This window comes from Benincasa hispida, chromosome 9, assembly GCF_027475165.1.
Source record: "Benincasa hispida cultivar pf3 chromosome 9, pf3_genome.v1.1, whole genome shotgun sequence".
In the NCBI taxonomy this organism is placed as follows: Eukaryota; Viridiplantae; Streptophyta; class Magnoliopsida; order Cucurbitales; family Cucurbitaceae; genus Benincasa; species Benincasa hispida.
In genome coordinates this window covers 42,818,356-42,890,444 of record NC_143486.1, presented here as the reverse complement: position 1 = coordinate 42,890,444, position 72,089 = coordinate 42,818,356, and the positions used below count along the sequence as shown (strand labels likewise).

The 72,089-nt window shown below is 37.4% G+C and overlaps 1 protein-coding gene and 1 pseudogene across 13 annotated transcripts; one reads left to right on the top strand and one right to left on the bottom strand.

Moving 5' to 3' along the window:
- The first annotated feature begins 33,606 nt into the window (after positions 1-33,606).
- On the top strand, positions 33,607-65,044 carry LOC120085645 (exocyst complex component SEC5A-like). 13 transcript variants are annotated; one of them, XR_016532018.1, is made up of 22 exons: positions 33,607-34,242; positions 34,612-34,763; positions 40,721-40,815; positions 41,313-41,507; positions 41,833-41,960; positions 42,047-42,205; positions 42,751-42,855; positions 45,830-45,904; positions 54,169-54,306; positions 54,406-54,594; positions 54,774-54,917; positions 55,459-55,585; positions 55,671-55,881; positions 56,709-56,824; positions 56,919-57,153; positions 57,384-57,480; positions 62,268-62,345; positions 62,530-62,586; positions 62,804-62,953; positions 63,302-63,511; positions 64,045-64,324; positions 64,752-65,044. XR_016532018.1 is itself a non-coding variant. In XM_039041750.2 (21 exons), exons 1-21 carry the CDS (start codon positions 33,841-33,843, stop codon positions 64,252-64,254), a joined length of 3,273 nt encoding a protein of 1,090 aa, XP_038897678.2. In that variant the 5' UTR covers positions 33,607-33,840; the 3' UTR covers positions 64,255-64,469. The 13 variants fall into 13 exon arrangements, 5 of the variants coding, with proteins under 5 accessions (XP_038897678.2, XP_038897680.2, XP_038897676.2 ...); XR_016532017.1 differs by having other exon boundaries at positions 64,663-65,044; XR_016532019.1 differs by having other exon boundaries at positions 64,513-65,044.
- LOC150033826 (uncharacterized) lies at positions 52,613-54,069 on the bottom strand (annotated as a pseudogene).
- Positions 65,045-72,089: the final 7,045 nt, after the last annotated feature.

The following is a 72,089-nucleotide window of genomic DNA, read 5'->3' as shown; positions in this document are numbered from 1 at the left end:
CGGGCCAGGAGAGGTTGTGGCCACTATGTTCAAGACCTAGAATCAGCCCTTAAGGATCTCATGTTCGCTCTCACAGGAGGCTTGTCCTCATATTCCAGCTTCTAATGCAGCTCGAAATGTCGGAAGGCATACGAGCGATTGACAAGGGCGAATGAGAAGGCCCGAGCCTACATCTTGGCAAGCCTTTCTGAATTCTTGGCCAAGAAACATGAGCCTCTGGTCTCAACGCGTGAGATCATGGAGTCCCTACGGGGGATGTTTGGACAACCGTCTGAACAACTTATGCATGAGGCTTTTATATACATATTCAACTCCAAAATGGAAGAAGGCGCCTTTATTCGTGAACATGTGCTTAACATGATGGTCCAATTTAATGTGGCGAAGTTGAATGGGTCTACTATCAATGAGGGCAACCAGGTTAGCATAATACTGCATTAATTACCGGAGAGCTTCCTGCACTATGTTAGCAATGTGGTTCTTACAAAGTGAAATATAACCTTACAACTCTCCTCAATGAGTTTCAAACCTACCAATCTTTACTGAAAAGTAAGGAGAGGAAAAAGGGTGAGGCAAATATTGCTTCATCTTCAAGACGTTCCATAGAGGTTCGACCTTAGGAACGAAGTCTGCACTTTCTACTTCTAACTCTTAAAAGGGTTAGAAGAAGAAAGGTGGTAAAGGAATAGGGAAGGTGTCTGCTAACCCACCGCTTGTCGCCCCAAGGGGGCGTCCGGTTAAAAAGGGAAAGTGTTTCTACTGCAACCAGAATGGACACTAGAAGAGGAACTATCCTCAGTATCTAAAAGAGAAGAAAGCGGCCAAGGCCAATACAGGTAAATATGATTTACTCGTTCTTAAAACTTGTTTAGTGGATCATGATGATTTAGCCTGGATAATTGATTTGGGCGCCACTAACCATGTTTGTTCTTCTTTTCAGGGGATTAGATCTTGGCGATAGCTAGAGGCTGATGAGATGACGATGCGAGTAGGCACCAGGCACATCGTCTCAGCTGTGGCAGTGGGAGGACTCCAGTTAGCTTTACAGAATAGGTTTCTTATTTTAAATGATGTATATATTGTTCCTAAACTAAAAAGAAACCTCATTTCTGTAAAGTGTTTATTGCAATGTAAATACACTGTTTCTTTTAATTTGAATAAAGCGTTTATTCATAAAGATGGTGTTTTTATTTGCACAGCAAATCTGGAATCGAATTTATATGTGCTAAAGCCGTTAGCCATTAATTCCCTCTATAATACTGAATTGTTTAGAACTGTCGTAACTCAATCAAAACGTCGACATATTTCTCCAAAAAAAAAGGCCAAACTTTAGCATCTTCGTTTAGGGCACATCAATCTCAATAGAATTGAGAGATTAGTGAAAAATTGAATTCTAAGTGAGTTAGATGAAAATTCTTTACCAGTGTGCGAATTTTGCCTTGAGGGTAAGATGACTAAACGACCTTTTACTGGAAAAGGTTATAGAGCCAAAGAGCCACTTGAGTTAGTACATTCTGACCTTTGTGGTCCTACGAATGTTCGAGCTCGAGGTGGCTAGGAGTATTTTATCAGTTTTACAGATGATTACTCCAGGTACGGGTATGTTTATCTTATGCAACAGAAGTCTGAATCCTTTGAAAAGTTCAAAGAGTTCAAGACTGAAGTTGAAATCGCATTGAATAGACGGATTAAAACACTTCGATCGAATCGAGGTGGAGAGTTTTTGGACTCAGCATTCCAGGACTATTTGATAGAACATGGAATCGTTTCCCAACTCTCAGCGCCGAGTACACCTCAGAAAAATAGTGTAGCAGAGAGGAGAAATAGGACCTTGTTAGACATGGTTCGCTCGATGATGAGTTATGCTTCCTTACCGTACTCATTTTGGGGTTTCGCAGTAGAGACTGTGGTATATATACTCAATTGTGTTCCCTCCAAGAGTGTTGCAAGAACACCTCTGGAGTTGTAGAATAGGCATAAAGCTAGTTTACGTCACTTTCGTATTTGGGGTTGCCCTTCACATGTGCTTGAGGCTAATCCCAAGAAGTTGGAACCACGGTCGAGGTTATGCCTCATTGTAGGCTACCCCAAAGGTACATGAGAGGGTTATTTTTATGATCCGAAGGAAAATAGGGTGTTTGTTTCAAAAAACGCTACTTTCCTAAAGAATGACCATATAAGGGAGCACAGTTCATGAAGCAAAGTCGTGTTGCGTGAGCTTGCCAATGAAACTACTGAAACTTCAACAATAGTTGTTGAAGAGCCTACTACATCAGCAAGAGTTGTTGATGGGAGTTCATCTAGCAGGTTGGTTCCACCTCAAAAGTTGAGGGAACCTCGATGTAGTGGGAGGGTTGCGAACCCACCCGTTCGCTATCTGGGTTTCACGGAAATCCTTGTTATGGTAGCAGATGGCGACATTGAGGATATGTTGTCTTATAAGAAGATAATAGAGGATGTTGACCAGAATGAATGGGTCAAGGCCATTGATCTCGATATGGAGTCGATGTACTTCAACTCAGTATGGGATCTTGTAGATCAGCCTGATGAGGTTTCCTCTATAGGTTGTAAATGGATCTACAAGCACAAACAGGGTGCTGATGGGAAGGTACAGACCTTCAAGGCTCGACTTGTAGTAAAGAGTTATATCCAAGTAGAGGAAGTTGATTATGAGGAGACTTTCTCACCTGTTCCCATATTAAAGTCGATCTGCATCCTTCTGTTCATTGCAGCTTATTATAATTATGAGATCTGGCACATGGACGTCAAGACGACCTTTCTGAATGGCAGTCTTGAGGAGCCATTTACATGGTGTAACCCAAGGGATTCATGGCCAAGGTCAAGAGCAAAAGGTTTGCAAACTAAATCGGTTCATTTATGGACTGAAACAGGCGTCTCGATCTTGGAACATACGGTTTGATACTGCGATCAATTCGTATGGCTTTGACCAAAACATTGATGAACCTTATGTCTACAAGAAGATCATCAACACTTCAGTAGTCTTCTTAGTGTTGTACGTAGACGATATCCTACTTATTAGAAATGATGTAAGTCTACTGATTGCAGCTAAGAACTGGCTAGCAATCTAATTCCAAATGAAAGATTTAGGAGAGACTCAGTTTGTTTTAGGTATACAGATGTTTCGAGATCGTAAGAACAAAGTGCTAGCACTGTCTCAGACATCGTACATTAACAAGATGTTGCTCAAGTATTCGATGCAGGACTCCAAGAGAGGCCTACTGCCGTATAGGCATGGAGTCACTTTGTCTAAGAACATGTGTCCTAAGACGCCTCAAAAGGTTGAGGAGATGAGACGGATCCCATATGCGTCTGTCGTTGGCAGTTTGATGTATGTGATGCTCTGTACTCATCCAAACATCTACTACGTTGTGGGCATAGTCAGTAGGTATCAGTCTAACCCAGGCCATTTTATGTTGCTGATCATTTACGAAGGCTCTCACGGCTACAGTGTTTGAGGGTCACCTACAGAGCATGGGTCTACAAGATCACCCGCAGCTGGATTAGGGTAAGTGGGAGATTTTCTTGTACTGGGCTTTTATGCCCTAGTTTATTGTTTTGTACTAGTTTTTTTATTGTACGCCCCACTTCGCTTTAGCACAAGTGGGAGATTGTTGGGGTTGATGCCCTAAAGTCTCGTGCTCGGTAGTTTGTAAACAGTTTGTACGAACGCTTGTGTTGTATAATATATGATATTTTACTTTACATCTTGTTTTTTTACTCAGTTGCACTTTTTTATTTGCTTTACCACAAACCAATAAACTTAAAATCTCTGGTTATCTTTATGTAACTCAAGCATGTATATGGTGACATACAAATCGATCATGTCTTTAGTGATAACCAAAATGGTCTGTAGTATATGGATATAGAAGGGAAACCTTATACTGGTAACGCTACGGATGTGGCTTGCTTTGTGGAATGGTCACAAGAATACCTAAGGCTCCTTTCTGGTTGTGTCGTCCTCGCTACATTCGTGTGTTTACGGTTGTTTGTGCTTCTGTAGTCGACGCATCTGCTGAGTGTTGGTGGATTGGGTAGAGGTCTTCCGCTGCGTTGAGTTCCATAGTTTGAAGAGTGTCTTCAACTAATATGAGAACTCTCTCCCTTGTTATTTTTTTGTTCAATGCATGCCGTTAATTACTGTTTGTTTGCATAACTGTGCGTTTGAATGTATATAGTGTATTTTGGTCACGGTGAAATTGGAGCTATCTGAATGCGCTCATGGAACTCTTTGATAAGAGATCCTTCACTTGTATGTCTCCACATACATGCTTAAGTTGCATGAAATAACCACAGATCTTAGTTTATTAGATTTGAGTAAATGCTTATAAAATAACATTTATTTTATTAATAACAATATTTTACCACGAAGTGTAAATGTAACTTAAGTATGTATGTGGAGACCTGACCATGAAGTGTTAATGTCTCATTATATAGCACCGTTCATGACAGAGACTTCACTTCACTAAGATGACCATAGGTAACATGACCTCAATCCTGAGTGAGTTGGGAACTCCTATCATTGAGGGCGGTCCTTTGATTTGTATAGGTGCGAGTGGCCAAGTCACCGATTCAAACCTACCATTTTGGGGATTCGTCTGATTTGGGAGCTGAGATCTCAGCTACACAAGATGGAATTCACTCCTTCCCTGAGGCAGGGGTAAGTAGATAGATGGCTCTTTTAAGGGCTGATTCCAAGGCTTGAACGATGTGGCACCACACACCTTCTCTTAGCTCGAGAAGTGTTCCCACATAGTTGTACTATGTTGTATTGTTCATTAGAGGAATTAGTGGTACTTAAGGAGTGGGATGTAAGTACAGGGGCAAAACGGTAAATTAGCTTAGTTGTACTTACGAGCATCTATGAAGGGTCATCGTACTCATGATTGGTTATATCCGATGGACACAGAAATGTATCTGTGATAAGAAGAGTTCAGTTGTTGGTCTTTAGTGGAATCACTGACAGTTAACGAATGGTAGATCTCGTGGCTAAAGAGTTTAGTCAGCTATTCATGCACCGTTGGAGCTTCGAGCCACAGGTCTATTAGGTCACCTGGGTAGCATGGATGAGGTCGAGAACCAGTGTTTGGGTTAATTTGAAATGTTCAAATTGATAAGAGGAAGTTCAATTATATATGATATAATTGGACTGGTTAATTATATATGATATGATTGGTTAAATGTATGAGATACTTTATTTTGGAGGAAATTAGAAATAAATATGATTTATATCAAGTATAGAAGAAAATACTATAGTAGATATGTGATATCAAACTATAGGATATAAATATAATATGATTATATTTATTGATTAAATTAATTGATTAATTATTTGATAATTAACTAATTTGTCCACGTTTGGATGTGGGAAGTGGGCTGTGTTGGTTATGGTGACTGTTTGTTGATTTCGTGATTTGAGCTTAGGAGTGTATTGTATAAAATAATTTGAAAAATATGTATAAATATGAATGATGCGTTGATGCGTTGATGCGTTGATAATTCGTTGATGCGTTAGTGATGTGCAACAGGACTCATGACACTCCTCTATTGACGTTTAAGTTTTCCTAAACCAGATCCAAGTATAAATCCAACTTAGTTTCCTGGTAAGTCCAGGGTCGAACTTGGGGATTCAGATTAAAGCTAACGCAGACCTTGCATTGTAATTATTGTAGGGATATCCTAAGTGTATGGAGAAATGAGTTATTTACACTAAGGTATTTGTGTGTGTGCAAGAAGATACAAAAGGGTAGAGTAGAGAATGATGTGTCGTGTGAAAATGGAGTTTGATGCAAGTGATATGCGTCGATCTAAGTTGGATGTACACGAACAAGAATATGATGCGAATGAAATGACTTGTTTATCTCTATTTATGCGTTAGACTCTATTCGACACTTTTCAATGCAAATATCATACAATACCTATCTCTAGGATGTATGCGTCAAACACAGGATGCAATAAAACACCAATGTGTCCATCTCTAGATGTACTAGGCATTCTAACTTGATGTTGGCTTACTTATTCTCTCGAATAGTTTAAGCTAAAGATGCTTTTACCAATTGATTTAGTTGGCTTAAGCATTCAAAATGAAATTTTGCATGAAGTATAGATGCATCCAACATAAACAAGAAAAAAACAATGGAAAAGTATGATAAATCAAATATGTGAATTTATAAAGAAACTGATTGTCTTTACAAAACCAATACTTAATCAGATGAAAAGATGAAAGCGATAAGTAAGATGAAATGAAATGAGTCAAGCCGCAAAGTACAATCTCTTGTCCTCTTTGGCTCAATTCTAATTGTGTACAACCACTTATGGAAGAATTGGAAGAAGTGTCTCTCTCGAGCTCGGCTTCCTCCGCTTTTTGATCAGCAATGATGGTGGTTCTCTTCCCTCTTGTTCTTCTCGACACCATAACATAGCTCTAAAGATCTAAAACTAAGACTAAGCTAAAACTGAGACTAAAAACTGAGAGTTGAGAACTTGGAACTTCTAACTCGGTGGGATTTCTTCTATTTATAGGCGTCGGTCTTCTCCAACTTGATGATGGGCAGCATTAAATTCCATACCTTGGTCAGTCGCCTGACACTCAGATGCTTTTCAGACGCCACCCGCTGCAGGTGTCCATGCTTGCAAGTGGTGATTTGATACAAACAGCCTGAATCAATGAATCTTCCTTGCATTGAATCCCTCCGACGCATACCCCATGCGTTAGACTTTGCCTGCGACACTTTTCTTAATCATGCGTTAGCCTCTTGTTCAGATCCTGCAATATCATGCGTTAGTGTCGTAGTACTTTAGAAATAAACATTCTTTTGCATGAGTTGGATAATGTTCGAGTAATCCCATGCGTTTCTTCTAAAAATGATGAGATTTTATCATTAAAGACCCTAATTGTTCCAACTTATGAGCCACAATAACTTGTATTTCTACAAGTTATCAATAACCGGCGGGTTAAAAATGAAAATCGTTTTCATTTTTCAAAATCGTGCATTCATTTTTTCGTCCGCGCCCAAAAGAATTCGTGAAAGCGATCGCGAGAGCCTATACGATCGAAGCTCGTCCGTCTAAATGATCGTCTCCCTCATGTTTTTCTCAAAACGATCGTATACGTTTTTCCTAAACGATCGTTCAGCATTTTATACACGATCGTGTAGCTCTTCTATACGATAAACATTTCCACTATACGATAGCACAGTTTCATCTCCAACTTGCTTATTGTCTACATGATGCGTTGTCTCCGTCCTCTACCGAACTTACCAAAGCCCACTCTTTGAGTTTTCACGCCGAGGATACTCATGTTTCGCTTGTGGTGGTGTCATCCCCGCTGTAGTGTTCGTGTTCGTACTAATCGTGCTGTTGCAGTCGACATACTAACAGAGTGTTGTAGATCCGTTGGAGGGTTTCCGCTGCTTAGGGTTCAGACATGCGAAGAGAGTCTTCAAATGGTATGAACCCTTTTCCTGTTATTTATTGTGTTCTAAGCATGCCGATAATTAGGTTTATATGCATAACTGTTAGTGTTAAATGTATATCTTATGTGTTTCGGTCACTGTGAAATCAGAGCGATCTGAACCCGCTCATGGAACTCTCGGTTTGAGTTTCTTTAATTGGTATCAGAGCCAGGTTTCTGACACTCCGATTTCATCTATTGCAACAAAATAACATATACATTCATGGTGGGTGCATTTCTACGCTGTTTTAAATGTTAAATCTGCTGTGGATGTGCTGGATTAATGGATGTTTTTCAGGATAATTTACCTTGGTTTGTTTAATTCCTTTTACATTTGTGGTTGTTTGTAAAGGCCCCAATGTTTTTGGGCATAAATAATTGTAATCAAGTCTGTATTCATAGTTTTTGAAGTCTTGAGTCGTTCATTGAAGTTCTGGGCAAAGGTTGCAGCTCTTCGAGGAAGGAAGCAATCTAAGGTTGATCGTATCGTGCAGAAGAAGTTTTACGCGATCGTTGTCCATCGCATCCTAAAGATGAAGGAGTATGCGATCGCGGTTGAACGCATCGGTTAAACGACGGGGTATGTGATCAAGAGTTGGTCGTATCAGGTTGATGATCGGGCACGCGATCACTGAGTTTCGTTTAATGCACGCGCGCTAGACAATCGTTTAGGTCAGCAAGCTTCATCGCTTAGTAACTGACTAAACGATCACTTAGAAATCGTTTACTAAGTTGCATGCATCGGTTAGACAATGAGACGCTCGTGTATCGTTTAAAGCGCGCTAGACAATCGTTTAGTTCAGCAAGCTTCATCGCTTAATAACTGACTAAAGAATCGCTTAGTAACTGACTAAACGATCGCTTAGTAACTCAAGGTAAATCATTTGCTTGTCATCACGCTACACGATCGAATGGACGATCAGGCTTCACAGCCTCCTCATCGTCTACTCGATCGTTTGCTAATGCTTCTATCGTCTAGTGTGTGCTGACCGATCGTCTACTTGCTGGAGTTTGCTACACGATGAAGACCTCCTGGCGGTTCAAGACTCGGTTCGCCTATGAACCGGTTTGCTCGATGAAAAATGTAATAGATAGGATTTTTCATTTTGGTTTTTTGGTTAAAAGGCTCATCCTGGTCCATTAATCCTTTGTTTATTACATGCGATGTATGTTTTATATGTCATATGGTATACACATATAGTAAATCCCACCTTAGGTTATGCAATGATCATGCATCATCTCTTTATTGTATTTATTATAATTTAGAGAAGCATGATTTAATTATGTAAGAGCATGTTCATGCATCATATAATATAAGAGTTATATTTATGCATGCATAAAAAACATTGACATGCATCATCTTTATATTATAATTGTTATAGTATAAGGGTGAATGATAGCATGTTTGATTGGTTATTACGCATAATATAAAATTTATATAGTAATGATCGGACATTACATGAAGCATGACACATAGGTTACTTTATAAATGTTATAAATGCATCGTTATGCACAATGTTTTTTAGTTGTTTCTTTTTAAAAGTTAAAAAGAAATAAGAAAGACATGCATGCTTACTTAGGTTTAATTCATGGTTTTAAAATGTTTAAAACTTGTATCACATAGACCTAAGATCACGACTCTAATATGATTAGCAACCCTAAGGCTTTAATCTTTTAATCAGTTTAATAGGATTAAATTGGCTAATAAAAGGTTAAAGTGTTGCAAATCTATCTATAAGGGACCTTTTGTCTAAGGAGGGTTCTGTCTAGGCTGGGGTATTTAAGTTGACAGAAACGTAACACCCCTACCTGGAAACTTACCTGGAAAGGTGAATTAGATAGATTTGATGCATGCATGCAAGTTAAGGACAGTCCATTAACGTGTTTAAATGTGACTACTTGAACTTGTTTATATTTCATAGACAAACGTTGTTTATGAGTAAAGTTTAAAAAGATGGCTTAGACTAAAATCAGTAGCCAGATTATCTAGGTTAATGAATTTCTAGGTAGAACATTCAGTGGGAGGTACTTGGGGCATAAGATGCTTCACTTAAACCTTTCACTTTTCTCCTAAAGTTCATATCGTGAGATCTATCCCTAGCCTCGCAGCACCTTTGGCGTGTCCCCCCTAACGGATGGTGTTTGGATAGGTCAATATCAAGGCGTATGGAGAGAATGTCCATAGTAAGTGGGAGCGAGAAGTGCGACAGCATATCCCTCGGTCTCCCTCGTTAGGTTGACTAAAGTTACTGCGCATCGCCTCGAGGCACCGTGGGAGTGTCCCCCTAAAGGATGGCAGTTTTGCGCATTTCTTTATTTGATCTCCTGTAAGAGGATAAGGTAACTTAGTCTCTTATCCTAATCTGTCTTTTCCCTACGGTAAGCACATTAGGGCGAGACTCTGGCACCGAAAACGAGGGGTTACACTTACACAGAATAGTTAAAGGTTAACGATTCTGGACCGAAAAATGGTGGTTGTTAGGTTCAGTTCCAAGAGTTGGTTCTGCCTAATGGTTGAGAATGTCTCATCCCAGTGAAGGGGAAACTGATCACCCCACCGATGGCATTTGTCCTGACTCACTGGGCATCATTGCAAAATAGAAGTCTATAACTTAGGGTACTTGAAACTGTTTTGCAAAACTAATTGGTTTAACAGTAGTTTAGCAAAATCTAATAAAATTTTGTTCGTATTTTCAACAACTTTTTCAAATGGCTATAGCCACCTTATTGTTGTTAAGCGTCGAAAAACTAACTGGCGATAATTTTTCAACATGGAAACACATGATCACGACGATCCTAATCATCGAGGATCTCATGTTTGCTCTCACGGAAGCTTGTTCTCCTATTCCAGCTACAACTGTCGCTCGAAATGTTCGGGAGGCATACGAGTGATGGACAAGGGCAAATGAGAAGGCCCGAGCCTATATCTTGGGAAGTCTTTCTGACGTCTTGGCCAAGAAGCATGAGCCTATGGTCTCAACCCGTGAGAACATGGAGTCCCTGCGGGGGATGTTTGGACAACCGTCTAAATAGCTTATGCACGAGACTCTTAAATACATATTCAACTCCAAAATGCAAGAAGGCACCTCTGTTCGTGAACATGTGCTAAATATGATGGTCCACTTTAATGTAGCAGAATTGAATGGGTCTACCATCGATGAGGGCAGCTAGGTTAGCATAATCCTGCATTCTTTGTCGGAGAGCTTCCTGCACTCTGTTAACAATGTGATTCTTAACAAAGTGAAGTATAACCTTACAACTCTTCTCAACGAGTTGCAGACATATCAATCTTTACTGAAAAGTAAAGAGAGGCAGAAGGGTGAGGCAAATATTGCTTCATCCTCCAGGACGTTCCATAGAGGTTCGACCTCAGGAACGAAGTCTGCGCCTTCCTCTTTTAACTCTGGAAAGGGGAAGAAGAAGAAGGGTGGTAAGGGAAAAGAGAAGGCACCTACTAACCCATCGTCTGTCACCCCGAGGAGGCGTTCACCAGTTGCTAAGGGAAAATGTTTCCATTGCAATCAAGATGGACATTGGAAGAGGAACTGTCATCAGTATCCGATGGAGAAGAAAACAGCCAAGCTAAGGCTAAGGTGGATAAAGGTAAATATGATTTACTTGTGCTTGAAACTTGTTTAGTGGAGAATGATGATTCTGCCTGGATAATTGATTCAGGTGCCACTAACCATGTTTGTTCATCTTTTTAGGGGATTAGATCTTGGCAACAGCTGGAGGTTAGTGAGATGACGATGCGAGTAGGCACCGGGCACATCGTCTCAGCTGTGGCAGTGGGAGGACTCCAGTTAGCTTTACAGAATAGGTTTCTTATTTTAAATGATGTATATATTGTTCCTGAACTAAAAAGGAACCTCATTTCTGTAAAGTGTTTATTGCAATGTAAATACACTGTTTCTTTTAATTTGAATAAAGCATTTATTCATAAAGATGGTGTTTTTATTTGCACAGCAAATCTGGAATCGATTTTATATGTGCTAAGGTCGTTAGCTATTAATTCCCTCCATAATACTGAAATGTTCAGAATTGTTGTAACTCAATCAAAATTTCAACGAATTTCTCTAAAAGAAAATGCCCAACTTTGGCATATCTGTTTAGGGCACATTAATCTCAATAGAATTGAGAGATTGGTGAAAAATGGACTTCTAAGTGAGTTAGAAGAAAATTCTTTGCCAATGTGTGAATCTTGCCTTGAGGGTAAGATGACTAAATGATCTTTTACTGGAAAAGGTTCTAGAGCCAATGAACCTCTTGAGCTAGTACATTCTGACCTTTGTGGTCCTATGAATGTGCGAACCCAAGGTGGCTATGAGTATTTTATCAGTTTTACTGATGATTACTCCAAGTACGGGTATATTTATCTTATGCAACAGAATCTGAATCCTTTGAAAAGTTCAAAGAGTTCAAGGCTAAAGTTGAAAACACATTGGATAGACGGATTAAAACACTTCGATCAGCTCAAGGTGGAGAGTTTTTGGACTCCGCATTCCAGGACTATTTGATTAAACATAAAATCGTTTCCCAACTCTCAGCGTCGGGTACACCTCAGCAGAATGGTGTAGCGTAGAGGAGAAATAGGACATTGTTAGACATTGTTGCTCGATGATAAGTTACGCTTCCTTACCAGACTCGTTTTGGGGTTTCACAGTGGAAACTACGATGTACATACTCAACTGTGTTCCCTCCAAGAGTGTTGCAAGAACACCTCTGAAGTTATGGAATGGGCGTAAAGCTAGTTTACGCCATTTTCGCATTTGGGGTTGCCCTGCACATATGTTTGAGGCTAACCCCAAGAAGTTGGAACCACGGTCGAGGTTGTGCCTCTTTGTAGGCTACCCCAAAGGTACACGAGGGGGTTATTTTTATGATCCAACAGAAAATAGAGTGTTTGTTTCAACAAACGCTACTTTTCAAGAGGAGGATCATATAAGGGAGCACAGTCCATGAAACAAAGTCGTGTTGCGTGAGATTTCCAATGAAACTACTGAAACTTCAACAAGAGTTGTTGAAGAGCCTGCTACATCAACAAGAGTTGTTGATGGGAGTTCATCTAGTAGGTCGGTTCCACCTCAAGAGTTGAGGGGACCTTGACGTAGTGGGAGGGTTGCAAACCCATCCATTCGCTATCTGGGTTTCACGAAAATTCTTGCTATGGTAGCAGATGGCGACGTTGAGGATCCATTGTCTTATAAGAAGGTAATGGAGGATGTTGACCGGGATGAATGGGTCAAGGTCATTGATCTCGAGATGGAGTCGATGTACTTCAACTCAGTATGGGATTTTGTAGATCAGCCTGATGAGGTTCGCCCTATATGTTGTAAATGGATCTACAAGCACAAACGGGGTGCTGATAGGAAGGTACAAACCTTAAAGGCTCGACTTGTGGCAAAGGGTTATACTCAAGTAGAGGGAGTCGACTATGAGGAGACTTTCTCATCTGTTGCCATGTTAAAGTCGATCTGCATCCTCCTGTCCATTACAGCTTATTATAATTATGAGATCTGACAAATGGACATCAAGACGGCCTTTCTGAATGGTAATCTTGAGGAGACCATTTATATGGTACAACCCGAGGGATCCATAGCCCAAGGTCAAGAGCAAAAGGTTTGCAAACTGAATCAGTCCATTTATGGACAAAAACAGGCATCTCGATCTTGGAACATATGGTTTGATACTGCGATCAAGTCGTATGGCTTTGACCAAAATGTTGATGAACCTTGTGTCTACAAGAAGATCATCAACACTTCAGTAGTCTTCTTAGTGTTATATATAGATGATATCCTAATCATTGGGAATGATGTAGGTCTACTGTCCGTAGTTAAGAACTGGCTATCGACCTAATTCCAAATGAAAGATTTGGGAGAGGCTCAATTTGTTCTAGGTATCTAGATCTTTTGAGATCGAAAGAACAAAGTGCTAGCACTGTCTCAGGCATCGTACATTGACAAGATGTTGATCAAGTACTCGATGCAAGAGTCTAAGATGGGCCTACTGCCATTCGGGCATGGAGTCACTTTGTCTAAGGAAATGTGTCATAAGACGCCTCAAGAAGTTGAGGAGATGAGACAGGTCCCATATGCGTCTACCGTTGGCAGTTTGATGTATGTGATGCTCTGTACTCTTCCAAACATCTGCTACGCTGTGGGCATAGTCAGTAGGTATCAGTTTAACCCAGGCCAGGGTCACTGGACCGCAGTGAAGAACATCCTCAAGTATCTTCGGAGAACGAGGGACTACATGTTCGTGTATGGTTCGAGGGATTTAATCCTTACAGGATACACAGATTCTGACTTTCAGAATGATAAGAACTCTCGCAAGTCCACATCAGGGTCAGTATTTACTCTTACCGGAGGTGCTGTAGTGTGGCGCCAACACTAAGCAGGAGTGCATCGCCGACTTTACTATGGAGGCGGATTACGTAGCGGCTTACGAAGCTGCTAAGAAGGCCGTCTGGCTCAGGAATTTATTGACAGACCTGGAAGTTGTTCCAGATATGTCGAGGCCCATTACCCTCTATTGTGATAATAGTAGGGCAGTGGCGAACTCCAAGGAACCAATGATTCACCGACGCGGTAAACCCATAGAGCGGAAGTATCATCTAATCCGCGATATAGTGCATCGAGGGGATGTGATCGTCACGCAGATTGCTTCGAAGCACAATGTTGCTGACCCGTTTACGAAGACTCTCATGGCTATAGTGTTTGAAGGTCACCTACAGAGCATGGGTCTACAGGATCACCCGCTACTGGACTAGGGCAAGTAGGAGATTTTATTGTATTGGGCTTTTATGCCCTAATTTATTGATTTGTACTAAGTTTTTGTACACTCCACTTCGCTTTAGGACAAGTGGGAGATTGTTGGGGTTGATGCCTTAAAGTCTCGTGTCCTTTAATTTGTAAACAGTATATACGAACACTTGTGTTGTTAATATATGATATTTACTTCACATCTTGTTTTTTGCTCATAAAATCCCTGGTTATCTGTATGTGACTCAAGCATGTATGTGGTGACATACAAGTAGATCAAGTCTTGAGTGATAAACAAAATGGTCTGTAGTAATTTGATAAAGGAGGGAAACCTTATCCTGGTAATGCTACGGACGCGACCCGCTTTGTGGAATGGTCACAAGTCTTGTGACTTGTCACAAATGGTCTGATCCTGATCATTCGTATTGAAGACATGCGAGCGGGGGCGTCCTATACAAAGAGTTTGTATAAGACCTGACCATGAAGTGTTAATGTTTCATTATATAACACCGTTCATGATAGAGACTTCACTTCACTAGGATGACCATAGGTAACATGACCTCAATCGTGAGTGAGTTGGGAACTCCTGTCATTGAGGGCGGTTCTTTGATTTGTATGGGTACGAGTGGCCAGGTCGCCAATTCAAACCTACCATTTTGGGGATTCGTCTGATTTGGGAGCTGGGAACTCAGCTACACAAGATGGAATTCACTTTTTCCCCGAGGCAGGGGTAAGTAGATAGATGGCTCCCTTAAGGGCTGATTCCAGGGCTTGAATGATGTGGTGCCACACACCTTTTCTTGGCCCGAGAGGTGTTCAAACATAGTTGGACTATATTGTATTGTTCATTAGAGGAATCAGTGTTACTTAAGGAGTGGGATGTAACTATAAGGGCAAAACGGTAAAGTGGCCTAGCTGTACTTACGAGCATCTGTGAAGGATCATCGTACTCATGATTGGTTATATCCGATGGACACCGAAATATATCTGTGATAAAAAGAGTTCAGCTGTTGGTCTTTAGTGGAATCACTGACAGTTAACGGATGGTGGATCTCGTGGCTAAAGAGTTTAGTCAGCTATTCACGTACTGTTGGAGCTTCGAGCCACAGGTCCATTAGGTCACCTGGGTAGCTTGGATGAAGTCGAGAACCAGTGTTTGGGTTAATTTGAAATGTTCAAATTGATAAAAGGAAGTTCAATTATATATGATATAATTGGACTAGTTAATTATATATGATATAATTGGCTAAATGTATGAGATACATTATTTTGGAGGAAATTAGATATAAATATGATTTATATCAAGTAGAGGAGAAAATACTATAGTAGATATGTGATATCAAACTATAGGATATAAATATAATATGATTAAAATTATTGATTAATTATTTGATAATTAACTAATTTGTCCACGTTCGAACATGGGAAGTGGGCTGCGTTGGTTATGGTAACCAACAGGTTAAAAATGAAAATCATTTTCAATTTTCAAAATCGTGCATTCATTTTTGTGTCCGCGCCCCAAAGAATTCGTGAAAGCAATCACGATAGCCTATACGATAGAAGCTCGTCCGTCTAAACGATCGTATACGTTTTTCCTTAATGATCGTTCAACCTTTTATACACGATCATGTAGCTCTTCTATACGATAAACATTTCTACTATACAATAGCACAGTTTCATCTTCCACTTGGTTATTATCTACACGACGCGTTTTCCTCCATCCTCTACCAAACTTACCAAAGCCCACTCTTTGGGTTTTCACGCTGAGGATACCCAGGTTTCACTTATGGTGGTGTCGTCCCCGTTGCAGTGTTCGTGTTCGTACTGATCGTGCTGTTGCAGTCGACATACTAGCCGGGTGTTGGTAGATCCGTTGGAGGGTTTCCACTGCTTAGGGTTCAGACATGCGAAGAGAGTCTTCAACTGGTATGAACCCTTTCCTTATTATTTATTGTGTTCTGAGCATGCTGATAATTAGGTTTATATGCATAACTGTTAGTGTTGAATGTATATCTTTTGTGTTTCGGTCACTGTGAAATCAAAACGATCTGAACCTGCTCATGGAACTCTCGATATGAGATCCTACACTTGTATGATTTCTCTGCAGGAATCATGCGACCAGCCTTGGATGGAACAATTTGAAATGAAACCTGTAATGCTTCAAATGATTCAAATGGCCGAGCAATTTGGGGTAAGATGCGGTGAAGATCCCCACGCTCACCTGAGGAGTTTTTGTCGAAATATGCAACACCTTTGTATTCCCAAACATCACACCAAAGGAAGTACAACTTACACTATTTCCATTTTCACTATGCGACGAAGCTAGAAAATGGGCGTACTCACTTGAACTAGGGGAGATAACTTCATGGGAACAAGTGGTAGAAAAGTTTATGAAAAAGTATTTCCCACCAATGAAAAATGCAAGGAGGAGAAGGTTAATCACGAACTTCCAGTAGAGAGAATCAAAAATGCTCAGTGATGCGTGGACAAGATTCAAAAAGCTAGTTAGGGACTGTCCGCATAATGGACTTCCTGATTGTCTCCAAATGGAAATCTTTTACTATGGCTTGAACTCAAGATCGTAGATTGTTGTGAATGCTGCAGTGGTAGGTGGACTTCTAGACAAAACTTACATTGAGGCCAAGAATATATTAGACTGGAACTCAAAGAATCACAAAGACTGGCAGGAAAATGAATATGGGTCCAGAACTAACAGTACCCAGAACAACGATTCTATCGCATCTCTGCAAACATAAGTTAATACGATGACAAATTTTTTGCAGGCGATGAGCATGACAAAGACGGGTGCAAAAGACGGGCAAGTGAATGCGATTGCCCAAATGAACAATGAAAATTGTGTCCTCTGAGGAATGCCTACGCAATCCTCAATCTATCTACATTAAAAACAATCATTTCTCTAACACATACAATCCTGGCTGGAGAAACCATCCGAATTTCTCTTGGGGTGGTAATCAACAACAAGCACAAGTCAATACTTACAACACCCATAGAGATGGACCATCAGGATTTCAACAAAGACCAAACGGATTTCAGCAGACAACCAATACATTTCATTCATCCTAATCCTCTTCCATGGAAAATTTATTGAAGGAATACATTCAAAAGAATGAATCAGTTCTTCAAAATCAAGCAACATCCATTCATAATCTTGAAGTATGAATAGGCCAGATTGTAGGCAAGTTGAAGAACAGACAACAAGGAGTACTTCCCAACACCACTAAAATTCCTCACCATATGAGAGATAAAGGCAAGGAATAATTTCAGGTGGTGACACTAAAAAGTGGACACTTGATAGCAGAGGTTGTAAAAGGAAAATCGCATGAAGAATCTAAAATCCAACAAGGCGAAGATCATGCATCTGAGGAAAGTGTTCAAAAAGAAGAACAAGAACTAGAAGAAATGACCATAACAACTCCATCAACAACACAAGAAGTGCAACAACCTCCATTTCCACAAAGGCTAAAAAAGAGGAAAAACGATGAAAATCAATACCAACGCTTCTTGAAAATATTGAAACAATTGCATATCAACATCCCTTTCGTTGAAGCGATAGAGCAAATGCCCACATATGCTAAGTTCTTGAAAAATATTGTAACCAAGAAAAGAAGCATAAGGAAGTACGAGATGGTGGCTTTAACGCAGGTCAGCAATGCGATCATTCCTCCAAAATAAGAGATCCTGGACGTTTTACAATACCTTGTTCAATCGGAGGAATTTATATTGGGCATGCATTATGCGATCTAGATATGTCCAATTTCCCCACGGGGACGAGATCTCGTGGGGCCCCGCCCCGAACCGAGTAGGAATTCCCCGATTAAGCAGTGAATGGGGGAAAAATCCCCGTGAGCTAAACGGGGACGAGGAATCCCGTTCCCTCCCCCGGCCTCGGCCCCGCCCCGATTAGATTTTACATGTTTATTTAGTATAGTTATCTAATGTTATGTTATTATTATTATTATATAAATATTACATTTAAATTTCAAATTTGATTATTTATTGGGAAAGATAATGAATATGTTTAACTTGAATATTTAAATTTGGATTATATATGTGAATAATTTGATTTATATTTATTTCTTTCTACAAAAAAAAATTAATTAGTTTTTTTAGGCCAAAATTAGAGTAATTTATCTTTAAATTCAAATTTTCATATAAAACTAATCATAATAAACAATTTAGTGATAAAGTTAATTATTTAATTAAAATTTGCTCACATTAGTGATTTAAATTAATTGGTTTTTTACAAAAAAAAAAAAAAAAGGTAATGGGAAAAAATTTCCCGTTGGGAATCTCCGCCTCGATCCCCGTGGGGAATTTCACGGGGATAGGGAATGAATGGGGAACAGGGATGGGGATGGGGAATGGCATCCCCGGCCCTGCCTCCCCCGCCCCGTGGACATCTCTAATGCGATCTAGGGGCAAGCATAAACCTAATGCCTCTGTCAATTTTTAAACAATTGGAAATCGGAGAACCTATGCCCACATTACTGACCCTCCAATTAGCAGACCGATCGCTTGTTCATCCAGAAGGAAAGTTGGAAGATGTGTTGGTCAAGGTTGATAAATTTATTCTTCCTGTAGACTTCATCATACTCGATTATGAAGCTGATAAAGATGTCCTTATTATCTTGGGATGACCATTCCTCTCCACTGGGAAAGCTCAGATCGATGTGCACAAGGGATAGATTGCAATGAATGTCAACGATCAAAACCTGAAGTTCGACATCATTAAGGCAATGAACTACCCAGATGAAGCACGCTCAAGCGATGAGGATGAAGAGTGACCTTGCAGCTGGGATTGGGAAACAAATGAAGAACCAGAGGAGGAGGCCCACATCACAGTCGAATCATGCAATGCGATGATCGTGATACAGAAAAATTGTGAACCGCTAAATATAGAGGAAGAAAAGGGATTGGATAAAACTTCTCGAGAACAACCTCTAGCCCTAAAACTGAAGGTGTTACCAGCTCATCTGAAGTATGCCTTTTTGGGACAAAATGAAACTTTGGCAGTCATCATATCATCCACGCTTACCAAAGAAAGAGAAACAGCCCTTCTTGAGGTGTTGAAAAAGTACAGAAAAGCAATAGGGTGGACCCTCGCTGATATTAAGGGAATAAGTTCATCCTATTGTATGCACAAAATTAGATTAGAAGAGGGACAAAAGGGCTCTGTTGAAGCTCAACGCAGGTTGGATACTGAAATTGTCTTCCTCATCTCAGATAGCACATGGGTTAGCCCAATGCAGTATGTGCCAAAGAAAGGGGGAATGACAATCGTTCCCAATGAAAACAATGAACTATAACCAACGCGTACAGTTACTGGTTGGAGAATCTATATGGATTACCGGAAACTCAACGTCGCGACAAAAAAAAAATCACTTCCCCTTACCTTTCATTGATCAAATGTTGGATAGACTGGCGGAATGACTATTTTTGCTTTCTGGACGGCTATGCGGGGTACAACCAAATTATGATCGCACCAGAAGATCAGGAAAATACAACGTTTACATGCCCATATGGGACGTTCTCTTTTCGTCGCATGCCATTTGGATTATGCAATGCACCTTGCACATTTCAAAGGTACATGATGGCCATCTTCTCAGATTATCTCGAAGATTCTATTGAGATATTTATGGACGATTTTTCAGTCTACGGGAAGACGTATGAAGTATGCTTGGAAAATTTAAAGAAAATCTTGAAAAGGTGTGAAGACACAAATTTGGTTTTGAATTGGAGAAAATGTCATTTCATGGTAACCGAAGGAATTATTCTTTGCCATAAGGTTTCTAAGACTGACCTAGAAGTTGATCGAGCTAAGATTGAGGCCATGGAGAAGCTGCCGCCTCCAACGAATGTGAAGACTTTGAGAATATTTTTGGGACATGCCGGTTTTTATTGCAGATTTGTCAAAGATTTCTCAAAAATTGCCAAGCCACTAAATATGCTATTAGAAGTGGATCAACCTTTTGATTTTGACAACGATTGTTTGAATGCATTTGAAAATTTGAATAAAGCATTAATCTCATCTTCTATACCAATTTCTCAAGATTGGGCAAAATCATTTGAACTTATGTGTGACGGGAGCAGATATGCGATGGGAGCAGTGTTAGCTCAACAAGTAGAAAAGATTCTTTATCCTATCGCATATGCAAGTAAAACCCTTAACAGCGCCCAAGAAAACTATACGACCACTGAGAAGGAGTTGCTGGCGGTGGTTTTTGCCGTGGAGAAATTTCGACCATATTTGTTAGGATCAAAGGTCATCATTCACACTGATCACTCTGCTATAAAATATTTGATGACCAAGAAGGATGCAAAACCAAGGTTGATTAGGTGGGTTCTATTACTACAGGAGTTTGACACAGAGATTGTGGATAGAAAAGGGACAGAGAAAAAGGTCACTGATCATTTATCAAGGCTTGAACATCATGAAAATGATCGTGTACAACCTTTTGTGAACGCTTCTTTTCCTGACAAACTGTTGTTGAAAATTGATGAATAATTGCCTTGGTATGCAGACATTGTCAACTTTCTTGTTTGTAAGACAATCCCAGACGATTATACCTTTCAACAAAATAAAAGACTCATGCATGATTGTAAATTCTATTATTGGGACGAGCTCAACCTGTATAAAAGGGGATCTGACCATATTCTAAGACAATGTGTTCCTGAGATGGCATTTCATCGCATCCTATATCAATGCCATGAATTGCCTTACGGTGGACACTTTGGAAGTCAGTGTACTGTTGTGGAGGTCTTACAAAGTGGATACTATTGGCCTACCTTATTCAAGGATGTGCGCGACTATGTCATGAAGTGCGACAGGTGCCAACGTATTGGAAACATTTCTGAAAGAAACGAAATGTCAATAAATGTCATCTTAAAAGTGGAATTATTTGACATATGAGGAATCGATTTCATGGGGCCATTTCCACCTTCTAATGGCCACAACTATACCCTACTAGCTATTGACTACGTATCAAAATGGGTGGAGGCGATTTCCTGTGCCTTGAACGATGCGATCACAATATCCAAATTCTTGTAGAAAAATATCTTCACTCGCTTTGGCACCCCACGTGCTATTATAAGTGATGAAGGTACACATTTTGTTAATCACATCATTAGCAAGATTCTGGTCAAATATAATGTGCACCATAAAATAGCAACCACATACCACCCCCAGACTAATGGTCAGGCAGAGGTATCAAATAGGGAAATCAAGAATGTATTGGAGAAAGTGGTTAATCTGACAAGAAAATATTGGGCTCAACGACTTGATGATGCGTTATGGGCATATCGCACCACATATAAAACTCCCATAGGGATGTCCCCATACATACTCGTTTTTGGCAAGGCATGTCACTTACCATTGAAGCTTGAACACAGGGAATTTTGGGCTACAAAAAAACTCAATTTTGACTTGAAAGCTGCAAAAGAAGTAAAGAAGCTGCAATTACTGGAATTAGATGAATAAAGACTTCAAGCTTATGAGAACGCCAAAATATAGAAAGAACAGATGAAACATTGGCATGATCAACGCATTCGTAAGAAAAATTTTGAAATTGGCCATAAAGTTCTTATATTTAATTCTAGACTACGTCTTTTTCCAAGAAAGCTAAAATCCCGTTGGTCATACCGTTCATTATCAAAGAAGTCTATCCGTATGGAGCGGTGGAACTGGTCAGTGAAGATGAGGCCAACGCTTTCAAAGTCAATGGGCAACGCATCAAACTGTACTATGGAGGGGATCTCGATCGTGAGAAGACCTCCATAGATCTTGGAACGCCCGAATGATGTGATGGAAGGAAGTCCCTACGCAATAAAGAAATATCCTTCAAGGGACACATCGTATCCTTTTTGGCATCCTTTACTTTTATTTACTTTCATTTATTGTTATCCTTTATTATTGATGTTTTTATCTGATTTTGGTTATTTTTGGCTTATAAAAAAAATGCTTCCTTAGAAAAATGAGGGAATTAGGGTTTCTTAATGTGACGAGTGATGCGATGAATCTTGGAGAGGTAGGAGAATTATGTCTCAAAGCATCTCTAGAACTCATCTTAGGAGAGGGAACGATACGTCATCCCACCATAAGGCGGTGAAAAGACATGTTGTCAGTCCAGGTGCTATCATTGCCCCGAATCATGAGGCAGTCGCTCGTCTCCTCTTCACCCCTCGCCTATTTAAACCATTCTCCCTCTTCGAACACTTTTTCTTCAAGAAAACCCAAAACCTTAAGCTCTCTATATTCTGAAGCTTCTTCATGAACTCAAAAATCCCTTTGACCCTCTCTCCAATCATTCTCCTTACCCTTCATCGATTAAATGGCAGGCCAAAATACTCATTCTTTAGCTCGTTCAACCATACCCACTGTCTCCTATGAAATGGTGTCTCCATCAGTTTCCTTCAACCCAGTCTCGTTCTCGGTCGCTACCGCACCGACTTACATGCCACCACCTACAATGGCATCACTTTCACCATTCAACCTCATACTCATCCAATCTGCCACGACAGTGTCCTAGTCCTCGTCACCTCATTATCATCGTCAATCATCTGCCTCCATTTCAAGCGAGGCTAGGCAAAAGGATGAACGGGAGGTTTATGGAGAAATCCTAAAAAACCTAAACCCTTTCGAGTCTTTGGACTAAGGCGTGGTCAGTCAACCAAGGGGACAACAAGTTGAGGTCGAGTTATCGCCAATCGAATCAATTAGTACGATGTCTAAGAAGGTACAAAGTGGCATCGAGGTGATTGAAAGGGAAGAGCCCTTGGAGAGAAGTGGAAAAGAAAAAAAGAGAATAAGCAATGGAGTAGGTGCTTCTATTGCAGAGGTGTTGGCGAAGGAATTCCAAAGAAAGGTAAAAAAAGTAAGGGAAGGCCTTAGGGAAATAAGGAAGGAAGTTAAAGGTCTCATCGCAGCGACAGAACTCCATCGCGAGATTCGCGATGAAGAAATTGAATGCATGAACATTCCATCACAGTCTGAAGGACAGTGCAGAACGTGCTACGATGGAATTTGAAAAGGAACTTCGGGAAGAAAGCAAAGAATAAAAGAGAAAGTTCAATGCGCTAAGCGCAAAGTCAAATAAAGCGAATGGAGGGAAATTGGATGTGGAAAAGAAGGATACGAAAAAACAAAAGAAGGAAGAAAATAAGAAAGGGCAGTAGGTGGGACACCAAGTAAAGAAAAAGCACAAAAGCAAGCGGTGGCAAGAAGGGAGGAAAAGGGCAAAGCACCCATGGTAGGGGAGGAAAGAACCCCAAAGAAGCGGCCATCGATTTTGATCAAGATGAGGTTCTTTCTAGAAAGTTCGCCTTTACCATTCTTCATCACGAAAACAATTAACGTGTTGGGGTGGAAATATTTTTGCATTGGGGCCAAAACGGTTAAGCCATTGGTAGTGACTGCTTTCTACAACGAGAGACCGTATTCTGAATGATACAAAGCTAACATCGGGGAAGAAACAATTGGATTTTGCGTCAGGAAAATTAATCACCTGTACAACTTGGAAGACATTGCTAATGCGGAGGGAAACAGAATAATTGACAACCTAACATTCGAAGAGCATAAAGAAGCACTGAGGGTAGTAGGTCTACCTGGGACGAAGTGGATCATCTCTTCAAAAGGGGTAAAGATGTTGTCGCCACACAGGTTAACACCACTAATGTGTGGTTGTACTTCATTAAGAGGAAGCTGCTCCCCACAACGCATGATCACTCAGTCTCCAGAGAGTGGGTCATGACATTCTTTGCATCATGCGACTAATCCCCATCAACGTTGGTCGCCTGATTGCAGATCAAATTTGGGCCTCATTCTCTAGACCAAGGGGGCAGCTCTTCTTCCCTTCACTCATTACTGAGCTATGCATGGCTCAGGGGTGGTTTGAAGAAGAAGAAGATTTGACGGTGAAAAGCATATTGATGAACAACTCTCTTCGCCGCCTAATGAGGTTACATGCACAAGAAATTCAACCTAAGCAACAAGCAAAATGGCAGCCTTAAACTCAGTCTACCCTAGAGGCATCCTAGCGCAAGAAGCAGAAAGTGTCTATCGCCCAAGAAATTGAAGAGCAAATAATCCCGTCTCCCTAATTAAGAAATTCTCCACCGCATCAAAACCCTAAATCTTTCAAGGTTAGTGTTGACCTCAACCTTTGTCCACCAACGCTTGAAAAGCCAGCACCACCAGCTCCAGAAAATGAACCACTTCCTATCCTTCCTTTTGCATCTAGACCACCAAGCCCACCATTGCCCACCAAAAGCCCTCCACGCTTCACTTCTAATGACCCAAGCCTTCTAGTGCCTAGGATTGAAACAAGCGTTGGATCTGGCATTGGCGAGGAAAGTGAACGCCAACACGAAGACGTGCAATAAGAGCAAACAAATGACTCCGAAAGGATTTACTCTAAGGCAGAATGGTTCAAATTCCTCCATGACAGCCTCCATGAGACTATATTAAAAGGTCTCAATGAATTAACATGGTGCCAACAATCGCTCCAAACACAGATGAATGAGTTGATGCGTCAGCAAAGTAAATTGAGAGAATTTGTCTAGACCTAGTAGAACACAATGTGTGACTTCATAAGGAGGATGATGCAAAGGCAGTATGATCAATTCCACTATATGGTTGATTTATTTTAAAATTCCATTGCTCACCTAGTGGTGGTGCCACTGATTCCTCTACATCTTCAAGATCCACTACATTTTCCCGAACCACTGCGGGATCACAATAGTGATGCAGGCGAAACATAAATTTAGGGCGGTGCTCTTCTCTCCTTGATTTTGATGATGTTTCTTTATTTTCTTTTATATCTCTTCGCTGCAATATATAAATTTATTGAAAATTTTGTCTATCTTTTCCTTTCTGTTTATATCTTGTGCATACTTTTGATCGCTTACTTTTTTTCTGTTGCGTCGTTTTGCCATTGATGACCCCAAGGATGAAATTATGCCTTAACACTAATGCCTAGACTAGATTAGTATTAAGTCTTAAGATTACTTTTCCTTTAATGTTACGTCTAAAATTCAGCAAGCATGCAAGCTTTTCAACAAATGTCTTTTGCAATAACTTTCTAATACTATCACTTATTTCTTTCTAAGAATCTTAATACCTTCTAAATTTGGGGTTGGAAACAGTTCGAAACTTGAACGCTTCTAAAAAATGTTTAATCTCCTTGAGTACTTTATTATATTAATATAAAAAAGAAAAACAAGAGAGACATTGAGATCGAAACTTGTTCGTAGTTGGATGTTCGCATGATACCTGTGGTAGCAAGCCAAAATGAAGGCAAGAATCGTGATTAACGTAAAAGGATAAGTGATCGCAATCCCACTGCCTCAAAAAGAAGACATGAGTTTAGTCTGAAAAAAGTGATTAGCTTATAGTTGGATGCCCACATGACACCCGTGGAGGTAAGCCAAAACGAAGGTTAGACTTTTGGATCAGTGCAAAATCACAATAAGAAGTAGCAAGAAGAAATCTTTTTTTTTTTATCTCGTTCCAAATCTTCATTTTCAGAAATATGAGATCGTCTTAGAAATGAGTAAAGGATTTTTCTTAGAATAAGCTTGCAACTTCTCAAGGCTAAAAGTAAATTTATAGGAAGAAGAAATAAAACTAAAAAAAAAATCTTGTCTAGCAAACTGAGTGAGGCACTCTGAAAGGTCTAGGAAATTCTTGAAGACAATCGAATTCATGAGAAGTCTTGAGTATATGCTTGAGGACAAGCATTATTTTAAATTTGGGGGTGTGATAACTTGTAAAAATACAAGTTATTATATTTTTTCATTTAAAATAATAAGGCAAAGACAAGCAATTTAGATAACTTTTACCAATAAATCTATACAAAAAGCAAAACATGGGATCACATACTTCTAACGCATAACATATTTAAATTCCAGACTAATTTCGCTACTTATGTGCAGTATATCCTTCAACAGTCTGATGATTGCATGCCCATTAATGCATTCAAAGCAAAAAGTTTCCTGAGAAGAAAAGAAAAGGCGATCGTATAAGCTGCAAGCGATGAGGCATGACATGACATGGGCGGTGGGTGTCACATCACAAGTTGCGTTGGTGGCCGACAAGAAAGTTATGTTAATGAACCACTGACATGTTGCAGTCGACACGACAGGATATATAATTTAATGCGCCCCATCAACGCAATCATGACCTTAAGAAAAGCATTGCTTGCGAATGCCTATAAATACCCATGCAAATGCCATGCAAAAGTTCTAAGTTTTTCAATAGACATCGTGACTTATATCAGAGGATACATTGTGGGAGACGAGGAGAATACCTTGAGAAGGGATTTTGCTTGAAACTCCTGTCAATCTTCCATAGAAACTTCTTGGTGAAAGCTTAGGATTCTAGGGAAAGAAGAAGATAATACTGTTCGAATATCTAAGGAAGCAGCTGTAAAACAAGTCGGAGGGAGCAATACATTCCGAACCACAACTTGACTCTCTGACCCTTTCTCTTTGTTTGTGTATTTGTATTGTATTTCTTGTATTGACAAATTTAGAACTGCAGTATGAATACATGCTTATTATGCATCTTGTCTATCTTTTTTACCAATATCATGCTTAGCTAAATCGCTTCATGGATTGAGAAGATTGTAGCTAACATGACTAAATAACTGGAAGAATCATGCGATCAACTTGTTTTATGCATGCTTATATTTGTTGCTTGAATCAATTGAGAAATTGTTCTAAGTAAAGCTAATATAAGTTTGAAAAAACTTAGATTAAGACCTCATAAAATGAGAGAAAATGTTCCTTATAAATAATTACATTCTTTGCATATTACACCTATCGCATGCATCTTAGAGATAAGACAATGTGGCAGAAGAACACTGAGAAGTGTTGGCCATAATATTGAGTGTATAGCTTGATCACATATTTCATCTAGTCGTTAGAAAATGTTAGTAAAAATTCTTCTCAACTCTCCTATTGCATAACTGTTATCCAACTCACTACTTCATTTTAAACACAATTCCCATCGCCATTAGAAGTAATGGAGAGGGAGAGGGAAATTTTTAGAGATATGGGAAAGTTTAGAGATAAACGAGAGGGAATGAATTTAGAATTGGAAAGTATGAGACGAGAGAAAACAAGGATGTCCGAAAGAAGAAAAAAGATGGGTAGTTGATGGTGGAGATAGGGAGAGAGGTGAGTGTCATTATTAATATTAATATGAAGGGTTTCAATAATAGTGGCCAATCCATCCCCATTCAAACCTTTCCCTTTTCTCTTTAATAACAATAATTATGCCCCCTAGATTTCTCTCTCAAATCAAAGTCACCATCCAATTTTTCCATTAATTTTTTCATCTTTGCTATAACATTTCAATATATTTAGTACCACTTTTATTTCTTAAAAATGTGCATGAAGGCTTGTTAGAAATGAACTATAGTATTAGTGTAAAAGATAAGTCAATTAGGTCATTTTTTAAGATAATAGAAAGTTCATTTTTTTTTATGGAAATTCAGGCTTGTTATCAAGATCTTATACGTAGAAAATGGAAAATTGTTAGAATTAGCCTCTTAAAGTTTTTATCTTTTCGAAATAGCAACATTTTTATAAACTCGTTAAGCTATTTTTTCTCGACCCATCTCGATTGAGACCGACAACCGAGATTTAGATTAAAAATATTTACTTTTTCATCGTATCGATTATTTTAAGCTTTCTCGATGAAATCTTGCACAATATTAATGATAACACCTAAATTATGTTATCTCGCTCAACTTAATTCAAAATCGTTCCTTGGTTTTATATATTTATTTCGTGATTTTATAGGTTTTGAACGCAAAGAAGGTAGAATGGACCCTTAGGGCAAAAATCGGGTTAATACGAACCAATATGAAGCTTTAAAGCATCAAATGGGGCATGAGGAGTCAAAGGAACCCTAGAGGTTGGTGCTTCAAGGCGCTTGTCGCAACGCCATTGGTAGAATGATGGTAGGGCAAGAATGCCATAACGCTGCCCACAGAAGTGAAAAATTAAAGACAACACCACGATGTTGTCCTGTAGCATCACAACACCATCGCAAGAGAATGCCTAATCGTGTTGCATCGCTATGTGCAACACTACGATTCGAGGGCTATAGCACTGCAGCGGTATGACGATTTTTATAAATAGAAACCTTAGCCACTAGGGTCATTGATGTTTGGATTTCTATGATTCAACAACAGTTTCTCTCATTCTCTCTCAGTTTTTACTCAATTTGGCATTGTACTTATGTTCTTTGATCATTATTTATTGATTATGAAGATGATCGTTAACTAAACATGTAAGTTCTAGCTTGGGTTTAGGAGTTTTTCTCTTTTTAGTTGAGCTTGTGAGACTTTTGTTCTTAATCAAAACTAATTTATGCTCTTGTCTTTGGATTTTCTTCTTAATTGAATTGATTATTGATAATTTTATTTTTGGATTGTCTGAAAAACTCTTCGAGATTGAATGATTAATCGCTATAGATTTATTCTTCGTCAAGTCACTAAATCGCTAAGTAGCAAAAGGTTATATTAACTTGTAAATTGTGAATTGACCACTAATGAGCAATGTTTAATTAACCTAGAGGAAATCACATTGAATTTCTAGTTACGAATTGCCAGTTAGAAGTTCATCCTAGCGTAATCTTAAAAACACTTGAAAGAAGCTAGTTTTATGCCCTAATCTCGCTCAGCTTTTATGGTTAATGTGTTTAATTATCTATCTTTGTAGGATCTCAAACAGTTCATACATTCTAGAGTGTTACGTGTCGTTTGGGGTAAATTTGGAGAAATTAGGAGTGATACTGGGCACTAAGACTTCAAGGAGCGAAAAAAGACCAAAATGCCCTAAGCAACTTAGGCGTTACGGCACTGGGTGTCTTGGGCATGCTTGTTTAAGGTATGTTTGTCCATGACCGCATGTCCAAACCATCCTTAATTACCTTATATTTATGTCTTGTAATTAGCTTAGCAAGTTTTTTTTTTTTTTATGTTGTTTTCCTTAAAGTGAGCGCTCGCCATTTTTAATATGCAAGCATGTAATAATAGAAATTACTTAGAATGTACTATAGAAGAAACCCACTAGTCAAACTTCCAACTAAGTATTGTTGTACTCTTTGCAATCAAAACTTTCTTGCAATTGTTAGTCTTCAAGTATTTCTTTAATGATGTTTGCAATGCTTTTTCTCTCTCACATTGTTATAAAACCATTTTCTCTCGAAACGTGAGTAGAGATTACATCATACACGATGTTGTCCATGACTTTCGACTTTTTTACACGGCTGACTTGCTCATTGAATTAGAGTAAGTGCTGCGCAATCACCCGTTTCGTATTCGAAAGTTTTTTATTGTGACAATGGGTAGCGCCCTAGGACAAAAGTGCAAGGGCATGCTAGTAGTAACATGGCGCTGCCCTGTGACATTGTAATGCTCGTAGACTAGCAGATGTGCGTGCATGGCATGTGACATTGCACGATGGGCGACATCAGACACGCACAACATGCACACATCATTAGGAAACGCGCTCATACACGAGAAGCAGATGACACCTGGCGTTACGACAATTCACCCTCGAAGGTAAGAGCGCTGCAACACTACCCTGATTTCTTTCGATACCCTTTTCTGATTTTTAGGGTTTTATGAAGGGTTTTTTTATGGAGGCTAACGAAAATCCTTTCTCTTCTTCCATCATTCTTCCTTCCTCTTAGTTTGGGTTATAATCAAGGATTGGAACTTTCTAATCTCTTCTTCTTTATGGATTGCTGAGGTTAGTGGGTTTTCTAGTTTTTGGGAGGAAGGAATCCAATGTAATTTTTTAGATTTCCCTTAATGAATTTAATGCATTTGATTTACTTTCTTTGAATCTTGTTTTATTTAGATGTATGTTTGTGTATGGATTAACTCCTCTCCCATGAATGTATGTCTTAGTTATAGATTGGGCTTACACGTTTCTCTTTTGTTCGTCTAACTTAAATCACTAGTAGCAAGGGTTGAATCATATATGCTAGGTAATCTAGACTTCCCATAGACCTTAGAATGCATACCATAAGCATGCCGCTAGCGTTCATCCTGAGCCAGGATCGAACTCTTCATGAGATTAAAAAACATATGTTTAAAGGTAAATTGGTTAGTTAATTGGGTTACCTAATTGGTTAACCCTATTTCATAATGCAAAATGTTTTAATTCTATATGGATGCTTCTAACCCAATAGGATTAAAGTATTTAGTTTAATAAGGGCTTTAGCTTAATTGATAATTAGAGTGCTTGCTTGATTTACCCAATGAGTTGGTAGCTATCGTGCTAACGAGTTTGGTTGAGCCGAATAAGTCGTTGTGACTACGTAAATTGAATTTATGTTTGTTTAAGAGAAGTTCCATGATCGAAAATTGCATTGAAATTTTGCTTGCTCCTAGAACTAGATTTTCCAACTTGAGATTGCATTTACTCACTTTCTTTTATTCTCATGCACTTTTTATTTATTCCATACCCAAACTCCTCATTTACCTCTATAATTAGAATAATTGGCTCTACGAAACATGTCTTGTGCTTCCTTGCGAATCGATTCAGTCTTGCCACTAATGTTGCTTTAGTAGTAGAAGTTATAAAGATTGGAAGTTATAAATGTATTTAATCGGTCGAATGTTAGCGACGACATTCATCTCTTTCAAATTCCTTGAACTTAATACAATTGTTCACGTGTATAGTGTGTGTTCATCTAAAGACATTGGTTAGTTAGTTAATGAGGAGGATTTGTTAGCATTGATAATCAATTTAGATAGGCTTAGATAAGAAGCAAGAATTTAATCTCATGAGTTTGATGATCAAGTAAACTAACTAGGGGAAACTCCGATAAACCTGAGTTAGGCCTTTTCATCATAATGTTTCTCTTTTATCATTTACTCTCAATTGCTTTAATTTACTTTTCAAGAATTTTAATTACTAAGCAAATATCATACCAAACCCCCCTTTCGGTTACCTTTGTAGGTATTCTAACTAAGAAATACAACGGTTCTTTGTGGTTCGACCTATACTATCATTACTACAAATTAAAGGTAGCAATGAATAATTTATTTGATCAAGAGTACTCGACAAACTCTTGTGATCAATTAACACCGAGCTACTAATTTTTCCAAATCTTATATCAAATCTTTTTTTTTTCAAATTTTCTAATATGTTTATCAAATCTTACCTATTTTTTCAAATCTTTCACCCAATTTTTGTTATATTTGAATTTCCAAATTTATAAAATGGATTCACCAATTATCAAAATGGACTTTAGATGATTGCATTCTTTTTTATATCTTAGAAAATTTATGTAAGATTTGGAAAATATATAGAATGTTGGTGTTAATCATACATGATATTTCATAAAAAAAACCCAAATATGAATCCTAGTACACCGTGAATACCAAGATTCACATAGTTTTTTTTTTCAAATATTATGCAATGTTTCCAAAATTCATACCAACTCTTACCTCTTTTCAATGTGCCTCTTGTAATCTTTCCCAAATCTTATATCAAATCCTAAGTAATTTTGCAAATCTTAAGCCCTATGTTTATTTACCAATTACCAAAATGGATCTGTCAATTATCTTTCAGATTTCTTCAAATTCCATAGTGTTTGGCAGTGTAATTTTTAAAATTTGGAAAGATAAAAAAAAATTAGATAAGATTTCATAAAATTATGTGGATCTCAGTCTTCATCCCAGCCGTGATTCCAGTAAGAAAGTCCAAAAGAATCGATAGTTTTGATATTAATAATTCCCCAAATAAGTTATCTTAGTGCCTCTAATCTCACTTTTAAGGATGTTTAATGTGTTTATATGTTTATATTTGTAGGATCTCGAGCAAATCATGCGTTCGGGAATATTATAGGTCAGTCAGGGTAAATTTAGAACAATTAAAAGCTTAATAGAGCAATTTGGCTTCAAAGAGTAAGAAATGATGAAAATGCCCTAAGGAAGACGCACCGCCGCACTAGTGTTGTAGCGCAATTCACAGAAGTGCACAACAGTAATAGGCAAGCGCGCGTGGTAGAAGCATAGGCACATCAGGCGTGCATGTGCATATTAGCAGGCAAAGAACGTAGTAGCGCTCGGACGCCGCACAAAGGGTTTGAAGCGATATATATATATATATATATCTTTATTTATTTATATTTATTTATGTGGTTTTGGGGAAGAGCGATTTGTAGGAGATTTTTAGAGCTTTTAGCTAAAAAACCCATGAGGTTTTTTGTACTTACTTTGTAATGAAGATTATGACATCAAGATTCAAGTTTTGATGACGGGTTAAAGGCCCAAACGTTGATTTTGAGGTTTGATAGACACTTTTCTATGGTTTAATGGAATTTTGATGAATGTTATTGGGTTTTCTGATTCTTCTTGTTTTCCTCTCCTTACTATAATCCATGCTCAATACATGTTTGATTAGTGTGACAAATTAGTCGTTTCCAAGTATAGATTGTATATGTATGCTATGTATGTTGGAGTTCGTAAAGAAAACATGCTCAGTTTGGGTAGCAAATAGATAAAGTTATAGTTATGGTTTGACTTCTAGCATCGTAGAATCACCAATAATGAAAGATAATAAAACATAACAAATAGAAAAACATTAGATTAGATTAGTGCAATTAATTAAATATATAGGCTTGCGTGGCAATTATTTAGTTAATTTAAGAATCGATATCTACATTGATTTTTCATTAAAGGGAGACTATCTAGTATTACTAGACAGTTATGAATTGATCTATAGATAACTCAACAGTCTCTTAATCAGTGAATGTAGTATTGTGTATCATTTTTTTCTCTCTCGATCTATTTTACTTTCCGCACTTTAAATTACTGCATTTAATTTTCATGTCAAACCAATCCCCCCTCCCCTCTCGGTTTTACTACTTTCTCAAGGTATATTTAGCTTAGAGAAATTCTTAGGCTTGTTTTGGTTCAACCTGTTCTTGTTATTGAGACTACTAGTTAGTTGAAGTTCTTGGAAATTATAAACGTTATTTGACCGATTGAAGGTCTTGAAAACCTTCCGTCCATTAGATAAAAAATGAAAAAGTTAACATTTTATATAAATCTCGGTGGTTGATCTCTATCGAGAAGGATCGAAAAAATAATTTTGATAAATTTCTAAAAAATGTGCTAGTTGTAAAGAGTAAAACTTAAAAAGAGTTACTCGTGATAACTTTGGGTAGAAAATTCTTTGATGAAAGCTGAGGTCCAAAACTGTTATTTTTAACTAAAATAAGTTGGGTAAAAAGGAAATTATTTATTATTATTTTGTTTGAGGCAAGGTTTAGGAAGTTGTTAGTTTGTACTGATTAAGGGTATCTGTGGGTATATACGTGTAGAGCCACGTGTGCCTCCGGTGAAAAGAAAGACGGCTTCTTCTTCTTCATTTGGGTGCTTCGATTGGATAATCTCCTCTTGATCTTCTCTTCCATTTTTCTTCACTTTCTCAGGCGCTGTTCACATTCTATTTCCCATTTCCCAATTCCCAAATTCCAATTGATTTGAGGCTTTTTACCCCTGATTCTCAGATCTACTTTGAATTCCCAATCTTCCATCTACACAGGATCAGAATCAGGCAAAAATGTCCAGCGACAGCGACGACCTGGACGAGGACGAGCTGCTGCAGATGGCTCTCAAGGAGCAACAACAGCGCGATGTCAATTATCTCACTAATTCTCGCAAGCCCGTTGCTAATTACGTCCAACCCCCGTCTCAGTCCCGGAAATCGGCTTCCGTAGCTGCCGTTTCTAAAGCCAGTGGCAGTAATGCGCAGCCTAAGGGTGGTCGGAGGGTTGTCGACGACGACGACGATTCCGAGGTCGAGATGCTGAGCATTTCCAGTGGCGATGAGGATTCCACCAAAGATCATCGAACGTCCGCTGCAACCCGCGGCGGTAGGGCGTCTAGGTCCTCTGGCAAGGACGATGATCCGGGCTGGGATGGCGAGGAGCCTCATTGCTGGAAGCACGTTGATGAAGACGAGGTTCTTCTGAATAAACGTTACTTTAATTTCGCTTCTATGTTTTTTACTTTTCCAGCCTTCACTTCAAGTTTTAGCTGTTTTAGGGGAGTGGTTAAAGTTCATCTTCCCTCTTGTTGTCGAAATATTCCGAGAAGTTTAATTAGATGGCTTATGTTTTTTGATTTGTCAACTTTTTTGGAAATGGTGACCCAATAACCATGTAGTTTTATCCATTTGGATGTCTGTAATCAAGTTATGTCTGTAATCAAGTTTTATCTATCACATTTTTGGGTTAAATTTCTTCCGTCCTGTGGAACCTACCCTCCCCAACTTAGGCGGGGAAAATCTAATGAATCATCAGTTGACGATAAATACTATTTTCTTTCGCAGCTAGCTAGAAGAGTACGTGAAATGCGGGAGACAAGAACAGCACCCGCTCCTCAGAAGTTTGACCGAAAGGTATCTGCAATCGGTAGACCGGGACTCAGCCATTTGCAGTCCTTCCCTCGTGGCATGGAATGTATAGATCCTCTTGGGTTGGGGTAAGTTTATTTCTGGCTTGCATTTTGTAATTGCTTCACGATCTTATGACTATTTCTGTCATAAACTTTATTTTAGGAATAACGTTTAGAACAACATGACTTTTGATGTTTTGTTGGTGACGTTAGTAATTATTCTACTTCTAGGAGGCTTAAATAACTGCATCATTGCAATTTATGCCTTGCACCATATTATAAGTGCCCACCTTTTAATTTATAATTTCCTAGAGTATTTTTGCAATCTGTGGATACCTCACTTCAAGTACAATTTTTATTCAATCACCACAAGATCAATCATTCCATGAGCTTGGGCTTTTGTTACTAACATAAAAACATCCCTTTCCATGCCCCTTTGACCTCTAATAATCCCCAATCGGCCTTACCTATTTGGAAAGGTTGGTACCCCAAGAAGATAAAATTCCTATTGTGGGAAATCTCTCCGATGTAAGAAGAATGTGGTTAATTGGGTAATATTCTAGGTTAATTCCCTTTTTATCCCCACTTGTAATAGAATTCTATAAATAGGAGTCTTCCCCTTCATGCATGTACAATGAATAATACTTTTTTCCTTCAAGAATTCTCAAAGATTTGTAGTCTACGTCACTCTCATTATGCTATATATAGAAAGGACCTTAAGACTCTTCTTCATTATTTTTTTGGGGAGGGGTCTTCTCAACCCATTGCCCTCGGGCTGTTGGTTTCAATAGCATATACACGGTTGTTTCCTTTTTTTCTTTTTTTTTTTGAAAAAAAAAAAATAGAAAGGACCTCTTACAAAAGTGTATGCCCCTTCACGACCATCTCCCCCGACTGGTGCTCGTTGGGTAAGGTTGAAAATAAATCTCAGAGCCTCATCTTCCTTCTTTGTTATTACCTTGACTTGTTTGGGACAAGATATAGATGTCTTTTGGATGGTCTATTGTGCTCCCTTTTGATGTTAAGGACCACTCACCATATATTTTTGTGTGACGACCTTTTAAGAAAGAGAAAGCTATGATTTGGACGAACATCACTAGAGCTTCTTTTTGGGTGCTTTGAATGGAAAAATTTGGATTTTTTTTGACAAAGAGCAATCTTTCGTTAAGTTCTTTGATTTTTTTATTTACTATGCTTTATCACGGTGTAAATTAATCTTTTATCTTCTTATAGCTATGCTTTCCCTATTAAAAAAATGGGTAGTCGTTAACCATCATGGATTTTTCACCCCTTTTGTAAAATTTATATAACAATAAAATTGTTGCTTTACCAAGAAAAAGGGTTTTCATCATAGTTTGGGATAAAAAATCATACTTCCCTTTTTTGAAATGGAAACAAAACTTTTCAATGATAAAATGAAAAGGGATTGTTGCTCAAATTATAATGAGACAAAATAAACTCAAATGTGAAGGATCAAAAGGTGCTTCTAGATATCTCAATTGCGTTGACACACCTATAGCACCCTCATCATGTCTCAATGCTTCGGCTTTCATTGAGAAAAATGAAAGAATACACGGGCATACAAAAAATCCAGCCCACAAAAACACCTCCCCTAGAGACTCCAACTATACAAAATAACACCTATAGAATAGTTACAAAAGGTCTTCGAAAGCGAAGCCCACAAAAAAACATGAAAGCGAACAAGGAACCAAACTTCACTAGGATCCTTGTCCACCCTTTTAAAAATCCTACTATTCCGCTCACCCTACAAAACCCACAAAATCGCACACACCCCAACAAGCCACAAAATTTTCCCTTCTCCCTATAAGGCGGATTGAGGAGGAACTCCTCGATCATAGCACTAACAACTCTTTGACGTGCAAACGAAAAGCCAAACATTTGGAACAAACACTCCCAAACAGAACAAGTAAACTCGCAGTGCCAAAGAATATGATACACATCTTTTTCCGCCTTCTGACAAAGGATACAATAGAATGGCCCAACGAGTGAGGGAAGCTTCTTGGTGAGGTGATCCATTGTATTCACAGTTCACACGACCATTTAAACCTTGCAAGGTGAAGAATCTCATTTTCCAAGGAACCTTAAACCTCCAAAGGATCGAAAATACCATTTAAACCTTGCGAGGCGAAGAATCTCATTTTCCAAGGAACCTTAAACCTCCAAAGGATCGAAAATACCAAATCACCTAAGGGAAAATGGTCCACGAGACGATGCAGAAAGGACTTAATGAGAACCCCTCAAAAGGATTGGGTCTCCAAACCTTCACATCCCTCTCCCACACCTAAAAGAGCGATTCTCAAGCAAAGAAAGGATAGAAGCCACAACTGTTGCCTCCCTAATTGAAAGGGGGCGACGAAACCCAAATGAGAAGGAACAAGAACTCCTTGAATTTGGTAAGTGGCTTTAGTCCCTTTAGACAACCACTCAAAAGGATGGAGGCCGTATTTGCTAACAATAAGCTTACCCCAAAGGGAGCTGGGCTTGGAAGAGAAGCGCCACAACCACTTAGCTAGTAAGGCCTTGTTGTGCAACCTAAGATTCCCGATCTCAAGACCCCCCTTATCAATAGGCTTCTCAATGTTCTCCCACCTAACTGAATGTGAATCCTTGCCTTTCCCTTCGTCAACCCCTTCCCAAAGAAAAAATGTTCTCCCACCTAACTGAATGTGAATCCTTGCCTTTCCCTTCGTCAACCCCTTCCCAAAGAAAATCATGTATGAATCTCTTCGGGCTCTTACAAACCTTGCATGGGGCTAAAGGGAGAAGAAATAAATAGGGATGCCAGACAAAACGGATCTTATCAAAGTAAGTCTTCCCTCCTTAGAGAAGAACCATTTTTTCCAAGAAGCTAACCTCATTCTTACTTTATCCACCACCGGGTTCCAAAGAGCAACCGCTTTGGGATTGATCCCAAGAGGAAGACCAAGATAGGAAGAAGGGAGCACCCCAACCTCAAAACCCACCATCTTCGACCACCTTTTAAGCTTCTCCTCATCACGGTTAATCCCTAACACTACACTTCCCCCTATTAATCCTCAAACTCGAAACTTCTTAAAAAACAACAAGAATATGATTCAAAGTTAAAGATGAGTCCTCATTACCAGAATAAAAGAACAACGTGTCGTCCGCAAATGGTAGATGAGAAAGAGCCACTTTGTCCTCCCCCACCTTATAGGGAATAGAGATTACCTTCAATGCACATATTAACAATGCTACTTATAACATCCACCACAAGAAGGAATAAGAAGGGAGATAAGGGGTCTCCTTGCCTAAGTCCTCTCGTAGCCACCCCTTTTCCCCTCGGGCTACCATTAATGAGGAAAGAGAAACTCACATTCCTTAAACAACTCCACATCTAGATTCTCCATTTATAATCAAAGGCCTTTTCCATCACCTTATCTAGAAAGTCCTAGACCACATGATCATAGGCTTTCTCAAAGTTGATCTTGAATAACATTCCTTCTTTCTTCCTTGATTTGTACTCCTCAATAGCTTCGTTAGCCACAAGAGCTTGATCCAAGATCTGTCTCCCAACTAGATAAGCACCTTGCGTATTAGAATTAGAGTACTATATGTCATAATGACATAATTACATTGAAGAAATCTCATTTGAGCTCCCTTTTTTCTTCCATCTTGTTTGTGTGTTTTTTTTGGGATAAAAACACAAGTTTCATTGAGAAAAGAATGATAGAATACAAAGGCATACAACAAATCAAACCCAGAATAAAAACCCCTCTTAAAGAAACGGGATCCAACTAACTAAAATCTTACCTAAAGAACAGTTACAAACGGTCTTCGAAGGACCCAACAACATCAGGGTCCATCTCCAATCCTCTAAACACTCTGTTATAATATCTCTTTTCCTATAAAACCTACAAAATAGTGCACACCCCCGCCTCCCAAAGAAAGCAACCTTCTTCCTAAGAGGTGGATGGAGGAGGAAGGTAAGGAAACATATTTTTGGGAAGATCAATGGGTGGGGGATAGATCCCTCTCATATGCGTTTCCTCAGTTATATCATTCGTCTTCCTTTAAAAAACATCAAATCTTTGATTTCTTGGTCTAGTCGGGGAGCTTTGTGTTCGTTTTCTGGTTTCCATCGTCCGTTGTCCAATAGGGAAATAACAGAAGTTGCCTCTCTTCTTCCTCTGCTTGAAGAGTTTAACATTAGGCTTGGACTTTAGTTTCGAAGCCTTGTAATTATTCCCTAGGCAATATCTTACCTAGTTGGATGCCCTTTAGTGGGGTTTTTTCTATCGGCGTGGTTTTTGTTGGCCTTGTATTCTTTTATTTTTTTCAATAAAAGCAGTTGTTTCCATAAAAAAAAACTTTAGGTGCCGATCCGATTACCGATTCATAGGATTAACCAGAAGAGAAGGAAGGCCATCTGTAGTTCAAGGGCACTCTTCCTAATCCGAGTTTGAGATGGAATAAGCTTGGGAGACATGATGTTCGTGTATGGAATCCTAATCCTTTAGAGTGCTTTTCTTGCAAGTCCTTTAGGTTATTATTGGTTCCCTCTCTTGCTAATGAGTCGGCCATTGATGTGTTATGGGGGTTTAAGATTCTAACTAAAGTTAAGTTCTTTACTTGACAAATTTTCTCAGATTTGTGAACATGATGGATAAGCTTTTTAGAAAGATGCCTACATTAAGGGGTCCTTTTGTTGTATTCTGTTAGAAGGTAGTGGAAAATCTGGATCATCTTCTCTAGGACTGTCACTATCAGTTTGCGAGATTTTGTGGAACTCCTTTTAGGAGTTTGATTTTGAGTTAGCTCGCCGGAGGAATGTTTGGGCGTTGATGGGGGAGCTCCTCTTCCATCTGCCTTTATAACACTTTTGCTGCAAACCTTCAACAAACTTTGTTCCAAGCTCAAGAATCACCACAACCGCCATGGATGTAAAGCATTCATTCTCTGTTTCTCATCTTCAAGCCTCTGAGAACGAGGTCTTCATCTTGCTTGAATCAACTCTTATTGTTGACTTCTAATTCGAAATTGTTGTAATTTTGTTGTCTTCTTCAGGCTCTTCTATTGGTCTTCCAATTTGCAAAATTGGTTTTTAATTTGGGGTACACAACTGTTGGAAACTGGGGAGCTGATTTGGTTTATGGGTATTTGAATTACAGTTTCAATTTACTTGATCTTCTCAATTCCGTTAGTTTTTCTAGAAATGGGGTGACGGGGAAGAATGGTGGAGGGAGGGGAGGAGAGAGGATTCAAAGTGAGAGAGAGCAAAATGTTTATTTTAAAATTTTTTAAATTTAAATATGTATTTAAAATAATTAAAAACATACTCAATTAATGTAGAAAATAGGAAGAGAGACCTTTTAAACCTATTTTTTAAAATTAACGGACTTAGATTGTACAAGATCTCGTTCATGTAAGGTTGTAAAATCGAGGGATTAAAATGGCCAAATTGAAACCTTATGGACCAAATGCAACTATTCCTAAAAATTTAGGGACTAAAAAGGTAGCCTTTTCTAAATGAAGCAAGCTGGCCGAATGGTTAATAAACATCAACAGACTATACTTACCATCTCAGAACATTAATCAGCCTTCTTTTTGGTAGGTATTTCTTAGAGTCCTCTCTTTTCACACGTGAAACTATTGATGAGTGGAAAGGGAAAAAAAAGAAAAGAAAAGAAGTGTTGTCATCAAATTAAACATCAAGCAACTTCTTTTCCAGAATTTGGTCCCTCAGATAGTGGGTTAGCTGCTGCTTTCCGATGGATGGGGCTTTAGCTTTAGTGACCTTTTGGTCTTTGTGGTTCTACTGTTGGGATAGTTTCTCCCTTGGGCACTTTGTTCTTCAATGCTTTATTTTGGCTACTGTAAGAATTTGTTGATTCTTCTTGTCACTTAGTTTGTATCTTTGAACTTTTTTTGTCACTCAGTTTGTATCTTTGAACTTTTTTTTCCTTTCTTTCTTTTTTCATATCAACGAAACGCTTGTTTCTTGTAAAAGAAAAAAGAGCTTATATAAAAATTTTCCTTAATGTGGTTTTGTGTTGCATGTACAGAGTAATAGACAATAGATCATTAAGATTGATCACGGAGGCATCTGAGAGCTCTCCTTCTAAATCTGAGAGAGAATTCATCGATGGTACCTTACGAGGTATATCTTCTTTTTTGGTCCTGGTGTTCAAATTCATTTTCAGATTGTTATTGTTTCTCATGAGAAGTGAACAAGTTGATCATCTGTGGTGATACTCTAATGCTTGATATCCCATTAAGCTTCTTTGGGCTTGAGCTGTAGCCCTTGAAAGGTCATTGTTCAGACTTCAGAGTCATATTAAGTTCTCACAATTTTGTTCCTTCTGTTCGTTTAATGAGGATTGGATTGTATATGATTTAGGGAGAGTATGTTATCTATACTGCTCCTTCTCTGGTTGCTCCTAGACTTTATATCTCTTCGCTCCCACTGGCTATGAAATGTTTTCTCTTGCTTTGTTACTTGTTAGAGATGCATAATCTTATTGTAAGATTAGAGTTTATATTAGATTAAGATGTGGTTGGGTGTTTGCACTTGATGTTCTTGGTGTTGGATAAGTTAGGTACTTCAGGCTACCACTTCTGAATTGGTGCTGACATATTTTATATGCACGTTGGCAGAGAAGTTGCTGTATTTCTCTGAAAAATTTGATGCAAAGCTTTTCATTTCTCGGATACATCAAGACACAAGTGCAGGAGACTTGGAGAAAGGCGCTTTTGCTTTAAAAACTGACCTTAAAGGACGGACGCAACAAAGAAAACAATTAGTCAAAGACAACTTTGACTGCTTTGTATCATGCAAAACAACAATTGATGGTATGCAACAATCACTTGACATGTTTATCTTCAGCTGAATATGACTGTTGGCTACAGTGATAACTGAATTGGAATTAGGAACCCTATCAGTGAAACTCTAATTCTCAAACACTAAAACTCCCGGTGAAACCCTAATGTCACATCATAGATACAAAATGAAAAAAAACACCCCTACTTAGTATGTCATAAAAAGGATAAAATTGGAAAATATTAAAATTACATCAATAATTATTGAAGACAATATAAATACTAATTTGATGCGCTTGTTGGTTCATATCACATCGTCTATCCTATTGATCATGATGGTGATGTTTTTAATTCGTAGATATTGAGTCGAAGTTGAGACGAATTGAAGAAGACCCTGAAGGTTCTGGAACTTCACATTTGTTTAATTGTATTCAAGGAGTAAGCAAGCAAGCCAATCGAGCTTTTCAGTCTCTGTTTGAGAGACAGGTCAGTATAGTTTCAAAACTGAGCAAGGGGTTTTGAAGCTTTGAACTATTGATTGGAAATGGATCATATAAAGTTGCTTTTGTTAGGCACAAGCTGAAAAGATCAGATCAGTCCAAGGAATGCTGCAAAGGTTCAGAACACTCTTTAACTTGCCAAGTACCATTCGCACCAGTATTAGTAAGGGTGAATATGACCTGGCAGTTCGGGAATACAAAAAAGCAAAGTCAATTGCTTTGCCATCTCATGTAAACTTCAGTTCTATACCTTCTCATATTTTGTTACATAATGTCTTACCACAATGCATGAGGGAGGAATTTTGATTTTTGGTCTGAAGCCACTCTTTAATTTTCTGTCAACTGTCAAAAGAGTTGTTTTCTATATCTGCTTTTGCAAAGGAACCTAGTGTTCTGTTCTTCAAATCTTTGTATATAACTTCCTCCATTCGTCATGCTCTCATCCGAGTCATGCTTTTGAAATTGTAGTTTGAGTATTAATTTTTCTCAACTATCCTGATGCCCCTCCTGCAAATTTCTCTCCATTTACAGTGCACTGCATATAAACTATCGTCAGTCTGACTATGGGAATACACTAGGTTTTGTCCATGTGTCTTCATTGTTTTTGCACAGTCAATTTAGTTCTTTGTTTCTAAGTATCATTTCACAAGATCTGATGTATGACATCGTATAGTTCCCGAGGTCTAATGTATAACAAAGGTAAGTTAGAGACATGAAGTTGGATACTGATAACTTGTTGGCAATTAAATATTCTCATTGCTAAGTGTTAGTTTCAGGTGGGAATTTTGAAGAAGGTTCTTGAGGAGGTTGAAAAAGTGATGCACGAGTTCAAAGGCACACTTTACAAGTCAATGGAAGACCCACAAATAGATTTGACAAACGTGAGCTTTCTTTTAACCATTTTCATTATTTTCACTTGATCCATTACAGGATAGACACATTTGGATATTTTCCTGATGCCTTATGGCTGTCACGAGCATCTTTATAGTCTATGCTGGGAGCAACACTTATTGCTTACAAATGAAATAGTCAGCTCTTTTTGTAGTATTTAATCTTGCTGCAAGATTCTAGTTACGGAAATATATTTCAGATAACTTCATATAGAAGAAAAGAAATGATGTTTGCATCTTTGTCAGTTCTAGACTTTCCATCAGCTTTAGTTCAGTTAGACTGATTGCATCATATACATGGTTACTGATTATGGTTTTGTTTTCTAATTGGTCAACACAGAACGTAGTACCTAGTGCTGCTTTCTGCTCGAGCAATTTTTAGTTGAAATCGTAGATTAATGCATGCATTTTTTTAAGGTAATTGCAATGAGTAGCACTTTTAGGGCTAATAATTAAGTGTATCGTGACGTTTTTAAAGAATGGCAAATATAGCAATTTCTTAAATCTCCTTATTTATTTTATTTTTATTCCTATTATACATTTGTTTTCTTTCTGAGTTCAACAATATGTGTTGTTGGGAGATTCTATCCTCTAACCTCTTGCTTCAGATTTTTTTTTTCAAATGATCTCTTCTGTTGTTTTTGTTCAATCTTGTTTCTCATTCTTGATTAACATCGAAATTTTTCTTCTCAATTTATTATTAATTTTCTTTAATTTTCATTATATGCCCAATTTCTACAATGTTTTCTTTCTTTAGTTATATTTGGTTTTCATTGACTTTTCTCTTCTTTACAAGTTCCTAGGGATGTTCAAATGACCTGAAAACTTGAATAGCTAGACTATCCAACCCAAATTGTAAGGTTTTTGGGTTGGGTTAAATTTTTTCTATATTTGTCGGGTTGGAATGTGTCTTGGGTTGAATAACTTTTTTTGAGTGGACCCAACCTAACCATAATTACATATATATTAATAGTATTTTCCTTTTAGGATTATTAGTTAGTTAGTTAGTTTTATCTTTCTTTCTTTTTTTTTTTTTTCTAAATATAATTTTTTTTAATTTTTTACTTTTAAGGAAACAACATTTTTCATTGATGAAATGAAAAGAGGTTGATGCTTGAATTACAATGAGATATAACATGCAAGGAAACTAGAACCCGAGAAGACTAGGGGATTAGCAGGCACACCGGATACCTCAACTAGGTTGACACACCCATAGTGTCCTCATCACATCCCAATAGAAAAAAACTAGCAGTAATAGGTAATACAAGATGACATAGTGTCTTAACAATATAGGAATAAGATCAAGACTAGACCAAAACATCATAAAATCAAACTATAAATGCATTTCAATTTTAGTTATTAGTCATGTGTTGTAGATGAATTTAAGTATTTTAAATTAACAAGAGAAAAACAATAACCTGACAACCCAACCCGACAATTTTCAAGGGTTGGGTTGGAGACCTTATTTGGGTCTCTCGGGTAGCCAACGACCAATTCAAATTTTCGGGTTGGTCCAAAAAACTCTCCAAACCCAATCCGACCCATGTACACCCCTACAAGTTCCTTTCCCCCTCTCTTGTTATTTTGTTGGTGTTTATCATTATATTTTTTGAGCACAATAGATTTAGACTTTTGACTTTTTTAATCAAAAGTCTGTCTTATGCCAGTTAAACTATGCCCATGTCGGCGTCTATCACTATAGAACTTTTCATAGTTAGAAGTCTATTAGTAATAGAAGTCTATCACCAACATACTTTTGATTCACAACCTAAATTTATCAATGATAGACTATTATGACGTGGAGATTTCAATCACTAACATATATTCTCTCTTTTATCACTGATAGATTTCAAACAAATATTTTTCTTTTCTTTCTTCATTTGCTCACTTTCTTCCTCCAATTTTGTTTTCTCCATCTCTTTCATTGATAACCCAACAAAATATTCAAATTAATTTGATGCAATCTCTTTTTCAAAGCAACCATAAGAACTAGAAATAATTAAACTACTACTTTACTGTTTATGATTGAAGTTGTATGTAATAGAAGTCTATAAGTAGCCTTCTATATGAGTGATAGATTTCTATATACTATGTGATATCTATCGTTGGCTATCGTTTATAGATTTCAAATAATATAAGCCTATAAGTCATAGACTCTAATCATTGGTAGAGTCTACTGGTGACCTTATATCAGTGATAGAGTATCATTTATCATTGAAAGAGTCTACCGGTAATAGAGTATTAGTGATAAATTCTATCGTTGATACCATTCTATCAATGATATACTTTCTATCAGTGTGATAGTAGTCTATTGCTGAATATCAGTGATATAGGTCTATTACTACCGATAATAAAATCTATCAATGATATACTGCTATTCGATAGACTCTATCATTGATAGACTCTGAGAGCTGGATCTAACTTTTACTATATCTACAATTTTTTTTTCAGTTGTGCTATATCTACTAATATTTTGGGCTTGATTGCTATATTTACAACCGTCCGTTTTTTTATTTTGGGAAAAACAAATTCAATTCATGCATTTTCTATTATTGGAACTGAATAACATAATTATATATCTTGAAGCTGTGCGATTGTTATTAGAGTGTACACAAATTGTCTTAAATAAAAGGTGGCTGGGTCAAAGCAACCTGCGAAAATTCAATATCAGAAAAACCCATGGATCAACTTAGTATAATTCACGGGGTAATTTCGGAAACTAAACAGACAGCTATAGCCTCTCTTTCTAAAATTACCTTTGTAAAAATATGTTTGTACCTAAATATATTCCCAATTTTAGGAGCACATTTTAAAATTTTATTCTTCCTTCTTAATTCCGTCCAAAACTACAATAAATTGTCGCTTGTACATGTATGCAAACTTTTGGATCCTTAACTTAATTTATTATTTATTATTTATTTTACTTATCTTTTTGGGGGTGGCTAATTATTCTTTTGATATATAGCTTGAGAATACTGTAAGACTACTATTGGAGCTGGAGCCTGAATCAGATCCTGTGTGGCATTATTTAAACATACAGGTAAACAGTGCTTCCTCATGGCATTTGGATTTTCTGATCATATATCCAATATGTGGCTTGAAATTAATATTATATTGGGCAGAGTCTTTTGAGGTATATAGATTTCTTTTGTTCTTTTTTCAATTTTTTTTAATAATATTTTTAAGAAACGATGGTATATATTAATCAAAGGAAAGAAGATACAACCAAAGAGAGTACAGAAGTTTGCCTTCCAATCTATCATAATCAAGACAAGGCTGTAAGTACGAAAAAAATATCCACACTATTACAAAAAGAATAGGAAAAAGCAAACTTATCTTTGAATGTTGGTTGGTTCCTTTCTTTCCAAATAGGCTATAAGAAAACTTTAACTATGCGGTCCCATAGAATTTTTGCCTTGCCTTTAAGGTTCCAACCTGATACAGCTTCGACCTACCAATCATCCATTCTAGGCCAAGCTCCAAGCCCAAGCTTTTTAAAATGAAACACTAGCCCTTGTACACAAAAGCACAGACAGTGAAGAAAAAGGTCATTTAACAACTTCTCCTATGCCACAAGGGTTCGGTTTTAGGGAGCTTTCTTTGAATTTGGGCATGGGTACTAAAATAGGCCAGAGACCAAGGAAACAGTAAGGTATCTCCTTACTTGTATTTATATGTAGAGTAAGAAAAGCCCTAAGGCAATACAACATAATCCCAACCTATTTGAGAGGGTGGGTAATCTCTCCTTCCTCAATATGAAAAGTATAAAATGAAAGCTATTATCCTTCCCTAACAATTACTGCCCAAACATTCTCTCAGTGCCCCCCTCTTCCTCACGTAACTAAATTGCAGGTTGCACATTGTCCTTTTTGCCCCTTTGAGTATACTAGATAGTAATTGGTAGCCTAAAATCACCCGTTGGTAGCCTAACATCACCCATCGGGGTCGAGACACCTTGTCCTCAACGTGAAACTCTCGGAATTGGCTGAGAATATTGTTGAGTTGATCCAGGTTGCTTCATGAGCTGGCAAGTTCTTCCAATTGGCTAGTAACTCAGTCATGCCCATGGACATCCAGTAACCAAAATTGTCATCAGGTTTGGTGATAGTAAGAACGGGGTTAATTGGATAATCTTCTAGATTAATTCCTTTTTTACCCCCATTTGTAATAAGCTCTATAAATAGGGGTTTTCTTTGTATGAAGCACATTATCATTCTAATAAGAAATTCACAATCTTGATTCTTGGAGGATTACTCTATTAGACCCCCGATCATTCATACATACAAGAGGAGGGGTAAAAGGGGAATTACTCCTAGGATAGTGGAGGAAGATTATAACCGTTTGGATGAGGGAACCAGGGGGGACGAGGCTTTATAACAGAATGGAGGGAGGCATAGAGGGCAGGAAATAATTTGGAGGTGAAGGAGAGAAAGCTAGCCCTCTCGAATTGGCTGGTGGTGTTGGGTTCTTTTCTTTTTTGAATCTTTGTTTTGGTTTCTTTCTTTTGTTAGTGGCCGAGTCATTCAAGTTTTTGTGCAAACATTCACCTGGGATATAAATAATACTCGATAAGGGTGAATACCTTGTTTTTTTTTGGTGTAAATTCTTGTTTCTTGTGTTGTTTAAGTTGGTTGCAAGAGCTAGAACCTAACAAATTGGTATCAGAGCCATTAAAATCCTAGGGTGAACAAGGCAAATGGCATAGAAACAGATCGAGGAAAGGGTCGAAGCCACGGAGAAGGAGATTTTAGCTATGAAGGACCTGCTCTTGGGTCTATGTAAGAGCGTGGAAAAACTCTTCGAGGATATAAGGGAAAACAGTTCGATGAAGAGGAATGAAGAGACTTGCTGAAGGGTCACGAAGCAAAAACAAGGGAAAGATGGAGGAAGTCGAGTCTACTCATCAGGTGGGGAGTGGAGGCACTGATAAAAGTATAAGCGACTGGAAATGCCCGTTTTCCACGGTGAGAATCTGGAATCGTGGGTATATTGTGCTGAGCATTACTTCGAGTGATCAGGAGAAGGTGAAAGTGGCAGTGGTGAGTTTTGCTTCGCGCCAGAGGAGGTGGACTGGTTTAGGTGGAGCCATAATCGGAGACCTATTGGAATGTGGGAGGAGCTTAAACAGAGGATGTTCGAACATTATCGACCCTCGATGGAGGGGAGCCTTGGAGCTTGATTGCTGAGGATTAAGCAAGATGGTAGTTATGCGGATTATGTGAAGAAATTTGTGACTTACTCGGCCCCACTACCGGAGATGGCAGAAGAGGTTCTTGTCGACGCGTTCTTGAATGGATTGGACCCGACGATACGTGCAGAGGTCATTAGTAGACACCCGGTGGGCTTGGACGCCAATATGCACGAGGCCCAACTGATTAGTGATCGTAACTTGGTGCTTAAGTTAGCCTTGGCCGAGCTGGGGATTAGTGGGTTGGAAAAGGACGGCCAAATCGGAAACAAAAGTGATAGCCCATCCACAAAATCGAACGTAACGACTACTCAGTTGGGGGCTACCAAACAGGTTACTATTCCTGGCAAAGGGAATGTTACGAAGAATGAACCCCCAGTCAGACGATTGTCTGACGTCGAGTATCGAGAACGGGTGGCGAAGGGATTTTGTTTTCGTTGTAACAAGAAATACTAGGTCGGTCATCGTTGCAAATTAAGAGAGAATCGTGAGTTGATGTTATTCATCACCATAAAAGATGAGGTAGTGGATCAAACTGGAGAAAAAGAGGCAAAAGAAGCACCAGAACTTAAAACGATCAAAGTGGTAGAAGATGCTGAGGTATCCTTGCGTTCTATGATGGGTTTTTACAAGGAACAAAGGTGAGGGGAAACATTGGGGGAACAGAGGTAATCGTTCTTGTAGACTGTGGAGCGACGCATAATTTTATTCATCACAGGCTAATCAATGAGCTGAAGCTTACAATAACTATCATTGGAAATTATGGTGTGGTGATAGGCAATGGGGAAGTGCTTCAGAGCAAGGGGATATGTAAATCTATTACTTTAATATTACAAGAATTGATTATTACAACTGATTTTCTTCCCATTGACCTGGGCAAGATGGATGTGGTCCTAGGAATGCAGTGGCTCTACACTACAGGATTCATGGGGGTGCATTAGCCCTCGTTAACTATGAGCTTCATGGAAGGGGATCGAGTAGTAACATTAAAAGGGGATTCGACACTCACTCACTCGGAAATATCACTAAAGGCCCTAGCCAAAGTTTGGGAGGAGGAGGACCTTGGGTTTCTAATCGAGTTTAAGAATGTTGAAATAGCGGATGATCGGGATGTGATTGAAGAGGTTGCTGCTCAAGGGGTGGAAAAGCTACCTATGATGATTCAATGCCTGCTTGAAGAGAATGAAGATATTTTTGGGGTACCAATCGAACTCCTTCCCAAAAGAGAAGTAGATCATCAAATCAACACCTTGGAAGGACGACCACAAGTTAATATAAGACCATACAAATATGGGTACAAGCAAAAGGAAGAAATCGAGAAACTTGTTGGGGAAATTCTCGAGGTGGGAATTATTAGGCCTAGTCGAAGCCCCTATTCTAGTCCAGTATTATTGGTGAAGAAGAAAGATGGAAGTTGGAGATCTTGTGTGGATAACAGGCAATGTTTTAAAAAGCTCTTTCGGGCGTGCGCCTAGGTGCAGGTCCGGCGCCTCGCCTTGAAAAGCGAGGCTCACAAAATAAGGCACGTCTTAGGCGCGCGCCTTTTGTGAAGCCCCAAGGATCAAAGCCCTGCGCCTTGGGGCTTTTCAATTATTTTTAAAAAATAGTAATAATTAAGGATTTTCCTTCTTTATTAACTAAAAGGATCAAGTTTTAGTTTCTTGTGTTTTGGGTCCCTTTTTTCCATATTTCCACTTCAATTATACTCTATCTTTTTAATGTAATATTTTTATATATAGTGCGCCTCACAAAAAAAAGCCCGCGCTTTTTGTGCGCCTTGCGCCTAGGTTCTAGAGGGCCATTGTGCCTTAAGGCACCTTGGGCATTTAAAAACACTGATTACAGGAAATTGAATCAAATAACGATTGCTGACAAATTCCCTATCCCAGTGATCGAGGAATTACTTGATGAGCTCCATGGTTCTGCGGTTTACTCCAAACTAGACCTAAGGTTAGGTATAACCAAATCCGTACGAGGGAAAAAGACGTTGAGAAGACAACCTTCCGGACGCACGAAGACCATTATGAGTTCCTTGTCATGCCTTTCGAATTGACTAATGCACCAGCAACATTCCAATCATTGATGAACCAGATCTTCAAGCCATTCCTTAGGAGGTTCATCTTGGTTTTTTTTTATGACATACTAGTCTACAACCCTGACATTACCACTCATGAAACCCATTTGGCTGTGGTCTTCAAGCTTTTGAGAGATCATAAACTATTCGCAAATAAGAAGTGCATATTTTTTCAGCCTAGAATTCAATATCTCGGTCATTGGGTGTCACAAGAAGTGGTGGAAGCCGATGGGGAGAAAGTAAAAGTGATGTTGCAATGGCCAAGGCCTACTACAGTAACAGAATTGAGGGGTTTTTAAGGCCTCACGGGATACTATTGACGGTTTGTACAAAAGTATGGTCAAATAGCAGCTCTGACTTAGTTATTACAGAAAAATGCCTTCCATTGGGACGAGCGAGCGAATCGCGCTTTCTAAGAACTGAAGCAGGCCATGACTTCACTTCCGATGCTAGCGTTACCAGACTTCTCAATGCCTTTTTTTGATTGAAATGAATGCTTCGAGGCATGGGTTGGGAGTAGTGCTTACTCAAAATTTGAAGCCAATTGCATATTTTAGTAAAAAACTGTCTCCACGAGCACAAGGAAAGTCGGTCTACGAGCGTGAACGGATGGTAGTAGTGTTGGCTGTCCAAAAATGGAGGCATTACCTCTTGGGAAGCAAATTCACCGTAGTATCGGATCAAAAGGCGTTGAAATCTTTGATTGAGCAATGGGAAGTACAACCACAGCAAAGGTGGTTAACCAAATTGTTGGGATATGATTTTGAGATTTTGTATCAGCCTGGTCTCACGAACAAAGTAGCTGATGCAGTCTCCCGAATTCCCCATACCGAAGAACTGATGGCAATGTCCGCACCGGCTTTACCCGCTGTTGACAGGATACTCGGTGGGGTCCAAGAAGATGAAGAGCTCCATGCCATAATAGCTAAACTCAAAGAAGATCTTGAGGGAAAGGCCAATTATCAGTTGTGTCATGGGAAGCTACTTTATAAAGGGAGATTGGTGCTGTCCAAGAAATCCTCGATGATACCCTCGATGTTGCATACCTTCCATGACTCGGTACTCGGTGGGCATTTAGGTTTCCTTCGAACATACAAGAGGATGTCTAGGGAAGTATATTGGCAGGGAATGAAGGCGGATATTAAGAAGTATGTGGAGCAATGTGACACGTGTCAACGGAATAAGGCAGAATCCTTGAAACCAGTTGGGCTGTTACAACCGTTACCTATACCTGAACACGTTTGGGATGACTTAACGATGGATTTTGTAGAAGGGTTGCCCAAATCAGAAGGATTTGATGTTATCATGGTGGTTGTGGACAGACTTAGCAAGTATGCTCATTTCGTATGATTAAAACATCCTTTCACTGCAAAGCAAGTGGCTGAGGCTTTCATCCAAGAGGTCATGCGACTTTCCCAAAACCATAGTGACAGATCGAGACCAAATCTTCCTCAGTCATTTTTGGAAGGAATTATTCTCAATGATGGGGACAGTGTTGAAAAGAAGCATGGCTTGCATACAAGAGGAGGGGTAAAGGAGGGATTACTCCTAGGATAGTGGAGGAAGATTATAACCGTTTGGATGAGGGAATCATAGGGGGAGGGGACCACGAGGCTGTGCTTTATAACGGAAGGGAGGGAGGCATAGAGGGCAGGAAATAATTTGGAGGTGAAGCATTCGAAGCCGAAGGAGAGAAAGCTAGCCCTCTCGACTTGGCTGGTGTTGTTGGGTTTTTCTTTTCTTTTTTGAATCCTTGTTTTGGTTTCTTTCTTTTGTTAGTGGCTGAGTCATTATAGTTTTTGTGCAAACATTCACCTGGGATATAAATAATTGTCGATAAGGGTGAATACCCTATTTTTCTGGTGTAAATTCTTGTTTCTCATGTTGTTTAAGTTGGTTACAGGAGCTGGAACCTAACATACTCCTTGAGGCTACTTAGGCTACATTAATTTGGTATTAGAACAACTGTTTGGGCCAATGTTGATTGCCGTTGGTGGAAGACCGGGAAACTCTTGGTGATGTCTATCACAAGAGGGAGCTTTGAGTGTTGTGTTCGTTGCCAAACAAAACAACCCACATCTATTTAGGGGAAACCTTTAAAATTCACGCCAAGAAAGAAGAAAATTAAAGAATCATCAAGAATAAGATTTTACAACCCCAAAAGGACATTTAAGGCTCGAAATTACTCATTTGGTTAGAACATGACCAAGAAAGGTTGATTCCTATTCAAGAAATCAAAGAATCAGTCATATATTCATATACGTATTATGAGATGGAAACATACTCAAGAACACAACAACATGACTACTTTGATCCTATAGTGTTGGAGAATATAAAGAAAATAGCAAAAGAACTCCAATATTCATTGGGAAAAATGTCTCAAAGCATAGATCAATAAATGCACAGTTTCTTCATCGACAATTATTATAGAACCAAGATCAACATTACTGGAAATCTATCGTCTAAAGCGTAAAATAGTGTTCGGTAAATCGCACAAGCAAATAGTACAATGCAAGCAAGTAAAGCAATCTATAGAGTTTAGCATTTGAATTGTCTAAACTCAAAGTAAAGTCAGAAGGTCTAACCATCTTGAAGACATGTTTAGCACTTCCGAAGATCAGTACCTCCTGGGATAATGCTCCATAAATCGGCTAGAAGGGCATTCATATGCCAGGTGACCATGTCCCTCGCAGTTATGGCAGATCATCAAAGGGCCCATGCAATCCCTACTCATATGGCCAAGCTGTGCCAACGCATAAGGTCTCGGCAACCACTAACACCATCTCATACACTGCCATCACCATTGCTGATGCCTCAATCTCCTTGGTCTCTGATGACGTTGGACTTTGGACACTGTCTGGCCACATGCTCTGATACATTACACAAGTTGCAAATAGGCTCATTTGGACAATTGCAAGCAAGATGGTCTGTCTTGCAATTTTGGCATGCCTTCTCATTAGTACAATCAGATGCTAGATGACCTTACTTATAGCAATTATTGCAATGCCGCAAGTCCTCAGGTGGCAGCAGGGAGCCATGCATTCCCTGGTCCAATGTCCTGCCTTACCACATGTGTGGCAAATGTCTTTTGCAACCTCCTCTTTAATCGTTTCAACATCTATATCTAAGATGTCATGGATGGATAATGTTGCCAAATTGACTATGGTTGGTGGTTAAGGAGATGATGTGCCTGTAGCTTTATTCTCCTTACCCAAATTATATTCATCTCGAAACCATACCTGAGTAACTTCCAATGTTGATACTCCGACGATAACTCTTGATTCTAACAGATATCTTAAAGCTCCCTGATCCGTCCAGACAATAAATTCTTACCCAACAAATTGGGCACCAGCAGTGTACTACAACCACCAATTTCCCTTTGTATATGGATTTAGCCCAAGCTGTAGTGGACAAAATGTGACTAAAGAAGACAATTGACCATTTCTTCCGCTGTAAAACAACCCCTAAGCCAGTTCTTAATGCATTGGTTACTACAAATGGCTGATTGAATTTAGCAATTCGAGCATTGGGAGCATGTGACTGACACTTTTTGGTTCTCACTCATGCTTCCTGTGTTGGGTGACGTCTTTGGAAATTTTCTAGGAAATATGTGAGTGATAATCTTGGTTTCTAATTGCCAGTTTCCATGGAGTTTGTAATTATCTTCTTTTTTATTGATGAAAAGTTGAGCACTTATTTTATTTTATTTGAGTTCAACAATTGTGATATTGGAGAATCGAACCATTGGCCTTAGCGATGGTAACAACTAATAAGTGTCATCCACACTTGAGCCTGGAACACCTTTTGTAAAGCCTTTGCTTGTAGCCGATTTTTTCTCTGTTCTGTATAACTTTTGGTGATGATTGGAATGGTTTCTTAACATAATGAAGGGAATAAAATGCATTTTCCTGATCTGTATCTTTTTCTTTTCCTTTCCCCTCATCCTTTCATGTGTAAGTGAATTGATTACTTTGGAAGTCAAGGTTTTAGATTTAGTAAAAAACGATCAGCTCACTGGGCTACTTTATGTTTTCTTTCATAGAATCACAAGATACGAGGTTTTCTTGAAAAGTGCACCTTAGATCACGAGTCAAGAATGGAAGCATTGAATAATAAGATGCGTGAAAGAGCTGTTGCTGATGCAAGATGGCGGCAGATTCAACATGATCTTGATCAATCTGTAGGTGAAATCTGTAAAGATGATTCTTATGATAATTTGAGCAAATTTATTAAATTGACTGTCCTTAATTTTTATTATTTTTTTTGTTATTGTCGTCAGTCAGATATTGATCATTCTTCTGCTGTGGATGGTCGTCTCCCAGTGGGTGTAGGACCTGTGGAAGTATATAGTGAAGAAGTTGATGCTCTTAGAGCTAGATATATTCAGAGATTGACTGCTGTACTTATCCATCACATACCAGTGTTTTGGAAAACTGCTCTTTCTGTTTTCAGTGGGAAATTTGCCAAGGTATTTTGACATGCTTTTTCCGTCAAGATGCCAGATCAGTTCGTGATCTGCTGCAAGTTGTCTTGAATATGTGAATCTGTTATTTTTAAATCACTTCTCTAATTCTTAGTGATTGTGAGGATAAGATTAAGTTTTGCTTAACTTCCATGTATCTTGATGCTCGATTTCGATAATTTCAGTCTTCTCAAGTTTCTGCTGAATCAAATGCCAACACCTCGGCTAACAAAAATGAGGACAAGGTTGGCGAGGGGAAGTACTCAAATCATTCTCTCGAGGAAGTTACTGGGATGATACGCAGTACACTATCTGCATATGAAGTAAAGGTGAGAGTGCAGTTGACAGTTATGCTTATATCTTAATAATCACTGCAATTATGGTACTGGATGATTTTGTCTCTATAATTTTACTGATGTTCTATAAGCATTTTGGTTATCACTATTGACTCTGTTTTTGAAGGGTACTCTCCTACCATCCGTGAAGAGATGTCTCTTCAAGATAGGGAGAGTATCTCCCCAAGACACCGAGGAGGGGTTATCATTCATGTAGTTGGCTTTTGTTACTGGAAATTTTGTAGTTACCCTTTATTTTCTTTTTGCATCACTTAGCAGGGAGAAGTTTTTTATCTCCTTGGCCTTGGGAGGACAACTAAATACCTTTTTTGTATCTTCTAATTACTACAATATTTATTTTGCGTCCTTTATACGTAATTATATTCTCCCTTTTGAGCTGGATTTTAAGAAAATGTCCTTTTGTTTTGGCTACTCAGAGATACGAACTTAATCAGTCAGTGTTTACTGTTTACAATTGGTTCCTTCATGGTGTACATGCCCTTAGTAAATTTATGTAAAATACTTAACTTGTCAGGTTCACAGCACCTTTCGCGAGCTTGAAGAATCAAATATCCTTCTGCCGTACATGAGTGATGCCATAAATGAAATATCTAGCGCATGCCAAGCTTTCGAAGTGAAGGAATCAGCTCCTTCAAGTGCTGGTATCTAGACATCATTTATATCTAAATTTTGTCTGCCTGCTGCAATCATTCACATGTTTTTTTCTTTTTCTTTTTGTGATTACAGTAATTGCACTGCGAACGCTTCAATCAGAGGTGACAAAGATTTATATTTTAAGGCTTTGTGCCTGGATGCGAGCTTCCATTGTAAAAATTTCAAAAGATGAAACATGGGTCCCTGTGTCAATTATTGAGAGGAATAAATCTCCATACACAATCTCTTTCTTGCCTCTAGCATTTCGATCTATCATGTCGTCAGCAATGGATCAAATAAATTTGTAAGTCTCTGAAGCTTTCTGTATTTCTGTTCCTTGTACCACAAAGAAGAGAATGAATAAAGCAGAGGTCTTATCACAGGAGTATCTATTGCTCTTTGACGACTATTCTATATATATTAATGCCTTACAATGCCATAAAAAATTAGTTCGGGCTTGTGATAGTGAGATTTGTTCAGATATGGGGTTTCATTTACATTTAAAATAATAGAAATTGCTAACTGCATTGGTATGATGCGCTAAGGGTTTATGTTTGTGACTACCATGCATAAACGTTGAAGTCAAGTAATGATGGTTAGATTGAAATTAAAAAGAAATAGAAAAGGGAAGATATGAAATGCCACCCATAACCTGATTTGATATTGATATAATTTCATTTTATCGTAATAATGAGATGAAAGTCATTAGTGCTATAATTAATTATACTGGCATTCGATAGATTCAGGTATGTGGTTTCATTTTTTTTTTCAAATAATTGGAAATCTCTAATTGCATTGCTTTGATGTTCTTTTTGTACTTGTTATCGTGTACTATGAAACACAGGATATGTAATCATTGTGTGGATACACGTAATGAGAAATGAGAGCGGGAAGATAATATCCTGGTTCATAAGTAATATATTGGCATTTGGGCATAGAGTGCAATGTTTATCTATTCTCTTTATTAGGATGAAGTTTCAGTTATTCGTAAGAGAAATTTATACATGCACATCCGGTTTAGCAAAATGTCACTGCAAGATCTACCTTCTTTGGAGATGTAGACAAAAACTTCCTTTTGAAAGAATAATACTTATTTCTATTTAACTGATTCTCAGTTACATTAAATTTCAGTATGGTTCAGTCTTTAACAAGCGAGGCTTCGAAGTCGGAGGAAATATTTTTTCTACTTCAAGAAATTGAGGAATCTGTTAGACTTGCATTTTTGAACTGTTTCCTTGATTTTGCAGGTACTATATGCTTCAACTTCTTTTGTTATACTTGCATGAAAATATTTCTTAATTATAGCTATGATATACATCATTTTGTGCATACCTTGTCTAGGTCATCTGGAGAATATTGGAAGTGGGCTTACCCAAAACAAACAAAACAAAGACAGTCCACACTTGCAGAATGGATTTTCTCATGATTTGCAAGAAAAGCTACTTTTAGATATGCCTGGGAGTCTTGTGAATCCACATCAACAATTGTTAATAGTCTTGAGCAATATTGGTTTTTGCAAAGATGAGCTTTCATGTGAATTGTACAGCAAGTACAAGCATATTTGGTCGCATTCTAGGTAGTGTTTCCCCAGCAGATATACTGTTTTATCCTTCAGGTTTCTAATAATACTTTTCCTAGATGTGGTATAAAATTTCATGGTTGACATGTGATGTATAATATTTAACTGAAGTGCTTTATATATTTTTTAATTTTGATTTACTTTGAACTCCCTGTGATTGAGACTATGGATGCTGAAAAGTTCTATGTATTTGCGGGTTCTCCACTAACACCCTCCCTTCATTCTAGGGTAAAAACTGAGGAGGATACCAGTGACCTCCAAGATCTTGTTATGTCCTTTTCTGCACTTGAAGAAAAGGTCCTTGAACAGTACACATATGCAAAGGTATTGCTAAAATCCATTCTAATTTTATATGGAATTTATTACTTTAGAGCAACAACTATCGATACTGATTCCTGCTTTTTTGTTAGAAGTATATTCTCATCATCCCTGAGTCCCACCTTTCTTGTATATATTTTGACAAGAGGAGCGAGTAATCCACCTTTCTTGCATACATTTTGAAAAGAGGAGTGAGTAATCCACATCTTCACAAACCTTAGTGGGGTCCACATGTTTTATGAAACTTTTCATTGAAAAATGAAAAGAGACTAATGCTCATGGACAAGCTACATAAAGGAGAAAATACATGGGAAGGCTGCCTTGAAAATACAAAAGATACAGAGGAAAATATTAGAGCAACAAGGACAATGTAAAGTAGCGAAGAGGACTTCAAAAACTATTTGATACTTTAATACCGTTCCAAAACTTCATGAGACAGAAAGATCCTACCAAATGGACTACCAACAGAAGGAAAAACTTGTAACTCGAAGATTAGCTTGAAAATGAAGCCCAAACAAACTGACTTGCTTGGTGCTCAATCAAAAACACCTCTAGAAATAAAACCATCAATGCAAAATCTTCTAAACTGGCTATATCAGTGTGTAGAGAGGGGTCCACATTGTTCTCAAGCTGATGTATAGTAGCACATTTAATTGTTCCTTCACAATCAAATATTCAGCATCGATTATAGATAATTTATGTGTTTAAACAAGTAACATCTTATTTGAAATAGCTTCTCAAGATGTGGATATATATATATTAGTCGCTGGAGAGAGATTATCATCCAAGGAAAAGGAAAAGAAAACTAGAAAAGAAGAGCCTTGTTCAAACGTGCAGCTTACATAGTTCTTTTATTTTAATTCTCTCTTTCACCCATATTCTTTACATCGTCTCCTTTTCAAAGCTCTATAACTCTCCATCTCCCCCACCCCCCTCCCCAATTCTTTGTTAGCTACTTTCTTGTCCCTTTGTAATAGTCTTTTCGGCAAGCATGTGGTTCAGATTGTTCCATCATGCTTCTAGCTCTGTAGTCTTTTTACTCCTAAATTTAAGCAGCATCCTTTTGTCAGGTGTGTGGTTTTGAAATTGTGGTAACTTACAGTTTCGCTATGACTTGGTTCACACAATTCATTCAATCCACCAAGTTGAGTTGGGTTTTTAACCACTTGTTATTCACAAATATGATGTCTTTTTCCACATTCAATGCGAATCATGCATTTTCTTTTTCTTGAAACTTATTTTTATATATGATCTTGAATTTAGTTATGTATAAATATTTTAATTTAAATGATTGATTATTGTTATTATTTTTAACTTAATGGAGAGGCTCCATAAAAGTTGTTGTTTACTGGTTTTGTTTGTCGGTATGCTGGATATTGTAGTTTGAAAGATATATGCTGGATATTGTAGTTTGAAAGATATATGCTGGATATTGTAGTTTGAAAGATATAAGAATGTTCGAGACAAGTTTGATGACTTAGTAATGTTTGAAGAAGGGTGTAGATGTATATTTATTTATAGTGAAGAAATGCCGAACTGATAGATGAATTTTCTTTTACTGTAGGTCAAAAAGATGTTGAGGGTGACTGATAACCTTATGTTCTGCTTTACTTTTCTTTTTCATCATGAAATCTTGTTTCAGATATGAATATAGATATATTTCTGTTTCCTATCCCGAAAAAATGGAGGAGGACAAAAAGAAAAAATAGAATAGAAAAGGAGATTTAAATGTATATAGTTGGGAAGCTTTCTGCTTTAGAAAAAAGAATCCTGAATATTTAATGTGATATTTAGTATTCAAAGTAGCTCTTAAAAATTTGAATGAACCGATGCAATGAAATGGGTCTCCTTCACAATGGGGATTTTTATTTATTTATTTATTTTTTATTATTATTATTTTTAATATATATATATATATATAGGGAGGGAGGGAAACTTTTATAGCAAGCTGGCTTTGTTATTTAGGGCTTGAGAGGATATGATGGTTATAAGGGTATGCAGACTCTTGGAAGAGGGAGCTTAGGATTACTCTACATTTCAATACTCCCTCTCGAGTTTCTACAAGCTGGATTTTTGTGATTATTTCTCTTTTTTAATAGCTCAATTGGAGATCTTGTAATTGTTTTTTCCCAGTTCAACTTTCTTAATAAGAATCATTTTCTTACCAAGAAAACCAAGTTACAAATTTTTTGTTATAGTTTACAAAGAAATGGTATAATATTCTTATGTTTCTTTCCTTTCTATTCGATAAGAGCTCAATTTCCCCCTTTTTTTGAAAAAAAAAGAAACAAGACTTTTCATTGATATAATGAAAAGAGACTGATACTCAAAATACAAGATACTAACATAAAAGTTAAAGAGTACAAAACTAAATTAGAAAGATAAAAGCTCTCCAATTCAAACAAATATCTTGGATATAATAATTAGAAAAATTTTTAGGTAGAGAACACTGAGAAGAAGCAAAAGGACGAGCTGAACCGAAACCATCAAGCCAAGGAAGTGATTTATCATTACAAACCCGTTGATTTCATTCAAACCAAATCTCAGACAAAGGAGCTTTAATTGCATTGGACCATAAGAGTTGAGAACAAGAAGCCAAGTGTAGTTTGGTTGGAGAGTTGTGTCTTTCTTCTTTCGGGTTCCGTCGTCATTTATCTAATAGGGAGACGACAATAGGGAGACGATGGTGGTTTCCTCTCTCCTTTCTTTGTTGGAAGAGTGCAATTTTAGGGAGGGGGAGAAGGGATGTTTGGGTTGGAGTTCTAATCCTATTGAGGGTTTTTCTTGTAAGTCCTTTTTTAGGTTGTTGTTGGATCCATCTCTTGTTAGTGAGTCGTTCTTTGATGTGGTTTGGAGGATTAAAATACCAAAGAAAATTAAGTTCTTTTGGCAAGTTCTACTAGGTTGGGTGGACACTTTGGATAGGCTTGTTAAGAAGATGACCTCGTTAATGGGTCCTTTTTGCTGTATTCTTTGTCGGAAGGTGGAGGAAGACCTGAATCATCTTCTTTGGGCTGTTGGTTTGCGAGGTTTGTGTGGATTTGCTTCCTGCAGGAGCTTGAGGTTTAGATTGTTGGCCAAAAAGATGTTCGTGTGATAATTAGGGAGTTCCTCCTCCATCCGTCTTTTAGTGAGAAGCCGTTTTTTGTGGTTAGTTGGAGTGGGATGTTTGTGGGGGAGAGGAACAATAGGGTTTTTAGAGTTCTGGAAAAGGATTCTAGTGAGGTTTGGTCCTTAGTGAGGTTTCATGTTTTGCTTTGGGCTTCGGTCTCGAAGGTTTTTTATAATTATTCTTTACTTAGTTGGAAACCCTTTAGAGAGGGTGCTTTTGTGGGCTTGTTTTTTTTGGATGCCCTTGTATTCTTTCATTTTTTCTCAATGAAAGTTGTTGATTTCATTAAAAAAAAAAAAAAAAAAAGAAGAAGCCAAGCGTAGACCAACCAAAATTTGGATGGTATTCTCCCGAAATGAGGTGCCAAAAACACAATGAAGCTGAAAGTAAGAGAATAATCGCCACTAGGAAGATGGTGATAAATGATAATTAAAAAAAACAAATGCTGCAAGTCTTCACCATGAGCCAAACACAGAGGGGAGATAGAGGGAGGTAATAATGCTTCTGAAGTTTGTGATGTGGAGTAGCAGAACGATTGAGTGAACCAAAAAACATCATCCAAACAAGAATCTTTATGCGCTTGGGACTTTTGGATTTCCACAAGGCTTGATAACCTTCTTTAACCATTGGGGAAACAGAAATTAAATGCTTAGAAAGGAAATTAACCGAGAATCTCCCGGAGGAATCCAATGACCCGAAAATCTGAAACTTCTTATTTGAGCAATCCATGAAAAATAAGGTTCCAAGAACAAGTAACTTCTTCCCTGGGCAATGAGGCAATATTAAACAATTGAGGAAAGCTCGACTTGAATGAAAACTCGTTAATCCAAGAATTAAGCTAAAAATGAATTCATCTACAATTTCCTAATTTGAAAGCAGCAAGGTAATTAAATTTTAACCAAACTTTGGATATACTAATCCATGGGTTTCTAAAACTCAAGCCGAACTTCCCTGACATTTGCCACCAGTGTGAGTTGATACCGTGAATACTTTTTCTTACTTTACACCAAAGAGCTTCTGGTTCATGAATAAACCACCTAGTAATAGAGCCAAATTTCTATTTTTTGGATTTCCCAAACCGAGACCATGAGCTCAAATTTCCATAAAACAAAGTAAACTGGTTTCTATTTGATAATGTTGATGAATTCCCTCTTCTAGCCTAATCAGTTGTATTATTAAGAGCTTAAAGATAAATTGATACTCATATTGCACATAAATAGTATTTATGAAAAATTGTACATAAATACTCATATTGCACATAAGTTAGTTCATCCAACGAATATTGAGTATTATTTGAAATTTCAATATTCAATAAAAATTTCCTCAATTTTTTCTTTCAATGTAAAGCTATCACATGCTTTCTTTTTTTCTTTTATGAAAAATTGTAATCTTATAGATCCAATGATAAATCTCACGACCGGGCAATAAGAAAAAGGGGAAAAAAAAAGGAAAAAGAACAGCTAGATCAAGAGGAGCCAAAACAAAAGTAAAGGCAAAAGCCAAACAAAACAAAATCTTTCCTAATATCATCGCAAAATTACAGAGCTTTTTGCAAAGTTCTGTTTAGATGGTTTATAATTGTTCAACGTTTTCTTTTCCATGGTCATGAACATTAGCAGATAGTTTTTATTTTTCAATCATTATTTATCCATGCACTAATTGTTGATTCTCTTCACATCAGGCAAACTTGATGAGAACAGCTGCAACTAACTATCTATTGGATTCTGGAGTCCACTGGGGAGCTGCTCCTGCAGTTAAAGTAAGTATGCTGCACTGGAGATAGTTCGCACGAGTGCTCCTACTGATAGCACCACCTCTTATTTTCTTTTATTATTTTTTTATTCTTTCGATACTTAGCACCTAAACTAGTGCTCTCTGCTTTTTCGTTATTTTTTCCTTTCCTTATCTTTTTTTTTTCCTTGTATTTTTTTTTCTTTTTGAAGGGTGTGCGTGATGCAGCTGTCGAGCTACTCCACACTCTTGTGTCTGTCCATGCTGAGGTAATCTTATCATCAATTTAGGATATTACCAACTATGTGCAAGAAGTGAACAATTGCATTCTCATTGTTCTGATTTTCGTTCCTGATGGTGTTATTTCCATCGACAAAAGGCTCCTGCACTTTTCTTGTTCTCATTCCATTTGCTTCTTTCCATCCTTCTAATTACTAGTTTTGGTTTGTTGACTCTTATAGTCTTAGTTTTAATTCACTGTTTCAGGTTTTTGCTGGTTGTAAGCCCCTTTTGGACAAGACACTAGGCATTCTTGTTGAAGGTTTAATTGATACTTTTCTCAGCATTTTTGATGAAAATGGAACAAACGAGCTACGGTCACTTGATACAAATGGTTTCTGTCAACTCATGCTTGAGGTAAAACTAATGTTTAACATTAGGGGAGCGAAATCTGCGTTGGCATATGATTCTGGTCGAATATAGGATGTTTTTCATGTCTTTAGATTTCAACCGAGGAACTTGCAAGAAAAAATGAACAGTTGGTTTGTATCAACTGCAATCAAATAAATAAATTGTCCATCCTCCAATTCCAACAGAAAAAGAAAAAAGGTAAAATAATAACGAGCTGAAGGAAATATGCCATGTATATCACGTCCCTTGTTTGTTCAATGGGGCATGTATGATAAATATTTAATGTGCATTGGAGCAGCTTCATTTAGATGGTTAACCTGTAATGGTATTTGCTGCCTTGTGTTCCTCTTGCAGCTTGAGTACTTTGAGACCATATTAAATCCTTATTTCACATCCGACGCTAGAGAGTCTTTGAAGTCTTTGCAAGGAGTGCTTTTGGAGAAAGCTACTGAAAGTGTGACAGAGGCAGCTGATAATCCAGGCCATAATCGTCGGCCAACTCGTGGGAGCGAGGAAGCTATAGATGAACGACAACAAGGAGCAACTGCCCCAGATGAACTCATTGTAAGGAACATCTTTTTACATTACATTCTTGTAACATGTTAAAGTTAAAAAATATATCTTGACAACTCTTTATCATTTTAGATTTGGCATGAACTTTTTAGTCCCTCATGTTTCAGAGTTTTCTCAATTTAGTCCCTTCTTTTTAACTTGTACCACTTCCCTTGGTGCATGTTGTAATTGGTGTGAGATGGAATCCTATTTTATCTAATATTTAGAAATTCAATGGTATTAGAAGCTTATCATTTGCCCATTTTAAAATTTACCAACGAAAAAGGTATACAGCTTCAAAAAATTTTTAGATGTATGGGACTAGATTGAAAGAACACACACAAAAAAAAAAAACATAAGGACTTCATTATTTCTCTAATTTATAATGAAATGGTCTAAAAAGGAGTAGGAAAACTACGTCAACTTCTAGAATTATATCATTTTACCAATTGCCACATGATAGTTGGTTCATATGTCAACCATGTCTTTTCTTTTACTTCGGTTCTGTGCATTGGGCTAAGGCGAATATCTTTTCTATGTTACAGGCACTGGCACAGCAGTACAGCACAGAGTTGCTTCAACAAGAGCTTGAGAGAACACGAATAAACACTGCTTGCTTCGCAGAGTCAATTCCATTAGATTCGGTTCCTGAACCAGCCAAGGCAGCTTACACTTCATTTAATGCCACTTATAGAGGAGGCACAACTCCCACCGGGTCTCCGAGTTTCTCATCCCGGAGCAGGCGTCGCTTGTAGCCTTATTCTTGTTCGTTTGATGGATTTTCTATGTCAATGCACGACTACATTTTGGTTTTCCTTCATTCTTGTAAGTAATTAAATCTTCATTGGTAGTCCTAGTTTTATTCTTTCCATGGTTGGTTTTTGCTGTATTTGATTTGTCTATTATTTATTTCAGTGATGTGGTACTGTTCATAATTTGTCCCGAGTTTTATGCAATGTTTTTCAACGAATATTTGTGTTAATAATATGTTCGATTTCCTTGGTTTTATGCAGTTATCAATGGCTGCTTTCGATCTTGGAAATATTGAGTCTTGATTGTTGTGCTCTGGTTGTCTAAATTTTGAAAACTTGCTCGATTGTTATTGACAATTTTCCAAAAAGTTTAGAGTTTAGTTTTCAATTTGTTTATCTATGGTTTGCCAGATCAGGAAACAATCAGAAGCAGCATTATAACTTTGGTCATTTAGATTTCGGAACATGAAAAGGTAAACACAATCCGGAACTCGTGGCAGGTTCAAAGGTGGCAGTACTCAAAGTTGGGTGTAAATCTTTCATGGTGTACTGCAGGAAATAGAGGAGTATGCTTTATGGTAAACTAGAATCTTAGCTCTCATTGATGTTAATAAAAATGAATATTATTACCAGCAGATGCAACTCATAATGTTTTATTGTTGAAATATAGGACTTGAAAAATGAAAATATTTACTTTGATCTTATGTTCAATGTTTCGTAGATCTAAAATTGCTTGTAAAGATATAAATTATTAAAGAAATTGAGGCACAAGGCTATAATTCTTACGGTCAAATTGAAAAGCTGCTTAAAGTTGATAATATTTCTTTAAGGTATAGTTTGTCTATGCATTAAATTTTGCCCCCTCTTTTCTTTTCAAAGTGTTCCTAAATTTTTGGGACCAAATCTTGTGATATCTTGTGAATGTTACTCGATGGTTATTGGCAAGTACTCCTTGTAATTGGAGATTTAAATTTCTATACCTAGGGGTGAACCTTTGAGCAAAACTTAATGTCATAAATTATTCTTAATAAAAAATTATATACATATATATATATTAAAAAGCCATCTTTTTTGAAAAATATTTTTGGACTATATTATCCTTAGTCAATGGTAAATTAACAAATATGCCACCTGCGGTTAATTACTATAATGTCTCTGTTTATCTTTCTTTCATCTCTCCTCTGTCTCCTTCATCTACCTTCCCTCATCACAACCAGGGAGGGTGATACCAATTCCTTTATTTTGAATTTTCAAATCGAGAGAATCACTCATAAAGCTTCTTCATAGTTTTAATCTTAAATTGAACATCTTTTTAACACTTCCTTTAACAACTTGTAGGTATGGCCAGAGCTAATGCCTCCCAAGCAAACCGCTATCAGTAAACACATTATTTGAATATTTAATAAAAGATATTTGACCCATAAACATTGGCAAATGGCTCTAAGCACATGTTTGGGAGTGATTTCAAAATTGTTAAAATCACTTTTGTCGTTTTTAAAATTGTACTTAAAATTTTAAAATTAAATATTAAGCTGATTTTGAGTGATTAAAAGTATGCTTTAGAGTGATTTTGAAAATTTAAACTAATGTGGTGAAGATGACAACAATTAAGTGGTGGAAGCTGCGGGGCAAGGTGGGGATGAATGAGAAATGGGGGAGACAACAATGAAGATGTAAGAGAGGGGAGGGGGGCGAAAGTGATTTTTTTTTCTCAAATTTAAAAATATATTAAAAATAATAAAAGAAAACGTTCGTAAATGATGATGTTAGGTGAGCGACATTTTAAATTTATTTCTTAAAATTTACGGACTAAAATAGCTAATTTAAAACTTTGGTTGGAAAATTGTTAGAAATAACACCTTTAAATTTTCACCTTATAAAACTAGCACTCTTTTTGGAAACTTGTTCAAATAGTTTTTCTCGGTCCATCCTAGGTGAGATTGACCAAAGATTTAGTTAAAAAATTAACCTTTTCTAATTTATTGATTGTTTTGACCATTTTGGGTCTTTCTCGATACATGAGAGATTACATCGAGATTCTAGTATTTTTTTTCAAAATATTATATGATCTTCTTAAATCTTATACCAAATCTTATATTTCAATTTTTCTTCAAATTCGATTATCTTTACTAAATATTATATCAAAATCTTACGTAAATTTTTAAATCTTTAGTCCAATTTCTAATTTCTAAATCAATTTACTAATTAACTAAATGTTTTTTAGATGATTGATTTTGATTTTTAAATTTTTGGAAATATTAAAAATTTCAGAAAAAGGTAAAAGATAGAAAATATATAAAATAACACCGATGAATTCTTGGGTAGATTAAAATTGAGATTTTATATATTTTCTATATCTTGCCCATTTTTTTTTTTTTTTGTAAAATTTAATTTTCCCAAAATTTAAAAATCAAATTGCAATCATCCATTTGGAAAAAATCTAATTAATAAATTCATTTGAAAATTTAGAAATTTTTATAATTGTAAAAAGAAAAATTTGCCTAAAATCACGTAAGAATTGAGTATAACATTCGGTAAAAGATAACCGAATTTGGAGAAAATTTGAAAATATATAAGATTTGGAATAAGATTTAGATAGATTAGATAATCTTTGGAAAAATTATGTTTAAACTCTCCAAGATGTACTCAGAAAGGCCTAAAAGGGCCAAAACAATCGATAAATTAGAAAAAATGAAAATTTTAACTAAATCTTGGTGGTCGATCTCGCCCGAGATCCATCGAGAAAAACTAAGACTTTTCAAAAAAGCATGCTAATTTTGGAATGATGGAAAGTTGATGATGCTATTTCTGACAATTTTTCACTTTAGTTAACTACCTATCGCATCTATTGGTAAACACTTAAGGAGAAAAGATACTTTTCCAAAAAAGGAGGAAAAAAAAAAACGTTTTTAGTTCATATTGACAAAAATATTATCAAAGTTTTATATGCATAGATTAATCACAAATTTAATGGAAAAATAAACAAATATAAACATTTCGACAAACTATAATAGATAGTTTCATTTAAGTAAATTATAGTATAATAAGAAAATAGTCAAAATAACTCATCTAAACTCAATGACTTTACGTTGTTTCTTTAAGACGAATTTCCCTCTATGACATTCAATGTTTCATGATTCACAAACAATCATCTCCTAAGATAGGTCAAATTACTAATGTGTGAATACTGTTAGGGTTGATGCCCTAACTCTCATGGGTCCTATAGTTTGTAATGGTAATGTACAAACGATTTATTTATTTAATAAAATTTGATTTTTTTCATTTGACATTTAGTAGCATTAACCCACAAAACCAATAAACTAATATTCGAGTTTATCTTCAGTAGCTTAAACATGTATGTAGAGACATACATGTGGATCATGTTTAAGTGATAACCTAAATGGTTTGTAATAGATGGATAAGGCTGAGTACCTTATCCTGATGACATTATGAATACGACTTTCTTTGTAGATGTTACAATTGTTGTAAAGTACTACAAATGATTTGATCCTGATAATTCGTGTAGAGAAATGTGAGCAGGGGTGTTTTGTATAAAGGAGTTTGTATAAGATTGGACCACAAAATGAATAATCTCATTATATAACACCGTTAATAATAGATACTTACATTTCACCAGGATGACCATAGGTGAAATGACCTAAATCTTGAGTGAGTTGTGAACTTCTAAACCCAATTTAATGTAACATTTAATTATCATATATATCCCATATATATGTGAAAAATCTCTCTATTAATTAATTCTTTGTGAATCTAATTCACTTGAATTAATTAATTTGAATCTTATTCAAATATTACTTTCTAATTTGATTATAGATCACATTCATAATTAATTATATATTAATCAGATTAATATATAGTTTCCTCAAATTAATTTGAATAATTCAAATTAGCCCTCTTAAGTATCCTCTAGTGAGCTAAAAAAGAGACGGGGTGGACTTGTAGATCAAAAGCTCCAATAACATGAGATTAATTGGTTAAACTCATTAATCAAGTTAATCAATATTCTTTAACTGTGGGTACACTCCACTAAAGACTCACACCTACACTATTCTCGCTAATTTATGTGTCCATTGATAAAGACCAATACTAGCAAGTTAGTCCTTCACGAGTGATCATAACTCTAGCTAGGTTAAATTACAAGTTTACCCCTGGGTTACCTCTGGCTCCTTAAGTATCAGTGCTCCTTTAATGAACAACTGTTGGGATTGGTGTCCTAATTCTCCTAATAGTCTCGTAGTTTGTAAACACTTTGTGAATATATTTTTATTAATAAAATAAGTGTTATTTTATAAGTATTTACTCAATCCAATAAACTAAGATCCAAGGTTATTTTATGTAACTTAAGCATTTATGTGGAGACATACAAGTAGATCATGCCTTAAGTAATAACCTAAATGGTCTGTAGTATATGGATAAAGGAGGGATACCTTATCCACTATGGATAAGACTCGTTTTGTGGATGTTACAAGTGTTGTAAAGTGCTAAAAATGATCTGATTTTGACCATTCATGTGGAGACATGCGAGTGGGGGTATCCTTTACAAAGAGTTCGTATAAGACCAGACCACGAAATGATTAATCTCTTTATATAATGCCGTTTATAATTCAGACTTACATTTTACTAGGATGACCATAGGTGACATGACCTTAATCCTGAGTGAGTTGGGAACTCCTGCTTATGAGGATGGTCCTTTCTGTTCATAATTCAGACTTACATTTCACTAGGATGACCATAGGTGACATGATCTTAATCCTGAGTGAGTTGGTAGCTTCTGCCTATGAGGACGATCCTTTGATTTGTATGGGTGAGAGTGGCCAGATTGCCAACTCAACAAGCCTACTATTTTAGGGATTCGTCTGATTGGAGAGCTAGGAACTCAGCTACACAAGAGGAATTCACTCCTTCCTCGAAGCAGGGGAAATTGCTCTCTTATGGGCTGATTTCAGATCTTGAACATAGTAGTCACACCTTCTCTTAGGAAGAGAAGACTCAGTCATAGTGGGATTATGACTTATTGTTCAATAGAGGAATTAGTGGTATTTAAGGTGTTAGATGTAACTATAGGGGCAAAACGATAAATTGACCCAGCTGTACTTACGAACAATTTGTGAAGGGTTGTTGCACTATTGATTAGTTATATCCAATGGACTCAGAAATATATCTGTAGAGCGAAGAGTGTAACTATCGGTCTTTAGTGGAGTGACCAACAGTTAAGGATGGTGGATCTCGTGATTAAAGAGTTTAATCAGTTATTCACTTACCGTTGGAGCTTCAAGTTACTGGTCCATAAAGTCCCCTTGGTAGCTCAATGGGTTCAAGTTGAAAATCAAATTTTGGGATAGTTTGAAGTGTTCAAATTAACAAGAGAAAATTTGATTATATATGATATAATTAAATAATTAAATTATATGTGATATAATTGATATGATATATTTAATACATTATTTGATTAGAGGAATTAATATAAATATGATTTATATTAAATATAACATAGAAAAAGAATTATGGTTTATATGTTGCATATGATGCAATATTAAAACTATAGGTTATAAATATAATATGATAAGTTAGTTATTATATTTATTTATAGTATATTAATTATGTGATAATTAATTATTATTTTTCTTCAATAACCGACTTGAGTGGGAGGTTATTGGCGGTTTATGGTATGTGAGATAAAAGGAAAATAGTTTTTCAAATCAAAAAGTTAATTTCATTCGGTTTTCTCACAGAAAAAGACTATAAAGTAAAAGATGTTTTACTAAACGATAGCTTAGAGAGCATACACGATCAAGTATCAAGTTTTCTATACGATACTTACTCGTTGCTACACGATTGAGTAGCAAGTCTATACGATAGGCTTTTTCTTACTACACAATCGAGTATCAAGTCTATACGATAGACTTCCTTCTACTGTCGCATACTCGATCGTTTACTCGATCTTTCACCTCTTCCATTCCTCTATCCAAAGTCATACAGAGCCCATAACTCCTAGATTCTCACACCGAGAATACAAGGGTAACTCTTATGGTAGTGTTTTGTTCCATTCAAGGGTCGAGGATCGAGTTGGACTCGATGGTGATCGAGGATTCTTCAATTTGTGCTGTTGACTATTCTGATCATTGCGTTCGAGTTCTTCTTTGGACGCGTTGGAGAATGATCGAGGGAATACTAGAAGAAGAAGTTCTTCAAAGGTATTGTATACTCGATCCTTTGTTCCTTCTTTTAAAGAAGCATGCTTGTAATTTAGTCTATATGCATAATCTCTTATGTTTGACTGTAAATCTATTTGTTCTTTTTCAATGAAAGGAACAATCCACTTCCGCTCATTGGTTCTCTGATTTAAAGTTCCTTCAATTGGTATCAAGCCAGATTGTTTAGATATTTCAAATTCCATTGTTGTATTGAACTTCTTTTACAGTCTTAGTGGGTTTTAAGTTTCTATAATGCGTTTAAGGTTAAATGTGTTTGTGGATGGTTTGATGGATGTTTCGGGATGATTGCCTTTGTTTTTAAAGCTTTCTTTACATTTCAAGCATTAATTTGTAAGGGCCCCTGCGTTTTTAGACATAATTAACAAGCAATATAGTATGTATTCAAGTTTTCTTTTGGTTGTTTGAGTCGTTCGTAATGAAGTTTCAAAGACGCATGGAAATGCTATTCACTTCGAGGAAGAAGACCAAAGGTTGGTCGATCGTGTAGCCCAGGCTAAACGATCGTTTAGATTTGACTAAACGATTGTGTAGAAAATATCTACTCGATCGTATAGTATTTACTAAACGATCGCATGGTTGATGTTAAATGATCGAGTAAAGAGTTTACTTAGTCGTGTTACGTTGGCTGCTTGATCGCATAGACGCCTAGGGTAAACGATCGCATAGAGTATACGATACTCGACGCATGGTAGGCGCGCACACTAAACAATTATATAGGCCAGCATGCTTCATCGCATAGCCACTAGCTACTTGATCCCTCGGTATGAGATACTCGACACTTGCTCCTCAATCATCTAGATGATCATGCTTCATTGCATAGTCTTCGACTGCTCGATCGTTTAGGCATGCATTACATGATGTGCGCTGCACAATCGCGTGGCCTTCATGCTTTGTCGCATAGTCTAAAGGCACTTGATCCATGCTACACGATCGTCTATACTCGCTTAGAGTCACTCAACGATCACAAGGAGTTGCTACACGATGACTTGAAGAGGCTTCGCCTGGGCGGTTCAGATACGGTTCGCCTGTTTGAACTGGTTGACTCGATGATCTATATAATAGTTAGCTTTAATTTCAGTTTTTGGGGCATATTATCTTGGTCCATCAATTTTATTTAATGTACATGAGATGTATGTTAGTTTATATGCCATAATGTATGACATATAGATTTAAAACCTACCATAGGTTATGCATTTTATTCATGCATCATCTTTATATTATAAGAGTTATAATATAGTAGATTGCATGATTAAATTACCTTAAAGCATGCTCATGCATCATATAATATAAGAGTTATATTTATGCATGCATTAAGCATATTCATGCATCATCTTTATATTATAAGTGTTATAGTATAAGGGTGTATGCGAGCATGTATGTTTGGTTCATTACAAGTTATATAAGAGTTATATAAAGTAGTAATGGATGAACATTGCATGAAGCATGACACTTATGTTTATTTATAAAAGTTATAAATACCTTATGGATATCTAGCTTAGCAATGTAGTTAATTTTGATTGTTTCATTATTTATAAGAGTTATAATTAATGAAATTAGAATTAAAATCAATAAGAAAGAGTTGCAAGAAAACTTAGGTAAAAT

Coding starts and splice junctions, on each gene's coding strand:
- LOC120085645 (XM_090317645.1), top strand. CDS start 33,841: ATGTCCAGCGACAGCGACGACCTGGACGAGGACGAGCTGCTGCAGATG. Junction 34,243..34,611: donor AGCACGTTGATGAAGACGAG/GTTCTTCTGAAT, acceptor TTTCTTTCGCAG/CTAGCTAGAAGAGTACGTGA. Junction 42,856..45,829: donor CACAAATAGATTTGACAAAC/GTGAGCTTTCTT, acceptor TTTGATATATAG/CTTGAGAATACTGTAAGACT.